This window comes from Phodopus roborovskii, unplaced genomic scaffold (assembly GCF_943737965.1).
Source record: "Phodopus roborovskii unplaced genomic scaffold, PHOROB, whole genome shotgun sequence".
NCBI lineage: Eukaryota > Metazoa > Chordata > Mammalia > Rodentia > Cricetidae > Phodopus > Phodopus roborovskii.
This window is the reverse complement of record NW_026126433.1, coordinates 51170026-51230973: the sequence shown is the minus strand read 5'-3', so window position 1 is coordinate 51230973 and position 60948 is coordinate 51170026. Positions and strand designations below refer to the sequence as shown.

General features: G+C 44.0%; 1 protein-coding gene and 1 pseudogene across 1 annotated transcript; both read left to right on the top strand.

Annotated features, from left to right (window-relative positions):
* The first annotated feature begins 13945 nt into the window (after nucleotides 1-13945).
* On the top strand, nucleotides 13946-15084 carry LOC127223259 (transforming growth factor beta regulator 1-like; annotated as a pseudogene).
* Nucleotides 15085-16654: 1570 nt separating this feature from the next.
* Degs1 (delta 4-desaturase, sphingolipid 1) lies at nucleotides 16655-24324 on the top strand. Its single transcript, XM_051186480.1, has 3 exons — nucleotides 16655-16820; nucleotides 20591-21333; nucleotides 23886-24324. Exons 1-3 carry the CDS (start codon nucleotides 16739-16741, stop codon nucleotides 24030-24032), a joined length of 972 nt encoding a protein of 323 aa, XP_051042437.1. The 5' UTR covers nucleotides 16655-16738; the 3' UTR covers nucleotides 24033-24324.
* Nucleotides 24325-60948: the final 36624 nt, after the last annotated feature.

Genomic DNA, 60948 nt, shown 5'->3' with positions numbered 1-60948 from the left:
AACCACCAGGTCAGGGGTGGTTCCACCACAATGGACTGGGCCACCAGTCCCCTCCATCACTAATTAAGAAAATGCACTACGGGCTTGGCTGCCAACAGCCTGCTCTTACTGAGGCATTTTCTCTAGTGAGGCTCCCTCCATTTCAGTGACTCTAGCTTGTGTCAAATTGACATAAAACTAGCCAGCACAGTAACTCTGAAACTGAAGGCCCCAAACTCTTTGCTCTCGATCACTATAGAGAATGAAAAAATCTGGCATCAGTGACTGGGGTTGTAGCTCAGTTGGTAGAATAAATTGCCTGAGGCCCTGGGTTTGGTCCCTAGCATCCGTGTGGGTGTGGTAGTACATGCTGTAACACTCTAAGCCACAATGGTGAAATTAAGACCAGCCTGGGATCATCACCTTCAATGCCATAGAAAGAAATCTCTATTAAAATGTCTACCATCAGGGAAAATGGATCAGTGATTAGAAGGACACAACTATTCTTCTAGAGGATGGATTCCCAGCTCACAACCATCTTGTAAATCAAGTCTCAGGGGATCTGATACCTTCTTCTGGCCTCTGAGGGTACTGCATGCACAAGGGGCACAGAATTGCATGCAGGCATAACACTCACACACATAATAAAATAAATAAATCTAAAAACAAATATTGAGAATAAAGGAACTGTAAAGATAAAATCACATTGTCTATCAATAGGGAACTGGTTAAATAAATGGTGATATGTCCTTATAAAGACAATTAGGCAGCTATAAAACAAGAAAGTTTTTTATACACTGTAAAGTTTCCAAAACAAAACTCTGGCCTATATTGAATCTTCTAAAAAGGCTGATTAACAGATTAAATGTTCAATGACCGTGAAGAGGTAAAATGCTGCAAGTCCTAATTACAATTAGGAGTTTAATTATAACTTATCGTGAGCTGTAATTAGGCCCCAGAGCCATTTATTGCCTACCTCTGTCTATGATCTAACATAAGTAGGGCTGGGTAGGGATTTTTTGTGTGTTTTTGTGTGTGGGGGGGTCTGTGTTTTGTTTGTTTGTTTTTGAATGTATGACAGATCCCCAACTTCCAGAAACGCGAAAGCTGAGAAAGTCATCAGATAGCAACAGAAGTCTCCAGCGGAGGCTCCTCATTCTCTTGTCATCTGCCTACCCAATCTACCTGCCAACATATTGAACAGGTGTCTTGATGTGACTTTCTTTGTCCTGTTTCTATAAAACTTCCCATAATTGCCACCACTTTCACATTGATTCCCAGGCCCACCCCAGCCTCAGACAGGCACTGGCCTTTCATGCCTTGTAGTTCAACTCGCCTTCCACTGTTTCCACCAGAAAGGAGGTAGGGAATCTCTATTTCTTAGAATAAGGCTCCTGCCCTGGTTAGACTTCTATTACTGTGATTAACACAATGACCAGAAGCAACATCGAGAGGAAAGGGTTTATCCACTTTCAGGTTATACTCCATCATGGAGGGAAGCCACGACAGGAACTCAAGGCAAGTGCCTGTAGGCAGGAACTGAAGCAGGGGGCATGGAGGATGCTGCTACCAGCTCGTTTTCCATGACTTTCTCAGTTTGCTTTCTTATACAACCCTGTAGGGGCCTCCCACATCAGTCGCTGTCTTAAGAGTTGTTATTGCTATGATAAAACACCATGACCAAAAGCAGCTTGGGGATACTGGTTACTGACTTGCTCAGTCTGCTTTCTTATTCTATCTAGGACCACCAGCCCAGGGGATGGCACTACTCACAGTGAGCTGGGCCCTCCCACATCAATCATCAATCTGGTGGGTGCATTTCCTCAAGTGAAGTTCTTTCTTCTAATATCAGATTGACATTTTAAAATGGCCAACATGATCACTATTCAAGATAATGCCTCACAGACTTGCCTACAGGCCAATTTGATGGAAGCATTTTCTCAGTTGAGGTCCCTGATGAACCAGCCTGCCTCCATCGTAAGCTTGAAAGCCATCTTAGAATAAAGACAACCTAGGTTAATTCCTGGTTATGATGAAACCTCTATTTCTCAAGAATTGGGCTATGCTCCACATGTAACCTTAACTAAAATGGTTCTGTACATCCTGTTCCAGGAAACAATAACCATGCCTTTGTTTAAAAAAGTACAATAATCTTTTAGCCCTACCTTTGTTTCCAAAGGTTATGTTGACCATTGTGGCTACCTTGTTGTGATTACCTGTTGTTGTGATCACCTTGTTATGCCCACCTTGCAGCTGTGTCTTTGTTTCAGGAGGTCATTGTGACTAACTTGTTATGCTTATTATGTTCTGCTCCTGTAACCCCACCTACTTTTCCTGCCAAATCCCCCAATGGAAATCTCCTCTACCCCTAAGCTATAAAACCCTTGTCCAATGCTGACCTCTCAAACTTCATGTTAGAGAGAAGCAGACCTGTACCTGAGTAAAAAAGGTTGCTTTAATTAACTGCTTACTTTAATTAATTTGATCATAATGATTTGGATCAGTGGTCTTTCTCCTTGAATCTTTGGGGTTGGTTAACAGTACCCCCTTCCAAGATGACCCAGGCTTATATTAAGTTGACCAAAAAAAAAAAAAAAAAGAGGGGGCTACCCAGCTCTTTTATTTTTTTCATCGACTTTTTGGGGGATTCTAACATGGGCACACTTTCTTGGTGAGTAGTATTGGGATGGTTTGAAAGAAAATGGTCCCCAAAAGGAGTGACACTATTAAGAGATATGGCCTTGTTGGAGTAGGTGTGGCCTTGTTGGAGGAAGTGTGTCACTGTGGAGGCGGGCTTTGAGGTCTCTTTTCTCAAACTTCAATCAGTGTGATAGTCAGTCAACTTCCTGTTGCCTTCTGGTCAAAATATAGCCAGCACTCTCCCCTCCCCCCCCCCCGCCCCCAATCAGCCTGCATACTGCCATGATCCCCTGCCAAGATGATAATGGACTGAACCCCTGAAACTATAAGAGGCACCTCAATTCAATGTTTTCATTTATAAGAGTTGCCATGGTCCTGGTGTCTCTTCACAGCAATAGAAAACCCTAACTGAGACAAGTATTCTACAGTGCGAGTATACTGTGTCAGGGTTTGTGTATTTTGCCACCAGCTGACAGACACCAACATGACTGTCCCTTTGGTTATGGATGAATCTGCTATGCATGATAGGCCTGATGGTTTCCTTGACCTCCCTCACATGTCACAGAAGCAACCAAAGTGTGTCTCAGAGGGACAGGCTCTGTGCTGTGGAAATAGTGCATGATTGCAAGCAGCCCCTGTCACAGCAAGCAAGTTTCTGACTGTGTCTACCCACCCTGAGATCTACTTGTGTTTTTGGACTTGTGGTTTTAACATCAATATAGCTATGTGAGGTATTCCATTGTCTCTGAAATTTGCATTTCTCAGATAACTAATGTGCTTGCTTATTTTATGTCAACACAAGCTAGAGTTACCTGAAAGAAGGGAACCTCCTTTGAGAAAGTGCCTCCATGAGATCTGGTGTCTCTAATGATTGATGGGGGAGGGTCTAGTCTATCATGGAAGGTGCCATCCCTGGGCAGTCCTGGGTTCTATAAGAAAGCAAGCTGAGCAGGCTACTAGGAACAAACCAGTAAGCAGTATCCATGCATGGTCTTTGCATCAGCTCCTGCCTCAGGTTCCTGGAATGTCCTAGCATGTAGTGCCCAACATTCATAATTTGGGAAGCCTCTGATTGAAAACAAACAAAAAAGAAAACCCAAAGTTCTATTCAGTCACACAATATACTTAGACGTACAAGTGCAAGCTCTCTGCTCGACATTGTTCTCAGGAACTCTGCCATGCACTACACATCAAGCCTCAACTCCTCTCCTCTGCTAGCCTGGGTGCAAGTGAGAGATAGGATCAACACAAATGCTGCTTCCTGCATTTGCTGAACATTCATGGGAGGGGTTTTCATAAGAGCAGGGCAACAGGAAAAGATATCTAACTACTCTCAGCCAAGGGAAATGAGGACATAATCTCTGCATTGTCTGCTAGAGTAGGAGGCAAAATTGGACCTCTAGAGCCTTCTTAGAAATTCCTCTGACACACTGATTTTGTGTCTGTGTGTTGGGGGGGGGGAGGGGTTCCTGTAGCAATGCATGTGGAAATACAATGGTCTTTCTCTCCACTCTGCTCTCCCAGGAATTTGCCACAAAAGTACTGTCTTTTTCTATAAAAGGTACCTAACCTTTGATTTCCAGATAGGGATGAATGGGAAAGCATGCTCGCAAATGGGTTTCATATCTTCTGTGTGAACCCATCCTAAGAAGCATTTCTTATTCATTGTGACATCACTTCAAAGATTCACCTGAATTGGCTGCACCTTTTCCTCAGTTGAAAAGCCAAAGTTGCAGGGTGCTAGCAGTGCACTCCTTTAATCCCTGACTCAGGAGGCAGAGGTAGGCAAATCTCTGTGAATTAGAGGCCAGCCTGGTCTACAGAGTGAGTTCCAGGACAGCCATGGTGGTTATATGTAGCACTAATCAGGCAAAGGCCTAGAGATTTAAATAAAAGACAAGACAGCGGGTCATTTGTTCAATGGGAATGCCAAATGCCACTTTTTGAGGGGAAGGAGTGGGCTTACATACTGACTCACAGCACAGTGGATAACAATCAAGGGTCAAGAGGAAAAGCTCTCTGGCTTAGTTCCTCTCCAGCAGATGTGTGCAAATCAAGAAGAGCACCAATAACATCTCTGGTGTAAGATATTCCAGCCAACAGCTTCAGGCTTGCTGAAGGTTCCTCGGGGGTCCACGCAGGGCACTACAATTATAGGGAGAAATTGTGTCTCAAAACAAAGAGGAGGAGAAGAAGAAGAAATAAGCCATTTTTATGCTATTTTTTCAGACCCATTTGGACATGCTAGCAAGAGATGGCAGATGTTTATGTGTGTTGGTTTTCTTAGGCAGATCCACAATTTGCCAGTTTAAATAACAGATATTATTAGAATCCCCCATGACAGCGCCCCTTACCAGCAGGAAGTAGTTTGGAAAGAACGGCGCCCAAATTCCCAAATATTGTCTATAAATGTTTGTTTTCAGTTAAATGGACTTGGTTATATAAAATAAATAAAAACAAAAACAAAAAATAAATAAATAACAGATATTATTGTAGGCTATCCACCAGAGAAGACTACTTGGACATGGGTTTAAGCCAATAGAAAGTCTTTGTTAAGCAGCTGGCAACCACACTGGGTGTTCAGGATCCCAGTGTAGCCCTGAGCTTGTTATGTCAGGGTGAGTTTTTAAGCACAAAAACTATACCCTGGATTGGCATACTTCATTTAATAAGAACGGTTAGCCAGAAGTAGAACTGCAGGAACCAAAAAGCAAGGCTAGTCCATTTAGAGACTTTCCCAGACTATGGACTTTGACGGATTAGGCCTTTGTTTTAGGTTTTTGGCAGGTGGTGCTGTCTACGTGCTGAGTTTTGCTTCTGTTGTGGAGTCAGTTGTGCAAGGTCTGGGGACCTGTTATAATATGTACTGTCTTCCAGCTGGAGCTGAGAAATTGAGGATTTAGCAAGGTTGGTAGCTTTTAGAATCTGTGAGGGGTGAATGATCATACCTTTCTCATGACTTGTGAATGGCTGTCTCCCCATCTATATAGAGTCCCACCTGTGTCTGTTTATATATATATATATATATATATATATATATATATATATTTTAAAATTTCTCTTCTTTGAATTTCATCATCTCTGCTAAACTATCTTTGATAATGTTTTCTTCCATTATCTCAGATCTGCTATTAAGCCTCCCTAGTAAGTTTTGTATCTCTGCTGTTAGCTTCTCAACACGAGGAATTCCCTCTGGGTCTTTATAACTTCTGTCCCTCTTTAATGTGACATTGTCACTGTGCTTTCCTTCTTTCATGGCTTCCTCAGATTTTTTTGAACTGGTTGTTCTGAAAATGCTTTCTGAAGTCCAGGATGAAGGCCCTCTCACTGTTTCTGAAGTCCAGTGTGAAGGCCCTCTCACTCAGCTTCTGAAGTCCAGGGTGAAGGCCCTCTCACTCAGCTTCTGAAGTCCAGTGTGAAGGCTCTCTCACTCAGCTTCTGAAGTCCAGTGTGAAGGCTCTCTCACTCAGCTTCTGAAGTCCAGTGTGAAGGCTCTCTCACTCAGTTTCTGAAGTCCAGTGTGAAGGCTCTCTCACTGTTTCTGAAGTCCAATGTGAAGGCCCTCTCACTCAGCTTCTGAAGTCCAGGGTGAAGGCTCTCTCACTCAGCTTCTGAAGTCCAGGGTGAAGGCTCTCTCACTGTTTCTGAAGTCCAGGGTGAAGGCTCTCTCACTGTTTCTGAAGTCCAGTGCGAAGGCTCTCTCACTGTTTCTGAAGTCCAGGGTGAAGGCCCTCTCACTCAGTTTCTGAAGTCCAGGGTGAAGGCTCTCTCACTGTTTCTGAAGTCCAGGGTGAAGGCTCTCTCACTCAGCTTCTGAAGTCCAGTGTGAAGGCTCTCTCACTCAGCTTCTGAAGTCCAGGGTGAAGGCCCTCTCACTGTTTCTGAAGTCCAGTGTGAAGGCCCTCTCACTCAGCTTCTGAAGTCCAGGGTGAAGGCTCTCTCTCAGCTTCTGAAGTCCAGGGTGAAGGCTCTCTCACTCAGTTTCTGAAGTCCAGGGTGAAGGCTCTCTCACTCAGTTTCTGAAGTCCAGTGTGAAGGCCCTCTCACTCAGCTTCTGAAGTCCAGGGTGAAGGCTCTCTCACTCAGCTTCTGAAGTCCAGGGTGAAGGCTCTCTCACTGTTTCTGAAGTCCAGGGTGAAGGCTCTCTCACTCAGCTTCTGAAGTCCAGTGTGAAGGCTCTCTCACTCAGTTTCTGAAGTCCAGGGTGAAGGCTCTCTCACTCAGTTTCTGAAGTCCAGTGTGAAGGCCCTCTCACTCAGCTTCTGAAGTCCAGTGTGAAGGCCCTCTCACTCAGTTTCTGAAGTCCAGTGTGAAGGCTCTCTCACTCAGCTTCTGAAGTCCAGGGTGAAGGCTCTCTCACTCAGTTTCTGAAGTCCAGGGTGAAGGCTCTCTCACTCAGTTTCTGAAGTCCAGTGTGAAGGCTCTCTCACTGTTTCTGAAGTCCAGTGTGAAGGCTCTCTCACTGTTTCTGAAGTCCAATGTGAAGGCCCTCTCACTCAGCTTCTGAAGTCCAGGGTGAAGGCTCTCTCACTCAGCTTCTGAAGTCCAGGGTGAAGGCTCTCTCACTGTTTCTGAAGTCCAGGGTGAAGGCTCTCTCACTCAGCTTCTGAAGTCCAGTGTGAAGGCCCTCTCACTCAGCTTCTGAAGTCCAGGGTGAAGGCTCTCTCACTCAGTTTCTGAAGTCCAGTGTGAAGGCTCTCTCACTGTTTCTGAAGTCCAATGTGAAGGCCCTCTCACTCAGCTTCTGAAGTCCAGGGTGAAGGCTCTCTCACTCAGTTTCTGAAGTCCAGTGCGAAGGCTCTCTCACTCAGCTTCTGAAGTCCAGGGTGAAGGCCCTCTCACTCAGCTTCTGAAGTCCAGTGTGAAGGCTCTCTCACTCAGTTTCTGAAGTCCGGTGTGAAGGCTCTCTCACTCAGCTTCTGAAGTCCGGTGTGAAGGCTCTCTCACTCAGCTTCTGAAGTCCAGGATGAAGGCTCTCTCACTCAGCTTCTGAAGTCCAGTGTGAAGGCTCTCTCACTCAGCTTCTGAAGTCCAGTGTGAAGGCTCTCTCACTCAGTTTCTGAAGTCCAGTGTGAAGGCTCTCTCACTCAGCTTCTGAAGTCCAGGGTGAAGGCTCTCTCACTGTTTCTGAAGTCCAGGGTGAAGGCTCTCTCACTGTTTCTGAAGTCCAGTGCGAAGGCTCTCTCACTGTTTCTGAAGTCCAGGGTGAAGGCTCTCTCACTCAGCTTCTGAAGTCCAGTGTGAAGGCTCTCTCACTCAGTTTCTGAAGTCCAGTGTGAAGGCCCTCTCACTCAGTTTCTGAAGTCCAGTGTGAAGGCTCTCTCACTCAGCTTCTGAAGTCCAGGGTGAAGGCTCTCTCACTCAGTTTCTGAAGTCCAGGGTGAAGGCTCTCTCACTCAGTTTCTGAAGTCCAGTGTGAAGGCTCTCTCACTGTTTCTGAAGTCCAGTGTGAAGGCCCTCTCAGCTTCTGAAGTCCAGGGTGAAGGCCCTCTCACTGTTTCTGAAGTCCAGTGTGAAGGCTCTCTCACTGTTTCTGAAGTCCAATGTGAAGGCCCTCTCACTCAGTTTCTGAAGTCCAGGGTGAAGGCTCTCTCATTCACACATTTTTTGTTTTTGTTTTCATCAGCCACATCCCTGCAGTACACTCACCTCAGCTTGTTCCTCACCACCCTCCAGCTCCACCTCTCTCCACAGCACATGAACCACTCTGCTTTTCTCTTTCTCTCCCACTTGTCCGCCACACATGCGCTCATCATTATGGTCTCCCCCCCATCCATGCAGAGCAGAAATGGGCGGGCCTCTAAGGGTCTGTTTTTTAAGAGATGCCTCTGAGCCCCTCCTGGTATATGGTCTGCTTCTCCTAATAGGTAAAACTCTGACCTTCTGCTTCCCCGTGAGGGACATCCCTACTTTTTAAACTGGTGATAGGCTGAGCTGCCTGCTCTGGTCTTCTTATCTACCTTTTCCATCATGGAACTTGTTTCTTCCAAGCCAGCAAAGTGAGAGGATAAACCTGAGTGGTCCCAGACCACCACAGCTGGAACAGAGCCCTTGACTGCTTGGTCCCACTTCCCTGGAATTTAGCTACTGCAACTCGGACCATATAAGGAAGTGAGAATACCCCTGGCTCTGTGCCCCTACCAACCCCTCCTGGGAGATTATAATTCTCGCCTAAAAACTGAATGAAAGGGGGCTGTTCTGGACCATATCTGCCTGGGATGTAGAATCTGTTTTGATGAGCAGGGGTTGAGGGGAGAAAGGCCATGGCTCTGATGTCAGGGATAGTCACTCTCCTTACTGGGATTCAGGTTTTCTGGGATAAATATGTACCTGTTTTCTGTGTGCTCTTAGAACAGTCCTGGACAGTTTTTCTCTTCCAGATCTGGGGGTCACTGGCTACTTTGTATCTGTATAATGCACATATCTAGAATCCAGATACACTTTCTACTATTGATCAGCCAGGTTGAACAGGACATGCTGCCCCCTTCCACCCCCACACACACCATTAACCAAGATCAGAATCCTGTGGTCTAGCCCCCAGTCCCTGAAAAGATGTCCTCAGAATAAATTATACAGTGCTTTGAAATGCAAGCAGTTCCACCCTGGGGGGGGGGGGGACTAAAGGAGCTGCATTCAGGGCTTTGGCGGTATCAAAGGGGTCAGGTTTGAAGAGAGCTCTTCATAAAGCACAGAACTACTTCCAGTGCGATCTACTCTCATTACCTCAGCCCTTCCCCACCACCACCAACACACACACACACACACACACACACACACACACACACACACACACACCAAAATAAACTTTTCCACTTAGAACCTGATTTAACTCAGAAATCTGTGACAACAAAAAAGTTGACCAACACAATATCCTTGGTAACCAATAAAGATATGTAATAAACATCTAAATTGTTCCAGTATAGTAAAAACTCAGGAGTCATAAATTGAGATAAAGACCTGATAAATCCAAGGACAATGGAGAGTCAGTTGGCTGACCCTCTCTCCATTTTTTTCCCTCCAACCACCAGCCCCAGAAATCCTCTATTTCCTTTTCCTGTCCTCTCTAGCAGACCTCTTCAGTCCTCAGTCCTCAGTCCTCCAAGAACACTACGGCCAATCCCAATCAGCCAATCACCAACTCCATCCTTTGGTTCAAGGTGGCTTTATTGGCACAGTAGAATGGCTATAAGAACAATTCTCCAGCAACAAAGATTTGTTTTCCACATCACCATTTGCACAGCCCATGCCTGTTGACTCTCAGATCTATTCCTCTGGGTTTTCTTGCTTGGAGGTACGGAAGGGCAGGCTCTCCAGGCTGTTTGGCTAATGGGAGGAGTCATAGGAGAGAAAACAGGAGTGTTCCTCTTCTTTCTCTGCCTCAGGCCTGCTGTAGCTGGGCTCTAACTCATGCTGGACAGGCCCTCTACTGTCACTTCGTGCTGAGGTCCTACTGTTTCCTATCTGAGGAGGCGGCCTCTCAACCAAGGGACATTGTCTTGTTATCTGAGTAACCAATCTGCTGTAATAGATGTCTTGTGTTGTAAATGAGTTTTGAGCAATATTTTTTCACCCTAGTTAGGCTTTCACTGATTTCACAGTGCTTCTCGTTTTGTTAAATTTTCGTTTTTTGCTCATTTTCCCCTGTTTTGCTACCCACGCTATCTTTATTGGTTCTTAAAAATTCTTTATGCATTTTATCCAATTGTGCTTTTGGTGTGGGGGTGGGGTGGTATGGGGGTGTGTGCGCGTGTATGTGTGCACCTGTGTGTGTGTGTGTGTGTGTGCACATGTGTATGCATGTGTGTTCCATGTCACAGGACAACTTGTAGGAGCCGCTCTCCTCCTTCCCCATGTAGGTGCTGGGTGTTGAATTCAGGTCATCAGTCTTGCCCGCAGGCACCCCTGCTAGCTGAGTCATTGCTGGCCCTTCATAATGCTACTTTTTTCTTAGCTGCAGTGTGGGAAATGTCTCCTCACAGTCCATGGTTTGTCTTTATATTCGTTTTTTAAAGTCATGGTTTCATGCAGCCTTGCTATATAGCTGAGGATGACCTTTAACTCCTGAAGGTCACGCTTCTACCTTCCCAGTGCTTAGGTCATGGATGTGTACCATCATGTGTGGCTTTTAAATTCTCTTTAAACTCCTTTTTTAAAAAAATGTGTATTTTGGTGAACAGTTCTATAATTCAATGTAGTAATTTACTTTGAAATACATTTGCCTGATGGTTTGTGGTTTTTGCAGCTTGTCATCAGAAAAGATCCGCAAACTTGCTAAATGACACATCCTTTTAAATAAAAACTTACTTAGTTTCATCTTCCACATTTAGGCCATAGTAATTTTACATACAGTGTGATGTAGTTTTTTATTTTTTTCTTTTATTCACTAGTTTTATACTTCCATATATTTACAAAGTTTCTTTCTAGACCCTCCATTCTGTCTTATTGTGTTCCTTAAATTTTTAAAGATTTTTATGCATATGTCTGTGTGTGTGTGCTTGTCTATATGTATAGTATATGCAGGGATGTAGAATCCGGAAGACAGCATCAGACCCCTTATAACCAGAGTTATGGACAGGAAGCTGTGTGTTGCCCAGTGTGAGCACTAGACTGAACCCTGAGCCTCTGCAGAAAGGGTTTTGTGGTGAAAGAGTGCCTTGGTGATCAGGGCCAAGGAATGTCATCACACAACATCTCACAAAAGAGATCTGTTGGGGGAGGGGAGAACAGGAAAGGCTGCCTCTGAGCAGGGACTGAAGAGAGGGAGACCAGGCCATGAGGCATGGGCTTTTACAGGGGATGTTGTACACAGGGAAAACACCAGACAGTGGAAACACGTTGCATTAGTGACGATGGACTGGAGGTGGGTGGGAGCATCTGGTTCCGGAATGTGGATGGTTCTTAGCTGACTGACAATCCTACCTTTTGTTTATTATAGAAGGTAAGGAAATAGGGTATTGAGGGCACCATGCTCTTTAGACTGCTTCCTGTCGTCTTGAGGTGTCAACATCTTTGGGGACCCAAGAAAGCTGGAGTACTGGCCGAGGCTGGAAAGAGTAGGGCTAGGGGAGTGTGGGCCACAATGGAGCACTGTGCAGTTTCTACTTGATTGGAAATCTGCTGGACCCAATATAGTGGTGGAGACAGAAGGTAAAGTTAAGGAGTTTAGGGGAAATTTTTTTTAATCTTGGGTGTACATTTGAAACTTCCAAGACCACAGTCCTGGTAATTGGTGGAGAAGAGTCCCAAGACCAGCAGAGAAAGAAACATCCCGCCTTCAGACAGGCTGGTGGGGAAATGTAGGAGCACTGATCTGGTCCATTTGACCAATGGGAGGTGGATCAAAGTCTTATGACTTATGAAGCTTACATGAATTTTTTAAAGTTTACAACAAGATAAAAGTGGGGCATGGGAGAATAGGAGGGAGAGGGAACTGGAACTGATATGTAAAATAAGATCATTTCTATTTTAAATTTAAAAAAAGAAAAAGGAAATAAACAAACATGAAAAAATCAAGGAAAAAAACAAAGATAAAAGTTTTGGATATGTTAGCATTATTACTGTTTGTTATCTATATCTATATTGAAGTCCATCTTGTAAACGGTAGTAGACTCATGTTTTTGAAGTCTTAGTATATGAAAAGTTTCTATACCCCACAAAGCCTCTCCGCTGATGCAGCAATCCAAATCAGACCAAATCAAACCGAATTAGAAAAACCCCACGTTTAATGGATACAGTGCTTACTCCCAGATGGCCTTCCAGTCCCCCACCACACCCCAGAGAGGAGATGGGAAATAAAAGATAATTTTTAAAATGAATTGCCTATCCAAAACTTAAACAAATAAAAGGAAAATAGTTAATGTATATGGAAGAATGTGCCAAGTTCAAGGTATAGCTGTTGTGAGACTTCTAGGAAAGCTATTTCCACTTACCCCAGACAGAAGGCAACAACAGCCCACTTAAATGATTCTCTCCAGCTGAGGGCAGGAGCAATTCTATTGGCAGCGCTTATAGGAGTATGAGTGGCTCAGCAGCTGCATCACCAAACAGCCCACCTGAGTGAGCACAGATGATGGATGACTCAGGAACCTGCATTGCCCAAGTTCCTTGCCTAACTTGCAGGTGACTATACCTCTTTGCCCCAGCTTTTGACTCTTGTAGAATCTTAGGGAGCAGGCTTGTGAGTCTTGTAAGTTTTGTGAGCTAATCAGAGGGTTTTGTTTTTATTTCTTTTATGTTTTTTTGAGACTATAATCACATCATTCCTCCCTCCCTCCCCCCCTTTTAAAGATTTATGTGAATGGGTGCTCTGCCTGAACTATGTGTACCACATGCATGCAGGGCCCCCGGAGGCCAGAGAGGATGTTAGACCCTCAGATTGGAGTTATCACAGAGTGTTGTGAACTGTCTGTGGGTGCTAGGAACTGAACCAGGGTCCTCTGTAAGAGCAACACATGCTCAGAAAGGAAATGTTTCAATTCAGAGGAAACAGCGATCTCAGCTGAGATGCCCATTAAGAACTATGTAGATTTTTGAAACAGGCTCTCCATATGTAGCACAGGCTAGCCTCAAACTCATTATCTTCCTGAATGCTATTACCACAAGGCTATCCCACCACTACTCCAGGTTCTTTTACATCCCCACCCTTTAGATACTAGGGGTTGAATCTAGAGCCATGTACATGACACTTAGAAGCTCTGCCACCGAACTCACTTCTGGCCCCATTCTTTTACATTTCTAGGCAGAACCATTGTATAGCACAGTACAATATAGATTGAAATATGTACTGTACTTCAGTTTTGTTTTTTCTTAAAAAAATAAGCACTATTATAAGAAATTATAAGGTTTTGTTGTTGTTGCTCTTTTGTTTTGTTGTTGTTTTTTTTTTTTGGTGGTGGTGGATCTTGAACCTAGCATCTTACTTGGCACTCTATCACTAAACTCTATCTCCAGTATTTTCTCTTTGGGAGGGGCAGGGAGGACACTGGGGTTTTACCAATTTTCCCAGAGTTGTTTTGCATTGGCTCTGTAGTCCAGGCAATCCTAGACATTGTGATCTCTCTGCCTTAGGTTTCTGTGCAAGTGGGATGATGCACAACTGGGTCACCATGGCCACCAAGAATTTCTTAATGCCTTCACCTGCCCAAATGATACTTGAACTAAATAACGTGACATCAGGGGCTAGAGTGATGATCCAGTGGTTAACAGTGACTAGTGTGAGCACCAGCTTTTACCTCCCCTCTAAGCCTTCCTCAGTCCAAAGCCCCCAGCTGGGGTCAGATCATAAGCCTGCTGGGCAGCCTGGCTTCTGAGTGCAGCATCCCTGTCCATCAAGGCCAGGATGAAAAAGCTTTGGAAGAAGAGCCAGAACGAGAAGTACCGATTGAAGTACTTGAAATCCCACTAAGTGGCCAAGGCCACAGTGTTTGAAAATGCTGCCATTTGTGATAAAAAAAAATACTCATATTGAGGAAAATTTTCTTAAAGCAAAAAGAAAGAAAATACTGCAGAGGAAGTCTTGCAGCTTCAGGTTGTAGCTAACTGAGGGGGAACCACAGGCCAAAGCTCCTCCCTGCTACTCATTTGCCCCTGGCTTGTGGTGTGACCAGCTCTGTGGGAACTCTACAGGGAGGTTGGCCCAGCACTGGGGCCTTGGAACCATTTGGGAAGAAATCCAAGAAGGAGAAAAAAAGAAAAGGGCAAAGAGAACAACACACTGGAAGTTCTGAAGAAAACATCCAAGAAAAAGAAAAAGGAAGGAGGTGCTCACAAGCCAGTTCCGCCATTGCCCGGGATCCCTTGTTGAATGGCTAATGTTCCCCATTGGGTTTAAAGGTCCATACCCTGGGGAGATGTCATCAACTGACCTGGCTTCCATGATGAGAGTGCCATCTACCCTGTGAGCTACTGTATACTAGAATGAAGACCCACATGAAGTGCCCAGACCAGAAGTGTCCATATCTGTCAAATCAAGAATGGTGGTGTGCCGCCTCAGTTTGAAATTGTTCCTGAAGATGACCCCAGATGCCTGTTATGAATAAGTGCTCAGAGACATCAGTGCTACAAGGGGGACTCTAATGCCTAACCCGCTTTCGTGTGGCACTGGCTTCTTTGAGTTTTCCCACCCAACCACCCACAACCTGATTTACAGTCGTCTAGAAGTCCAAAACTGTGTGAAAGATGGGCGGATGAGATTTGATGCATGCAAACCCAGGAAGGGGTGGCTCTCCCAGGGGCTGCCAGAGAAAGGCGCAGCCCCGAGCCTTGAAGCCTTTGAGACAAACCGTTGATGATGACCATGAGGGTTCTATTCTGTTAGGATCCCTGGACCTACCTGAGCACCAGAGTGCAGTCTTTGTGTCATCTTACCTGCCAGAGGCCTTGACACACAGACCCTTGGTGAATGCTGATCCACAGCACCTGAAGTGTAGGTTGTCACAGTGTAGCCCAAGGCAATCTTTAGATTGATAGATTGAACAGAAAGTGGGTAGAACCCACTTCCTTTTCAACATCATCATCACTTTTTGTTTTGTTTTGCTTTTTGAGACAGGGTTTTTTTGGAGCCTGTAGAGGGACTTGCTCTATAGACCTGGCTGGCCTCAAACTCACAGAGATTTGCTTGCCTCTGCCTCTCAAATGCTGGGATTAAAGGTGTGCACCACCAATGCCTGGCTCATTATTACTTTTTAACTTAAATTTTACTCTGTGTGGAAGATGGCAGCAGTTGAGAAGCAGAGAAAATATTAACACAGTTCTGGCCTCTGAAAGCAATTGCGTTCATGTGCACTCAAACAACACACACACACACACACACACACACACACACACACACACACACGTGCGCGTGTGTATGCATATGTGTGTATATATGTATATATATAAAACACTAAAAATAAATCTTTCAATAATATTATATTGTTTTTAACCCTTTGGAACAAATAAGAACAATGCACCACAGCTTGGTTAGTTTGTCTTTTAAGTCAGTTAACTTGTTGAGATCTTGTTGCTTGCATCCTGTAGTATAGTTTACTGGACTTTTCTGTTATTATAGTTTTCTATACATTAGCTCTTGTATCTACAGACTCATCAGACTTGGAAATCTGCCTGTCTCCCCACCTCACTTGTTACAACAGTGTATGCCTTTGTCTGGTTTATATTCATGCACTTGGCTCCTTTGGGAGACTCATCCTGTCTGTTAATCTTTGTTTTGGTTTATCGAGAGAAGTTTTCTGTGTTTAACAGTCCTGGAACTTGCTCTGTAGACCAGGCTGGCCTTGAACTCACAGATCTGCCAGCCTCTGCCTGGGAGTGCTGGGATTAAAATCCTGAGCAACACATTTTGAAATCACTCCCACCCCCAGCCCCATACACACACCTCGGGAAGTTTCAGACGATCACTTCTGTGACACATATGATTAAGCAACCATCAGTACAAGAGAACATTAGAGTCACAAACTCCACCCCATCTCTCCCTTCCCTTTTCTCGATACCATGGTGAGGCAAGCCTGAAATTTCACTGGGAGGCAAGGGCAAGACCGCCAGTTGGAGGACAGCCTAGGTTAGGTAGTGAGACCCTACTTCAAGAAACAAAAGCAAAGTAAACAAAGCAAACATATTGGGGGGAGGGGAGAGAGAAAGAGGAGCAATCAGAAAGGTTTTTTTTTTTCCCCAGAGGTTTTAGTTCCAGAAGGCAACCAATCATGGCAAAACAGATAATATGCTATTAAAATGTAAACGAAACTTGGGCCCACTGCCATTTAATCAAGCCAGTGATCTTCTGGGCTCGTGGAGAGGTAGCCACCCCGAAATACTCCACCCACGGAGGCGCTAAAGCGGTAGCCTTATCCGGCTACAGACTTTTCCTTCCCTTTTCACCTTTTCGCAGGCTTCGCAAGCAGACAAAATTCTTGGCCTCGGAATCCAGGCCCCGCCCATCACCTAGCCGCCGTTCGCAGGCCTCCCGGGCGGGGCGGGGCCATGGCAGGGGCGGGGCAGCCCCGCCCCTCTCGCGGCCCGGCTGCTGACCGACAAGAGCCGGGAAAGCAGCTGCCGACACAGCCACTAGAGCGGGGCCGGGACGCGAGCGTGAGGCAGAGCGGGTCCGCGCGCCGCCGCCGCCGCCATGGGGAGCTGCGTGTCCCGAGAGGATTTCGAGTGGGTCTATACGGACCAGCCGCACACCGACCGGCGCCGGGAGATCCTGGGTGAGGACCGGCGCCCCGTTATGTGCGCTCGGCCGTGCGCGGGCCCTGCGCGGCCTCCCGCGCGCGCCGCGTGAGCACGGTCTCCGAGGCTCCTTCCAGACGCTCGGCTGTTCGGCCGCCGACGCGGGGCGCGGGGCTGGTTCCGGGCGAGCCCAAGGCCCCACGGATGGGGACCTACGCGTCCCCGCGCGCCGCTGGCCCTTCGGTGGTCAGGCGCTGGCGGCCCCGCCGGCCTGTGAGTTGAGGCCCCGCCGGTGGGGCGACCCGGGCTGGTCTCCTCCTGTCCCGGCGGCAGAATGACCCCTCACGGCGGGAGGGGTGAGTGGGCTCCAGCCGGACCGCCCGCTAGGCCCATGGGCTCAGGGCGTGGTCCTGGGCATCCCCGGGCCCCGGGATCCTTGATCACGTGGTCCAGCCAGCCGCAGGCCCAGCGGGGGACCAGCTCCCGGTAGCCAGAGGCTTCTCGGACTGCACGGCCCCTCCGGGGCGTCCTTTCCCAGCCACCTGCGGGTCTGGCTGCTGGGTAGGAGAGGCGCGAGGCTTAGCCTTCCGGACTTTGGGCCTAGAGGATGTTAGGGGTTTCCGCGTGGGTTAGAGAAGTCTGTCACATCACTGCTTTTAAGGGGACTGATAAGTTCTTAGGTTGAGAACTCTGAATATATTATCCAGTTTAATTCTCCCTTTTCAGTACTTGTCTGGCCCATCCGGGTTAGACTGCAGCTGAAGAATATGCTTTTTTTTTTTTTCCGCTTTTTTTCTTCTTCCTGTTGCTAGAGAGCGAAAGGTTTTTTGTTTTAACTTTTGCTGTTTCTTTAAAAAATGAGGAAATCAATAAAAGGCTACTAAATACGAGGAATTGACTATTACCCACCATCTTTACACTCTTTCTTAAAAATCTTTGCCCATTGGGTGGTTGAGGCCCTGACTTGTTCAGTAGCTAAACTTAGAAATTTCGTGTTTCACAGATAAGAGTGAATAGATGCCTTTCAAAATGGATTTTCCCCCCTAGCCCTGGAATTCAAACTCAGAGATTCCTGGTACTAATTGGTTCTCTACATCAGAGCTGCTCCCCTGGCTTCTGCTGGAGAACTTGAATTGAGTGACTAGGTTGGAAAGGCAAAACTTTATAAATGGCTGTGCTATCACTTGCTTTGTGCTCTTAGGTTTGGCAACTCATTGCTTCACTGCTGTGGTAAATACCTGAACAACACGAGGGAGGAAGGACTTATTTTGGCTAATGGTTTCCTTCGGTGGTCACGGCTGCTATTGCTTTTGGATGGAGGTCTGGTAAAATCATGGTAGAGAGGGCTTGAAGGAAAGAAAGCCGCCCCACCCCACCCCCATGCTAGCCAGGAAGGGGGGGGGGAGAGAGAGCGAGAGCGCAGGCAGGAGCATGTCCTCTGTAGCTTGCCTCCGGTGACCAGCTCTCCCCCCCCCCCAATATGCCATCATTTTGTGAATCCTTGGAGAGTTTAGTCTATAGATTGGGTCAGAGCCTTCCGGATCCTCTCAGTATCAACTAGGGACCACACCTTTCATACTCCCATGAGGTGATAACCACATTTTACTTGTAGGTATTTGACAGACATTTGAGCCTTTTTTTTTTCTCCTTTTCAGCTGTTTTTAATAATGTTCCTTTGAACATTCGTGTACAGGGTATGGATGCTTTTCGTTTGGGGATCCTTTTGGCACTTCTTAGCACTTTGGTTAAATACCAAACAGTTTAAACCATTTTACATTTTTAAAAATTTTATTTTGTTAGTGTTTTACCTGTAAGTATGTCTGTGAGGAGTTACAGACAGTTGAGCAGCCCTGTGGGTGCTGGGAATTGAACCCTGGTCCTCTGAAAGAGCAGTCAGTACTCTTACCCACTGAGCCATCTCTCTAGCTCACCATCTTACACTTCTATTAGCAGTGCATGAAGATTCTGGTTTCTCCACAACCTAGTTACTGCCTGTCTTTTCATGTGTAGGCAGGCACATGGGTGTGCTCCCATTTGCGTGCATTGTGGAGGCCAGGAGATAAGCTTTCAGGAGTGGGCTTTCTCCTACCATATTGCTTTGAGGCAGGGTCTCTTGTTTCTGCTTCTGTGCTGGGCATTTCAAGCTAGCTGGTCCCAAAGCTTCCTAGCTTCTTGGACAATCTTCAGTCTCAGCATGTCTCCTTGCCATACTCCTGCTGGGATTACAGATGCCCACTACTACCCCATGCTCTCTGTGGGTTCAGAGGAGTGATGTCAGGGTTCACTAAACCCTTACTCTACCTTTCCTTTTAATCTAGGACCTCAGGCATGCTAGTCAGGTGCTCTGCCATTGAACTACAACTGTCTTTTTAAATGACAACAGTTTTGTGGTCTCTGTATTTTCCTAAAGGTGTCAAGTATCTTTCATGTGGTTTTTTGGGGAAGGGACCATTTATAAATCTTTTCTATTAGATTTTTTTTTTTTTTGCCTTTTAAAAAGTTTGAACTATACATATTCTAGATATGATTGTCCTATGGAATATATGACTTGCAAATGTGTCTGCCTGTCTGTTAGATTGTCACCTGCTCTTTTTGATGGTATTGTTATAGAAAAAGAAGTTCTGGTTTTTTGTTTTGTTTTATTTTTTTCCAAGGCAGGGTTTCTCTGTGAAATAGTCCTGGCAGTCATGGAACTTAGTCTGTAGTCCAGGCTAGTCTCGAACTCACAGAGATCTGCGTCTTCCTCCCCAGTGCTGGGACTAAAGGTGTGTGCCACCACTGCCCATCTGAAAAAGACGATTGATTTTTTTTTTTTTGGTTTTTTGAGATAGGGTTTCTCTGTATTGCTTTGGAGCCTGTCCTGGAACTCCCTCTGTAGACCAGGCTGGCCTCGAACTCACAGAGATCCACTGCCTCTGCCTCCTGAGTGTTAGAACTAAAGGTGTGCTCCACCAACGCCCTGCTGAAAAAGAATATTTTAATGCAGGTTCAATTTATCATTTTTTCTGAGTTCTACAATTTTGATAGATAGACTTATCCATTTTGAGTTAACTCTTGGTATAGGGAGGAGGTCCAGCTTGATTGTTTCTTGTGTTGATAAGCACTGTTTCAGTACTGTCCTTTCCTGCTGTCATATGAGATCCTTATATATGGGCTTGGGGAGTTTGTCAGAGTAGAATTATTAGGAGGAAGTTAATTGGTCTGATAGAACCATGAAAATGAATTTTATAATTTGAAGCTCTATGAAACAAATGCTAATGCTCTTTCTTGTGTCAGCTGTGCTAATTTAATGGTTTACATAAGATAAATATGCCAGAGCTTTAGTTAGAGAGATAGCTCAGTGCTGCTCTTAGGCAGGGACACAGATTCAGTTCCCAGTGTCACATGGTTGCTCACACCATCTGTTACTGTAGTTCTAGGGGATTTGATACCCTCTTCTGACCTCTATAGGCACTGAATCCACACAGCCCATAGGCATACATGCAGGCAAAATATTCTCACGTGTAAAATAGAAAATAAAAAGAAAATATGTGTGTATTTGTCTAAGCATAGGTGTAATTATTTTAATATAGGAGAATTCAGAATGTCCAGATTGTTTTTCTTGCATAAAATGTTGTGTCATGCTATTTTGTGACTTTTTTTTAACCAGGATATATTCCTTCCCTTTAGGGAATGAATATTTTGTGAAGTCTGTAAGGGGAAGGATTATGATTGAGAAAAGAGGGAAATCTAATTGTATTAATTACAGTTGCTGAACTATTGTGTGCTTTCCTTTGTTCCTGATTGTTTGTATTTCCTTTTCTTACAGCAAAGTATCCAGAGATAAAATCCTTGATGAAACCTGACCCCAATCTGATCTGGATCATATCTGTGATGCTTCTCGCCCAGTTGGCTTCATTTTACTTAGTGAAAGACTTGGACTGGAAATGGGTCATATTTTGGTCCTATGTCTTTGGCAGCTGCCTTAACCACTCAATGACTCTGGGCATCCATGAGATTTCTCACAATTTCCCCTTCGGTCATCACAAATCGCTGTGGAATCGCTGGTTTGGAATATTTGCTAACCTCCCTTTGGGAGTTCCATATTCAGTTTCTTTTAAGAGATACCACATGGACCATCATCGGTACCTGGGAGCTGATGGCATCGATGTGGATATTCCTACTGATTTTGAGGGCTGGTTCTTCTGCACCACTCTCAGGAAGCTGGTCTGGGTTGTCCTTCAGCCTCTCTTTTATGCTTTTAGACCCCTACTCATCAATCCGAAACCCATTACTTACCTGGAAATCATCAATACTGTGATCCAGATCATTTTTGACATTATAATTTACTATGTTTTTGGAATTAAATCTTTAGTCTACATGTTGGCAGCCTCCCTACTTGGCCTAGGTTTGCACCCAATTTCTGGGCATTTTATAGCAGAACATTACATGTTCTTAAAGGGGCACGAAACGTACTCATATTATGGGCCTCTGAATTTACTGACCTTCAATGTGGGCTACCATAATGAACACCATGACTTCCCCAACGTTCCTGGAAAAAACCTGCCCCTGGTAAGTGAAGGACTTGATGTTTTGTTTTTGATGGTGATGCAATCAAATTAGTCATGGCTTGTTTATTGTAAAAAGTAATTTAGTATGTTTTGTCAGATAAAAGGAGAACATATATCCTATGTCTGCTAGCCTAACTTCAGTGAGGATTCAGATCTTCTGTTCTGGGTCCTTAGTGGTCATGCTTAGTGGTCATGCTTAGAGCTTAGACGTGCAAATCTCTTACCTGTTAAATTAGCTCAGAATTCGAAAACTGTTCCTCTGCGGGAAGCATCTGTTCATGGAACATTCATCACCATTAAGCTGTTGTACTTGGCTAAGATGTGTGGCTTTTGTAACACACAAATGAGGTGATCTGCATAACTAATCTGTAGAGTGGACAGTGTCAGTGCCCATGTTGATAACCTTTTCCTGGCCGACCTTCAGTGTGTTATGCCTGGAGTAAACAAAAGAAGACATTGCAGCCTTCATTCTTCCCATCTTTTCCAAAACCAGCCACTCTTATTAACCTCAGTAGTTTTCCTGCTGAGCCTTCTCACCAGCCTTTCTATCTTCAGAGTGAGTAGCCTGACACTGGGGAGGCAGAGGCAGGAGTTCAAGGCCAGCCACGACTGTTCCACAGAGAAACCCTGTCTCAAAAAACAAAAACAAAACCTACTGTTCACGTAGGAAAAAAAAAAAAAAAAAGAAAACTCCATAATTCTAAAAAAATGATATATATGAAAAATAGTTTTTCTTTACTTAAAAAAAAGATGTTGTATGTAAGGGAACCCTAATGGATACTTCATGGTGTCATACTCACTCATTCAAATTTTTAAACACTGTTGAAAAATTACATACAACAGGACAGCCAATTGCAGTGTGTGATTATTTCTTTGGATCTGGTTAAGAAAAGACTGTAAACAATACTGGCTCGGTGGGTAATCCATACCATAAAAATAGTCATCAAAGTTAGATTACCAGGTATAATGGTGATAGGGTTTTGTAGGACAACTGTCTTTGGACATGTTGCAGTATTTAGAGTTGAAATATGGGTTAAGTTGGCACAACTAAGGAAGAAAGCAGAGTGTTTTTGTTATCTACACAGTACACATGTAAGTGTACCAAAGGGCCAATTGGGAAATGGGTGAAGGGCACGAGGGCTCCCTTATCCTCTCAGCTTTTCAGTTGAAGAGAAAACAACACCAAGTCTGTGGAGGCATCCCTCTGTGTCATTCTGCTGGTATACTAGCAGACATAATTTGGCAGTCCATGTTTCCCTCATTTGTGTCAAGGGAACTGAGTTTATTTTTTTAGAGAACTCTTACTTTAAGAAAAAAAAAAAAAAAAGGATCACAAATTAAGGAGAAGAATCAATCAACCATTAAGCAAAAATTTCCCTCAAATATGTGTATTTTCCTGGAACAGTCCCCAAATTAAAAACTTAGTGTAGTTCAGGCGGTACTTATTTAAAGCCCTTGGTAGACCAGTGAGACTCTAGCTTCCTACTCTTCCTTCCTATCTTCTTACTCTTTTGTTAAGTTAATACTCAATAAACAGCCATAGAGTTTGAAAGCCCTGCCTTTCCTGTTCTTCTAAGAGGTCTGTCTCCAAGGAATTGTTTATTCAGTAACTACCTAACATTTATTCACAGTCCCTATGTACGTTAATATTTTAATTTTTATTTTACGTATATGTATGTTTGCAAATATGTACATGTACCATGTGCGTACCTATTGCCTCAAAGGCCAAGACAGAGTGTTAGAACCTCTGGAACTGGAATTATAGGCTGTTATGAACTACCATTTGAGTGCCGGGAGCCCTAACAGGTCCTATGGAAGAGCAGCCAGCCCTTTAGCCACTGAACTATTTTTCTAGCACCAATACAAAACATTTTGTTTTTGCTTTTCAAGACAGGGTTTCTCTGTATAACAACAGCTCTAGTTGTCCTGGAACTCACTCTAGACCAGGCTGGTCTGGAACTCTAAAGAGATCTGCCTGCCTCTGCCTCCCAAGTGCTGAGATTAAAGGAGTGCACCACCAGACTCCCGCCAAAATATTTTTTAAGCATACTTTTCTTCAGTTCACAACTTTCTAAGAATCACAGCCATCTTGTGTCAGTGTGTGAATTGGACCTTGCTGACAAATACCCCAGGTTTAATTCTTAGTATTAAGGATTTGAGGTTTTTAGCTTTATGTCTTTATAATGTCTACAATTTATCGACTTCTTGTGCTAATGATGATCTTTAGCACGTTTTCATTCTCAGGAATGTCTTGACTCAAGTGCTTGTCCAGGCTCTGAACTGGCTTTATCATTTTACTATTTGGAAGGCTAGCATCTTTCTGATTGCTACTGGCTTTGCCCTAAATCCATTGTGGATTTTGATGGAGCTGTTTATGTCATGTGATCTGCAGACATCTTATTCATGAAGAACTGCAGGCCATCTGAAGGACCATGAGCAAGGGTGTTTCCCTTTGGCTCACTTGGTATTTGTCCCCCAGTCTGTCAGACACTCAGCTGTCATCTTGAGGCTTCAGTAACACTCACTGTTCACTTTGCTTTTGTTCACTTCCAGGTGAGGAAAATAGCAGCTGAATACTATGATAAACTCCCCCAGTACAACTCCTGGATCAAAGTACTGTATGATTTTGTGATGGATGACACAATAAGTCCCTACTCACGGATGAAGAGGCCTCCAAAGGGGAATGAGATTCTGGAGTAAAAACCACAGCTAAAGGAATTCCTCATAATAGCTGATAAAGTGGAATTTTTATTTTGTTAATTTTAAGATGAGTGATGCCTAGAAGCTGCACTGTCATAATTCCCAACCAGGATCTTGGTGGCATCAAAAGCTACTCAGCCTTCTAACAGCCGACTCTTGCGCTTACCTGCACTCATGCATTATACTACTGTTACTAAGGGTATCTCCACCTGTGTCTGTCATACTTGTAAGCATATTATAAAAAGCTTATGTTATTTTTCACTATAAAATAATAAACTGAACTGTTAATTGCCATACCTTAATAATCATTGCATTTTTGTATTTTACTAACTATATGCTATAATTACTAGAGTGCTGTGGGAACTTATAATTTCATTCAGAAGTTTCATTACAGGCTTGACTTTAGTTCATGTAGTATTGTGTAACTCTCCTCTAGATTTAAACATCTGTTTATGGAGGGAAAGGGGAGGCTTATAAGACTCAGGAAGCTGATAAAATTCTCCATCACAAAGCCCTCCTCATGCAGTAGGGCTTTCCAGAGCCCCTGTCTGAGTCCTACAGGCAGCCAGGAATTTCATCCTTGTGATTTCTGTGAATTTGTCACCTGCGCTGGGCATTTCACTGATGCAACTGCCTTTGGGTTGCTAGTTAAGTAACCCATATAAACTCACTGGTTTACTAAACTAGACTTAGGTAAAACTTTTTTTTTTGATCTGGTTTTGGTGCCCAAACTGGCATCAACAGATACTTGTTCATGTCTCCCCTGGGAAAGTCCTATAAGCATAAGACGGAAAGTTCTTTCTCTGTAAATTACTGAGCTAGTTTTTGTTTGTTTGTTTTTGAGTCAGGGTTTCTTTGTGTAGCCTTGGCTGTCCTGAAACTCTGTAGACCAGGCTGGCCTCGGAACACATAGAGATCCACCTGCCTCTGCCTCCTGGGTGCTGGGATTAAAGGTGTGTGCCAACTGGCATTTTTACTCATATCCATGTCACCTAAATTAGACACTGCTGGATCCTGAATAAAGTCTACTAAATTTAACCATGCCCATATCAACTCCCTTCCTCTCTCACATCGGAAACAGCTGACAGACTTTGTTCTCTCATTGCTGTGCAAACACTGGGTTGGTGGTGGGTAGTTGGTCTCTAGTAGCTAACATCATGTACTTCAAGACCAGCAGTCCCAGTTACCTCAAAAGTGTCACTGGAGAAAAAGCAGTGTATATGGGAAGAGTGGTTTAGAATGTCAGCTATATTGGTTAAGGGATGCCCAGACAGTGGAATAGAGAACCCCCTGTGGGATTGGCAAACCTTCACACTCCCTTTCTGACTTTACCTGGAGGAGTTATAACTCCTGTCAACTCTGTCATTCTGAAAGAGAGATTCACCAAATGGGTCCAGTACCTTCAGAGGCCTGAGAAATGGTTCAGTGACTACTCAGCAGTCAAAACTGTCATGGCTTGCACCACTCTTCCCTGCCTCAGCTCTGTCCCACAGCAGGTCAAGAGCCACTTTCCCAGTGACCACGTCCCGCACAGCTTCGATATGGTATAATGCACCATTTGCCTCCCGTGAGGCGGTGACTCCTTAATGGGAAACAAATGACTGATATCTCTGTGCCACTAACTGAACAGTGCTAGACTGCTGTCTTGGTTAATAGAATGAGAGTGGAGTTCTGGAATTTTATTGAGCTTTATCTAAAAACCAAAGAGAAATGTGTTTATATACTCTTTGGGTAAATGCAATATATTTATTTAAAACAAGGGACATTTATTGAGAATCCTTTTCAGTATTTGCCATCCATCCATTGTCTTTAATTTATTCTTGTTTGCAGCACTGGGGATGGAACCTAAGGCTCCATGCATGCTAGGCAAGTACCACTGAGATACTCCCCTTATGTATGTATAGAGATGTATACATACCTGTGTATATGTATTCATAATCTATTACTATACATGGTACCAATTCATTTTGTAGATAAAAACTACGGCTAAAAGAGATTAATTATTGGTTGATGATGCTTTAGGTTCCTGTCTTGACTTCCCCCATAGTAATGGACTGTAGCCTAGAGTTCTAATCCACATGAATCCCTTTCCTCTTCTGTGTTGCTTTTGGTTTGGACAGCAACAGAAATAAAACTAGGAAAATGTTCAACAGTGTAAGGGCTTAAATATGAGACATTGTTTAAATCCATAGCAAAGGTGCATTCATTCATTTGTTTATTCTGTAAATTGTGTAATACCTCATCAGGTATTACACAAGGCAGTAACAGCATGGTGCCAGCTGGAAAGTGTTGTTGCGGTAATGCCAGGAGACACATGTCCTGCTCAGTAGAATGCAGGAGGATCAGCATGTGGCCTGATGGGGTGGAGGATGACTATCTGTCCTCCATTCTGCCAGACCTAGTGCACATATTCTTGTCCATGTCAGCCTAATGGGTAACTTATCTCTGCTGTTCAGCGGCTCATGGGTGAGCAGCCTGAGGCCACATGATAACAGTGAGGGATTGTACCAACTGACAAAGCCTAAACTCTTGTTATTCCACCTACTGTTGACTTGGAAGATTGTTGTTGTTGTGTGGACAAGGGTGTTGATTCTTGTCAGAGAAAACTTAGGAGCTGTTGTCATTTGGAAGGAAAGGGCAGTCTTAGAGCCTGGAGTTAATGGTGGCCCAGCAAGCCCATCAACCATTCCCAGCATTCTGAGTGTCAGCACAGCTGAGACAGCTGGCAAAGGTGCCTAAGCCTATAAAGGGTGGCAGCTGCCTGAAGTGAGGCCTGGAGCTAGTCAACTCTGCCAGGGCACAGCCAAGGTGAGGGTCCTGCCTTGGGAAAGGGTAGGGTGTGGCAAAATATGGCTCTACAGGTCAGATAGCTGGTTCTCTGAAAATTCAGTCAGTGACACAGCAGAGGAGACATTGGGGACCCTCATCCAAAGTACAAAAGCTTAACTTGTGCCAAAATCAGGCTGATCTGACAGGTGGGTCAGGAGGCCAGTAATACCTCCAGGGAAGGTTTCAGGTGCTGGCAGGGGCGGACATTACTGTAGGTCAGAAGGTGATGCCTCTAGAAGGGTGCGTGGGTATGTGGGTGTGCACCTGTTGAGACAGAGACACAAAGGTGAGGACAGAGTCCCAGGGGCTCTGTGAAGCATGGCTGCATGGGGTGGGGGAAGGAGGCAGCTGGAACAGAACCTTCTGGAAAGACGGGTGGGAACCACAGAAATATAAATCACTTTTGCACTCAAGAATGGGTTAGTGGTGACTGGGCACACATCACTGTATATACAATTAATCCTCTGTAAAGGGGTAAATGGATGCTTTGTGACTGAGGCCTGCAAGAATGGACATGCCCTCTCAGTGATGCTCAGCAATTTCTAATCCAAGGAGAGTCTCCCTAATCCCTTTCCTGTATTAGGTAATTCTCAAAGGCTGCTCTTCCTGGCCTGTGAGGAGGGTTCAATAAGACCTGAGTGACACTTCCTTTGACCAGTTTGTGGCTTGAGCCTCATTCCCATAAGAGTGAGTAACTAGGACTTCTTGTGGCATGAATGAGTGTCTCCCCTACATAAACAGCAGTCTCCCTGGTGGTTATAAGCACATAGTCAGAATCTGCACTTCCTCTCCAGGCTGGAGTTCCCTGAGCTAGGAAGTCAGTCTATTCCTGATGTCTTCGTCAGAGAAAGCATGGCATGTTAGCTTTCCAGCTTTTGAACACATACCAATGCAACACCACCGTGAGAATGCAGAAGCCCCCAGAGCCTTTCAAAGGTAGTAATTAGAAAATGGTGTGCTTCCATGGCCAGTCAAAGGACTGTCAATTGTGACCTCTCAGATTAGGCCCTTTACCCTATACCCATCACTGTTTTCCACTGTGGGTTCCCAGTTTCAGTGGTAGGAGTAAGCTCTCTCTCTCTCTCTCTCTCTCTCTCTCTCTGTGTGTGTGTGTGTGTGTATGTGTGTGTGTGTGTGTAGCTACTGTCCAGTCTCATCGACCCACAGGACCATGGACCACTGAGAAGCCAATGTTTCATCTTTGGGATTTCTTCATAGAGATTTGATCGTAAACCAGTATGGTAGCTCATTCTCCTATGTCCTCACCTCACATTAAAGACTCCAAATTGAAAGTAACTGCAGGTTCTAGTTCAATGCTGTCATCCTTCAGTTGTACAAATGTAATTTTTCAACATCTGTCAACTTCTGAAAAAATAGATAAAAATGAGAATTCACCACATGTCGAGGTCAAAAAAGCAACTGCAGCCAGTCCTGGAAGGCACCAGGCTTCACATCCTTGCTGCATGTGGCTGTCATCTTTGTGTGCACCTCCTCCTCTCAGAGCCCTTCATTCTCATACTTACAGGCCTAGTTACAGGCCACCACACAAGTCTGTGGCTGCCTTAAAGGAATCTGCAACCCTGGGGTGGAAAGAGAAATAAAGGAAGTTTTTGTTTGTTTGTTTGTTTGGTTGGTTGGTTGGTTGGTTGGTTGGTTGGTTTTGTTTGGTTTGGTTTGGTTGTTGAGATAGGGTTTCTCTGTATTGTTTGGAACCTGTCCTGGAACTTGCTCTGTAGACCAGGCTGGCCTCGAACTCACAGAGATCCATCTACCTCTGCCTCCCGAGTGTTGGGGTTAAAAGTGTGCACCACCAGCACCCGGCTGATAAAGGAAGATTTTAAGGAACCCCCCCACACACACTTACACTCATACACACATACACACACACACACACACACACACACACACACACACACCTGGTCTCTTGAAAAGTAAACTGTCTCTCTCACTTAGTCTTAACTCACTAATCGAGTCCTGATTCTGTGTGGACTCTGAGCCATGCCTGAGAGCTCTGGAAGGGTTCCTGAGTTCACCCATATGGACCATGTCTGTCCATTCTGTTTGTTCCTATATTACCTTCTTTTTAAATAAAAAGAAATTCAAAACACTAGTGCAGTCTTGTCTTGGGAAAATGGCATCCTTTGAGTTGGCAAGATCATCACAACTGAATACACAGAAAGAACATTGAAACTGAGGCTCTAAGATATTAATTAGGTAACATCTCAAGTGGGTTAGCTCTGCCTCAGAGTGGTGGAAAAACCAGCTACCCTTGGTAATTTGAACCATTTTGTTCTAAATCCAAGACATCACCCTGTGACACCACCCTTCAATTAACTGCAAACATGTGTTTGCTCACTGGGGAATAAGGAGTTGGGACAGCGGTAAGTCCTGTTGGGACTGTACACTAAGCCGGGGATGTGGCCATTGCAAAGATGATGTTCACAGGGCTGGGTGGCTCCACTTTTTGGTCCTCCCTCCCAACACATCCATCCCAATTCCAGGGTGAGAAGAGAGGAATGCTGTGATCGCTACTTATAGCTGTACTTCAGGGAAATGGTGACATTTCTCCAGACCTGTCTGGGCCTGGCTGAGGTGACTTTGGCCCTGGAAAGGTTTGTTTTGTAAATTAATAACATAAGCAAGAGCATAGGAAAAACTTCAATCCAGCACATAGAATAATATTAGGAAGACAAACTCTGTAAATACTAAAGGACCACAACCACAAATGTGTGTGCTCATTTCTAGAGAACCTGTCCTGACAGAAGGATGGGGCTTCTGTCCTGAGCCCACTCACCATTGTTCCTGTCTCTGTGGGCTGTTTAATCCTCATGTATTAATTACCTTTGTGATTCATCCAAGAAAATAAGGTAATAGGAAAGAGTAAATAACTCGCATAACGACAGACAACCCAAGTGTCTAGACTCAAAGTCTTCGTAGAAAGAATTTTTACCACAAATGTCACCCTCAAATTCAGAGACATCCTCCAAGTTAGTCTAATGTGTAACAGCTTTTTTCTATCAATTCAGCCACTCACAGGGAAAACAGGGGCAAACAGTGAGAATGGTCAGTCACAACTATGCCAGACAACAGCAGTTAACACTGCTGCCCAACCATTGTTTGACATCTTGCTTTTAAAAACTGGTAAAATGCACAATTGCAGGGGGTTGGAGAGATCTCAATAGTTTAGAGCGATAGCTGCTCTTCCAAAGGACCTACATTCAGTTCCCATATCCCACTTTGGGTGAGTCGGCCATCTGTAACAGGGGACCTGCTCCTGGGTATCTTAAGTGTGAGCACACACACACACACACACACACACACACCCCTTCAAGGTTTGGTGGTATTTAGCACACTCACAGTTGTGCAACCATCCCCAGGACTTTCTCGCCTTACAGAACTGAAATTTGGCACCCATTAAACAGTCTTCCTTCTCCTTCCCTCAGCCCCTGGCAGCCACCCAAATTGTATTGCTTGTTTTATTACTTTGACCTAAGGATTTTCTTAAAGATTTATTTATCTATGCATTCTTCTTTTTTTGTATATGAGTGCTCTATTTGCATGTACACTTGCATGACGGAAGAGGATATCAGACAGAAAAGGGCATCAGATCTCATTAGAGATGGCTGTGAGCCACCATGTGGGTGCTGGGAATTGAAGTCAGGACCTCAGGAAGAACAGCCAGTGCTTTTAACCTCTAAGCCATCTGTCCACCATCATAAGGAGTTTTTAAGATGGTTGAACTCTTCTGCATCCATAACAAACAGAGCCTGTTTCACACACACAATAAGAGAAGTAGTCAGGGCAAAGCCACCTACCTCCGCCCTAGGTAGTGATCTCCATCAACATGGATGCACTTTCCCTTCTGTGGGCTGGCTGCTCTTGTTGTAGAAGGTTCTGGTTAAGATGCTCACTGGGCCTCTGGATCCTGTACTCTCTTCTGAGCTCAGGGCTGAGATGGGGGAATAGAAGCCAGGCTTCCATATTTAAAGCCAATATTAAAAGGTATGAGCCGGGAGGTACTGCCTCGTGGCTTTAATCTCAGCACTCAGGAGGCAGAAGCAGGTGGATCTCCATGAGTTTGAAGCCAGCCTGGTCTACAGAGTGAGTTCCAGGACAGGCTCCAAAGCTACAGAGAAACCTGCTCAAAAAAAAAAAAAAAAAAAAAAAAAAAAAAATATATATATATATATATATATATATATATATATATATATATATATAATTAAAGCTGGTTCCTCCTTTATTTTTGTGCCTTCATAGTAGCTCATGGTCACACGATTTGTTTATTTAATTGGTTAGTTGTTTAGGTTTTTTTGAAACAGGGTTTCACTTAACCCAGGCTAACCTTCCATCTCTGGAGTGCTGTGACTATAGGCATGTACTACCATGCCTGGCTTTGTCTGATTTGCTTTTATAATTGCATTATTTGCATAGATATTTATCCTAGGACTCAGACACTGAGGAAATCAGGTTCCAGATCTGAGCCTGCTGTGAGTGAGAGTGATGTCAACAAACCCTGAGGTCGTAAGCTGAAGGCTGAGGAAGTGGGTCTCTCACACTCAGGGAGAGGCAGCCCTGCGGCCTCTGGCCCCCTCCCTCCCCACACCTCCTCTCTTCCCACCCCCTCCTTCACCATGTGCCAGCTCCAGCAGATTCCTTATATCCTTATATCCAAGGCTGCAGCATGGCAGTGCCTCCTCAGCTCCTGCGTGGACCCTGGACCAAGCCCAGTCCAGTTAATCAAGTCCTTCCCTGCACCCAGCCCTTGGCTCTGAGGCCAACTTTCGGAGGAGTCTTTATCATCAAGTGTCTGACTTTCACTTTCATGCAGCCAGGTTGCAGATTAACTAGGGATAGAGAACTAACCCTGTGCACAGTGGGGGCTTGAGCCACTGAAAATCCTGGGACCCTGGAAGGACAGTCCCACCGGTGGTTGCTCACGCTTAGAGAGCTTCACTGAGTCACACACTTGCCTCGAGTTCTCTCCTGGGCTGGTACTTTGTAAGATTGAAGACAGAGTTTGTATAGCCCAAGCTGGCTTTGAACTAGCTATGTAGCCAAAGATGGCCTTGAACTTCTGTTCCTGACTCTACCCCTGGAGTGCTAGGGTTACGGGCATGTGCCACCATACTCAACCATACACAGCACTGGAGAACCAGGCTCCTTCATACCCACTACAGAAACAATCTAACAACCAAGCTACACCCCAGCCTGTATTATAAGATTTTTTTTTTTTTTTACAAAGAAAAAAATTATCTTTCAAATCTGCTGAGAGATAGCAAATGCACTGTAGTCAGGTAGCAATTCATTGTCACTCACCATAAAACTTGAGATGAGGTAGATGCCGTTTACCAAAGGGTGGCCCAGACTAGTTACACATTTGTGCGGCAGCATCCCTCATCCCTGACTTCCTAAGCCATCAAGCCATCTTCTCACTCTTATTTTGGTCTCCAGGTCCTTCAGACTCAAGGAGTAGTCCTGAATGGAGACACAGGCTTCTCCAGTCACCAAAGCAAATGGCACCTCATTTATAAACTGAACTTTTAACCCAGTTTACAGTACATATGTGATTAATACCCCCACAGTGAGAGTCAAACCCTACAACAGTAAGGCCTCTGTTACTGAGCTGTCCACACTGCTACTGCTAACAGTAGTAACTCTATGACGGCATCTATAATTGAAACAGAAAACACTGGGAACTTAGTTCAGTGTCAGAGCACTTGCTTAGTAAGTGCAAGGCCCTGTGCTCAGTAACCAGCACTAGAAAAAAGGAAAAGCTAAAATAATAATAATAATTACATAAAATCAACAGAATGTCTCCAGATCCTCTCTGAACATAATACAGACTCATATATAAAAATAACTCATCTCTTTTAAAGTGTCAGCAAAAATACATAATCTCTGAAATACAGTGAATTCCTGTACTACCCAAACATGATACAGTTGTTGGGAAAAATTTATTTAAAGCATGGAAAACAAGAATAGAATTGACTAGAATTCTTAAATGAAAGAATGCATTGGTGCTACTAAACTGCTTGCTAAACTGCAGGATGTCACAGGCTCTAGCGTGTTCAGGGCTACTTACCAGTTTTGTTTTACATTACATTTTAAATGAATGGGGTATTTTAGCAAAATTATTATACAAATTTAAAACTTACATGTTTCACCATGCTTAGTGACACACACCTCTAGCACAAAATTCAGGAGGCAGAAAGAGGATGTTAAGTTAGGCCAACCTGGGCTTCTTAATAAATTCCAGGCTGGCTTGGACTATAAAGTAATACTCAAGAAACAAAACACACCCAAACCATAAAATTTGGAAATAACCTCATTTGCATTTCTAAAATCACTGGAGACCAAATAAACCAGCACGAAGTCAGGGAGGAAGCTAGATATGGATCTAGAAATCATGGCTTACCTGTGTTCTCACAGAGAGAAGAAATAGCACTATTTTTCAGTTCAACCCTACACAGAGGGTAAAATTAAGAAAAACATCTTCCCATTTCCAAAGTTGACTCTTTCATGTGACTGTTCTTCTCATCAAGCCTCTGGCACAGAGTGGGCATGAGACCATCTGCTCAGCCAAGTAGCTCCGCTCTTACACAATGTTGACTACTGGCATACTACCCAGCTCCTCACACAAAAATGCCTTCTGAGAGGTGGGGGCCACTATACAGTCTCCTAACAAGAGCCTACCATACAAGAAAAACCATAGCTCTACTACAAGGTTCTTGAGAGACACCCTCTGAGGATCGTGTCTCGCCAAGCCCCGCCCCTCTTTTTTGAGCGTTGACCCTGGGGATGCTTCTGGTGTGCCATGGGGGTAAGAGCAGAGAAAGCCCTGAAACAAAAAGAAATCCAGGACGAACACTCTGCACTGAGTCACGGTCCTGAGTGGCCCGCTCCTCTCCAGGTCACTCTCTAACCAAGTCTCAGGTTGCAGATTGTAAAAAGGTGACATGCAGACATCATGGCTGACAGAGAATAGCCCATGCCCACCCAAAGGTGCATCTTGAAGGGAAAACCCACAATCATGGGAAACGCAAAGCTTTACAGTGTCAATATAACCCCACCCCGGCAGAGTGACAAAAAGGGAGGCCTAGGAGAGGACAGGGACATTGTGTGCTCTTGCCAATGCTAGTTCCTGAGCATGGCCTAGTGTGAGGAGCTGGGGGTATGGTAGATGGCAGTGTGTGCTCTAAAGAGCCACTCAGAATACTCAGGGAGAGTTGCTCAATTCTCCGTGGCTAATCTGTGGAAAATTCACAGAAAGGTAGCCAAAAGGTACGCATACCACTTACTCACAATCTCCCTCAAAGTGACCACTCAGGACTGCATGAGGTTTGGCCCTAAGAGTTTTCTAGTTAGGTGGGTGATTTTGTCTGTTATCAAATGTGAACATGACACAAGTCCTCCTGTGTCCCTTGTCCTGTCCCTCTCAGCCACCCACTTCATGTGCACAGTCCCAACCCTCAGGATGTGAAAGCAGCCTCAGGTAGAGACTTCTGGCAGCACTGGGATTCACCCTCCCTAGAGCTGCTCCGCATGCCCACGTGAAAAACAGTCCTCTTACTCTCCAGGGCTGACTCCAGGCATTGCTTGCCTTTGACTGATGGGCATCCATGGTCTTGGTGCTCATGGTCAAAAGAAAAACCAATGGGAAGCAGTTGCCCCCATTTGTCCTCAGCTTTGTATTACTCAAAGTGAAGAAAAACACGGTCACATGTCTGATTTCACTGGCTTTTAATTCCTTTTTCACGGCTAGCTTTAGAATCTACATTGTTAAGCCGTGACAAACACCTCTAAAGTGGGCCTTGGGTCATACTTACGTAAGTTGTTTTTCAAGAACTTGGCAGTAGTTCAAACTGGTAGAAACCACCTATCCTTGACTTGAGCTGTCCAGGTGTCTGGAAGGCCACCGTCTGACATTACAAGACAACAACTTACACCCTCGGAACACAGTCACACCACCATTTTCTCTATGTGTGCCATAGGGAGGAGCTGTGAAGTTTAATTGCAAACATGCAGACCACCAACACACGTGTATTCCCCCTTTTTCTTTTGTCAAGGTTAGCCTGGGCTAACCGTGGACATGCTCCTCCACCAAAAGTGGGATCATTCACTTCTAGCATATGTCCTGTCTTGTCCTGACCCACCAGGGTAGTAATCACTCTCAGTTCTAGTTCTCTCTGCGTCCACACAGCACGTGCCACTTGCTTTCCGTGTGTGTCTGTGCATATCTACACACACTCCTGCTCGTCCCTTTCCCTCCCCTCCCCCTAGGAAGAATGGCCCATTAGAGAGGAACTTTGCTTCTCTATGTGGCTCTATTGCTGCTGCCAAGTAGCTCAGCTGCCAGTCAATAAATATTTGTTGAGCAAACTAATGAAATCTCTCCTCCCACTTACAGTACTATCTGTCCAGCTTCTATTTTCGATTTGTAAGTGGACTATGAACTCAAAATTACAGTACTATAGCCTGGTGATAACTTAAAAAGAAAATTAGAATCACCTGAAATAGAGGTGCCTTCATTTTAATCTGCCACTGGAATGTTCTGAATTCCCATGCATGTGTTGGGGGAGGAGATACAGTTCTTCAAGAGAGCAAAAGCTACTCTGAAGTTTTTCCAGTTGTGTCATGTGCTGAGCAGAAGCACAGAGGGTTCTTTGCCCCTTGTACTCTTTGCTTCTTACTGGCACATGCTTCCTGCCAGGACAGCACTACTCTGGATACATTTTTCTCTTCCTTTCTTCCTTCCTTTCTTTTTGAGGGCGAGAGACAGGTCTCTGTATGTATTATGTAACTCTGACAGTCCTGAAATTTGCTATGCTAACCAAGCTGATCTTGAACTCACAGAGATCCTCCTGCCTCTGCCTTCCCATGCTGGAATTAAAGGAATGGGCCACCAACCCTGGCTGACCCCTGACATTTGGAGATCTCTCTCTCTCTATCCCTTCTGCAAGAAACAACAGCAGAGACACCTGTGATGACCACAGAGGAACATGGCATTGTAATGTGTCAACCCTCTAGACAACGTCTGCGTGGACTGGCTCACAGATTTGGCTACAGAAAAAAAGGAAAAGCCAAGAAGGAAAGGGAAGGTGGAAAATATGGGCACAAAATCCACACGTCTTGTGCGTTGTTTTGTACCTTAAACAATCCACCAACTGTATTTTGTACTGAGGTAGGTACCAATGAGCACCCAGATCGCTCTTGTTCTTGAAGGTTAATTTGTTTGTTCAGTAAGTCAAGGTGGCAGGCAGCCAAGGTTCACAAGCCTGGTGTTTACCTTCTGTTGGTTGAGACTTCAGCCAGTGACACAAAATTATCCAGATAATTAGAACGCACTCCTTTCTGCGGTCAGCAGTTATTTCAGCCAGGAGTTTTAGAATTATTTTCTGTATCCTCAACTCTAAAATGCTTTTAAAGTGAACTGTAAACACAGAGAGAATCAGAACGTGTGTGCGTGCCTGGGAGAGTGATGTCAAGGTCAAGCCCAGGGCCTTCAAGCTCGGAGAACAGAGCGCGGACCTGAAGACCCCAGAGCTCATCACATCCTCCGTCCCTCCAGAGGACACCCTGACCTGGCTGCTAACCACTACCTGGAATTTCTTTTGAATTATGGACCTTTGTGTGAATCTCCAGAAAATATCGTTGCACGTTGAAAAAGCTGAGCATGAAGCACGGACCTGACTAGGTAGGAAAGGGTGGCAGCATCGACTGCAAGGTCCCGGCAGAATGGCTGAGCCAGTGATGCCAGGTTTCAGGTCCTGGCACCGGAGCCTCTGCAAGGGCTCAGACTGTTGGACGTGCAGTGGACTGCGTGCTGCTTCTCCAGGAGAAATCTGGTCAGAGGACAAAAACTGCTTTGCGTTTTCTTAGTCACCACCGAGCCACTGAAACAATTGCTTGAAGGAACATCAGTGCCCCCAGGTGCTTTGAGAAGCAGGGTGTGTTGTGTGCCGGAGCTCATGAGTACTTTGCACCCACGAGTCAAGACAGGCAGTTGCTTGGTGGCAAGCCTGTGTTGTGACTTTTGGGGCCTTCTGTGCTGACTCACCCAGTTTTTTTTTTTTTTTTTTTTTATGGGGAGTACAGCTGTGTCCCTTGAGTTGCCCCATCCCTCTGGGATACTCTGACTTTTCCCTCAGTTCACTTCCTCATTTAGATGGAACACATCCTCCTCCAGTGGTTTCTTGAGGAGGAGGGAATGTAGATAAACACCCTGCTGCCTGGAGACATCAGCTGGCATCCTGCTGCCCCAAACTGGCTCTCCTCCTCCCTTAGGACTCAGAGGAAGCCGTCAAAGTGGATAGAGTCTCAGAAAACGATGAGATTCAAGAATCGAGTCTGATGTCGGGTGGTAGCGGCACACAACTTTAATCCCAGCACTTGGGAGGCAGAGGCAGGTGGATTTCAGTGAGTTTGAGGTCAGCCTGCTCTACAAAGTGAGTTCCAGGACAGCCAGAACTGTTACACAGAGGAAACTCTGTCTCAAAAAACCAAAATCAATACCAACCAACCAACAAACAAAAATTAATGTTAGCACCAGCTGCACAGTGGGTGCTGTAATGGCAAGCCTGTGCGTGTGTCTGGCAGAGCAGATGCAGATAAAAGGTACCTGACTAGTGCTGATCATGAGTGTCCTAGCCACGAACCAGATCCCCTAACTGGGCCCCTGAAAGTAACATCAGAACCTTCCATGTAGGATACTGGAACTTGTTATTGAACACTGAGAATCAAGGTAACAACAGCTGTATGTCCCTGCCCACAGTTGTCAGCCCTCGCCTGTTCCCTCTCTGCCCTGATACTGCACTCTGAGTGTCCCTGCAGGGTGTGAGAGGCATCGGAGTCACACACTGTGTGTCTGGTCCTATCTTCCTTTCACACAGCACGTTGCAGACTGGGGTGGGGGACCCTGCATGGCAGGGAGATGGCAAAGCAGAAGCAATGTAAGACTGGGCTTACGTTCCCCATGTGTGGGCATCACTAGTATATGCTCCTGGGAGGTCACTATCTGGGTCCTAGAGTATTGTTCTCACCTTTAAACTGGAAGAATGGGATCTCAGGAGTTTTCTGTTGTTGAGGGACATCAGTCACCTGGGAAGGCATATCCTGTCTGATACTTATTCATTTGTGTGTGTGTGTGTGTGTGTGTGTGTGTGTACCCACGTGCCACATGCCACATCACACTTGCAAAGGTTAGAGAACAAGTTGTTCTGGGGATCAAAGCTCGGGTGACAAGGCTTGGAAGTAAGCACCTTTACCCAATGGGTCATCTTATTGGCTCCAAAGCTGGGGACACTCAAGCCTAGTGAGCCACCAGGCCCCACCTGCAGACTCTGTGAGGTCTAGGTGAGCCCCCAGCAGATTCCTATGTCATCCAGCAAAGCAATGCTGACAGACAGATGACTTAAGGACTTTTGCAGCATTTTAATTGAACAGCCCTGTAAGAAGACAACTGAACCACAGGTAACACACAGCAAACTGTAACAGTTAACACAACCGGTCTTTTTTTTTTTTTTTTTTTACACTATATTTTGATCATGTTTCCCCCTCCCAAAATTCCTCTCAGACCCTCCCCACCTTGCTATCCAATCTTTTGCTCTTTGTTTCTAAGAGAAAAAAGATAGAAAAGAGAGCATAAAACTCACACAAAATGAGAATCGAATAAACAAGCAAAAGATCAGTAAGACAAAAAAAAAAAAAAAAAAAAGGAAAGAAAGAAAGGAAGGAAGGAAGAAAGGAAGACAGGCAGAAAGGAAGGAAGGAAGGAAGGAAGGAAGGAAGGAAGGAAGGAAAAGTGCCCAAACTAAGAAAAAGGAGACAAAACATCTACAGAAATAGCTGTGAGTTCGCTTTGTGATGGACAGCCACCCATGGTACTGTGCCTGCCTGAAAGTGTGGTCAATGATCCCTGCGAGACTCCATTAGAGAAAACAGATGTTTTCTTCGTCAGTGGGTGTCAAGAATTGGCTAGGGGTAGGAAGCTATGTCCACTTCCCCCTCTTGGTGCTAGGACACTTTCTGGCATGTGGCAGGTAGAAATAGATATACAGGCAAAACACCCATACACATAAAAGGAAACAGTAATCTTTAAAAAAAAATTATAAGAATCTGGGTGTGGTGGCATGAGACTTTAATCCTAGCACTTGGGAGGCAGAGGCGGGCAGATCTCTGGGATCAAGGCCAGTCTGGTCTACAAAGTGAATTCCAGGACAGCCAGGCTACACAGTAAAACCTGTCTAGAAATTCCCACCCTCTCACCAAAACACTGAAAAGAAAGCCACATGGACTAAGGGATGTAGCTTCCATATCTGCTTTAAAATAGTCCAAGGTGGGGAGTGGTGAGGGAGGAAACAGAGAAAGGAAAATGGGTGTGAGACGGTCATCAGGTCATCGTTGGAGATGGGGCGGGGAGTGGAGCGTGGGGACATAGGACGCTGGGCCTGGTGGCAAATAACAACCTCACTCTGACTTTTCCCCACCCCACGCCACCAGAGAGCAGCAAGCCTTTTGACAGTCTCCAGATCAAAGTAGACACAATTAACCTGATTTAAATACATGAATCTAAGCTGGACTACAGATCGAGGTAGAGAACTAAATGATGAAAGAATCTGAGCTGGGAATAAAGGAGGGAGTGGAAAACCTAGCAGATCTGAGGTGTCTGCTCAACAAGCATCAAATTCATTTGCATTTGATCCCTTTTTACAAATCAACTTTTTCGTTGGAGGGGCTGCTCTCCTGATAGCTCCCTGAACTGCCAATCATTCAGCATCTCCCCTCCCAAAGCCCTTAGTTGGCATGAAGCTCCTTTTGTTTTCTGCAATGTTGCTTTGGAGAACTTAGCTAGCAAACTCATGGAGCCTGGAGGGAAGATCCACTGTGCCCCACCAAGCTCCCTTCAGCGGGAGCGGGAGAGCAGGTTTCACTGTTTGTGCAACAGAAGGAAATTAAAATTGGCAGTTGTAGTAAAAAGCTACACCCTCGCTTTCTGGCATTGTTTCACAGAATGCTCATGTGGGACAGACCAACAGAAACAGCTGCTTCCAAATGCCTTAAGCATCCTAGGGCACATGGCCACCTTACCTTTAAGGGAAGGTGGGTCACAGCCAGTCAGAACATCAGAGGAAGACCCACCTCCGAAGCCAGTCAAGCTGCTACAAAAGGAACCATGGTTTGTGGCATAGCATTCACTGATTGTGTGGTCCGATTCTGTGGAGAGGTCCAATCAGCTTGTCTAGTCACCACCTCATGTTTGCCCAGGTCATTTTCTCCACAGGACAGCATGAAGGCTGTGCCTGTGCTTTGAGGGAATGGAGGGAGGGGTGGCTGACAAGCTTAAGCAACACTATTTTCAAGTAGCCTAGATTTTCAACACTAATATAGCTGTTGTTTTTACTCTATCCCACACCCCCAACGCTAGGGTTGAGCCTAGAACCTTGTGCATGCTAGACAAGCACTCTACCACTGAGATACATCCCCAGCCTTTTCTTGTTTTTAATCTTTGACATGCTTTTTCAAGATCAGTTAAAGAATTATAAGTTGTTCATAAAAAAGAAACATTGGGTCCTCCTCCACAGACGGCAGTGTTTGAAAGCAACACTGGCAGTTCCAGATGAGCGGTGGAGAAGTTTCCATGTTAGGTTTTTCTGTGCAGAAGCTACACCCATCTGTCCTGTGCATGTCTCACCAACCAGACATCACTCACTGTACTAGTACCAAGGCCCTTTCTTAGGGAGAATCTGGGAGATGAACACCATGGTTCAGTTGGCAATGTCTGCCCTACACACCAGAATGGGCAGAAGGCCCATTCACCATCACTGAAGCAATGTTTAGTACAAAAAAATACATCAGAAAAAATGGAGACTTCTACCATGCTAGCACAGTGGATGTAATTCCAGATTTTTCTGAACACAGGAGTGGATCTTTTTTACTGGCAAAAATGTAGACAGGCACAGGTTATAATTTACACAGTAGGAGGAGGTCACCTTATACCATCTCAATCTTGGTTCTTTTTGGTAAAATAAGGACATTGCCTTTGGTCCTACTGTGGTTTGGGAACATTACATAATAGAATGGAAGGGTGTGTGGCAGTATCCAGGGCATACTTTAAATGTCCATCTTCCTTCCTATTTGCAGGCATGCTGGTGGCATGCCCTGTGGATTAACTGTCCCATTTTTTTCTCAGTAGCTATTCAATTTGCACCACATTAAAGCAGACAGAAAATAGCCTGAGCACCCCATATGCAATGTTCATAAACTAAACTGCCAGAGAGTTTGTAATTAGATGCAACATACTACTGTAAGGAAGACCATGCTCCCCACTTTCCATCTAGTTCTAGACTATGTTTGCATTCTGCTGATGGTAACTCTAAACTCCTATATTGAAGCCCTGACCCCTAGGACCTCAGAGCCTGGTTGTCCCTGGAGACAGGGTTTCTACAGATGTGATTAGGTTAAAATGAGGTAGTGAATGTGGACCTCGGACCCAACAGAGTGCACAGACAGAAGGATACGTGAATGGCAGTACAAAAACCTTACAATGTGGGGACAGAACTCTGACAAGACAACATCTGGATCCAGAACAGTGAGAAAACACAATCTCTACTGTTTGAGGTGCCCATCTGTGGCCCTTGGTTACAGCAGCCCTGGGGGTTGGACCTAATGACTCTGCCTTGCTCCTTCCTGCATCTGGAGTCTGCACATGCTCCTTTAGAGGATACGCTACGATTTCCATCAGTGTCCAGGGAAGTTAGCAAACCAGGTCAAGAGATGTCTGCACCTGTAAACTACCCTGAATCCGGATAGAAACAGGAAACAAAAGTAAAGGGTTCTAAAGTGTCCTAACATTCCAAGAAACTGTTAGAATAACTCCCAATGTGACGGCTCCACTGTTTCCGTTACAATACATGAGAGTTCTAGCATCTCACATCCTCACTTCCCGCTGTGGTCAATCTTTCAGAGTTCTGTCAATCCAGCAGGGTATGTAGTGAAAGATCACTGTTGCCATGGTGACCTTTTCAGTGTTAGATGACAATGACATTCCCACCCATTTATCCCAAAGAAAAATTTAAAGTGTGTTTATGCTATCAGTCCTCAAAAGTTCTTAAAAATCCAATTATGTTAAATATTTCTTAGGGTAGGAAAAAATTTAAATAGGTAATAAAATTTCATCTGGAAGTGGTAAAACACTTCCCTAGCATGTTTTGTGCCTGAGTTTAGTGTCTAACACCAAACCGAAAACAACAAAACCCTACACACACATTAAAAAATGAAAGAGTACATTGTACATTGTTCTCTCTCTCTCTCTTTCTCTCTCCTACATTGTCCTCTGCATACACAACCAAATACTGAAACTCATTATTTTCCCTTCTTTCTATGTAAACAGTGCTATGTTCCACACACGATTCTTAATTTTGTTTGTTTGGTTGGTTGGTTTTTCAAAAAAAGTTTCTCTGTAGCTTTGGAGCCTGTCCTGGAACTCACTGTGTAGACCAGGCTGGCCTCAAATTCACAGAGATCCACCTGCCTCTGCCTCCCGAGTGCTGGGATCAAAGGTGTGCGCCACCACTGCCTAGCAATTCTTACTCTTTTGTGTAACAATGTATGAAAGCTATTATTCAGTCTCTCTACAAAAGTTACATCACAACTCACTGTATGGTTACAGAGTTGGTCTTTAGCTGTTATTTTTCCATAAAATGAAAATGTTCTAATGAGTTAGTAAGTTTATGTTTATGGGTACATTTCCAAGGATAAATTAACAGCAAAGAATTTCATAATCAATTTCTCTTGGGACTGTCATTTTGGCATGTATGCCGAAGAACTGTTGCCCAAGGCTTCCTTGTGGCATGGCCAAATCAGGGCTTTTGTCAACCAATAGGTTAAAAAGCCACCTTAGTTGCTGACCTTACCAGTAACTTGTTTTCTCTTATCTGCTCACAAGCTCATTTCCGTTTCTGCTAAGCTTGCTTTGTTATTCTTTTGTTTTGTTTTAATTTTTGAGACAGGATCTTTGTAGCCCTAGATGGCCTACATCTCACTATGTAGACCAATCTGGCCTTTAACTCACACAGACCCCCCTGTCTCTGCCTCTGGAGTGCTGGGACTAAAGGTGTGTGACACCACTCCTGGTTCTCGTCTCCATTTCCCTGGTTAAGTTGTTATTTTTCTTATCAGTGTCTAGCTCTTTGTAATGTGAATAACTCTTTCCCCCAGCTTGCATTTATCCTTTGATTAATATTATTGTTATTATTTTGTTTTTTGTTTTTGTCTGTTTTTCAAGACAAGGTTTCTCTTGTAGCTCTGGCTGTCAGAAACAAAACCTTAACCTTGGCCCTCTCAGTCTCTAGACCCATGACAAATGTGTTCTTGTTTTTTGGAAGCCAGCTAGTTATAGAATGCTGTGCTCTATAGCCAAAAAGACAGATAGAGACACAGAGAAAAGTAAATATGCCACTCAGAACAAAAAGGGTATACTTTTCATATATGTGTCTCAAAAACAAAACAAAGTAAAAATAAACAAACAAAAGGACTCTGTTACACAGATGTGCACATTATCTTAATTACTACAGGAAAACTAGAGCTGATTGAACACAGGTGGGAGTATAGCACAGGTTGTTGCAAATATGGTGTATATATAGCATCCATGGATTTTATCTATGAGGCCCTGGAACCAGTTCCCCAAGCTATGAAGAGTCACTATAGTTTTAAATGGATCATAGATTTAAATCTAAAAGTTCAAATTATCCTACTTCTACCGAAAACAACAACACACATACCCAAAATGCTGGATTAAAATTTTTGCAAGTTTCTTTTTTTAATGTATTATGTATTATTTGTGTGGAGATGAGAATGTGCCACAATGTGCATGTGGAAATGTCACCAGATAACTTTGTGGGTTCTTTCCTTATACTTTTGTGTGTTTTCTAGGGGCAGAACTCAGGTCATCAGGCCTGTGTGGCAAGCACTTTTACCTGATAAGCCATCTCACCATCCCTGGAACAGGCAACATTTCTTTGTGACAAAACCCACAAGAAATAAACAGTAAATGATCTTTATCTAAAAAAGAAACTCTCTGAAAGGAGCCTCTAATGTGTACAAAACGATGAACTCCAGATTAGGAGAAATAGCCTCACTATGAATAGCCGACAGAAGACATCCGCCCATGGCAACTAAGAGCTTGTACTTCAACCCGGTAAGGAAAGAACAGCTCAGAGTTCTTAAGTGCAAAGCATAAAGACAGAAAATACATCCAGATGACCAATAAATAAATGAGAACACATCCCATGATTGTGCTGACTAATTTTATGCCAACTTGACACACACTAGGGTTATTTGAGAAGAGGGAGTCTCAGCCGAGAAAATACGTCCACAAGGTTGGGATGTAGGCAAGCCGGTATTTTCATAATTAGTGTCTCCTGGGAGAACGCTCAGTCCATTGAGAGCAGGGCCACCCCTGGGCTACTGGTCCTGGAAGCTACAAGAAAGCTCATCAAATAATATTCTGATAAAGCTGATAAAATTCCTGAGACTGAGGGGCGATGATGGTACATGCCTTCAATCTCAGCACTTGGGAGGCAGAGGCAGGCAGATCTCTGAGTTTGAGGCTAGCCTGGTCTACAAAGTGAGTACCAGGGCTACACATAGAGACCCTGTCTCAAAAAAAAAAAAAAAAAAAAAAAAAAAAAGAGGACAATTCAAATCAGATATATCCTGCCTCTTGGATTTTAATACAGTAGCACCAAGGAGACACATCAGTCATAAAAGTCTGACCCTTTGCAATACTTCTTTGTCCTGTTTTACTCAACTCTTGGTGATGTGGGACAATGATCTTGTTCATTGTAAAGATTTTTACTCATATTGGCTTAATAAAACAATGATTGCCAGTAGTCAGTCAGGAAGGATAGGTGGAGCTACTGAACTTGGAGAATTCTGGGAAGAGGAAAGGCAGAGATGCAGTTGCCAGAAGATGCAGAGGAAGCAAGATGAGAAGGCCTCACTGAGAAAAGGTACCAAGCCACGTGGCTAAACATAGATGAGAATTATGGGTTAATTTAAGTTATAAGAGCTTGTTAGTAATAAGCCTGAGCAATAGGCCACACAGTTTATAATTAATGTAAGCCTCTGTGTGTTTACTTGGGATTGAATGGCTGCAGGCCCGGGAGGGACACTACATTAAGGTAATGTTTATTTTTTTATTTTTTGAAAAATTCAAATACAAAATAGAACTCCATAGTAATGAAAAATATAATGTAAATTAGACATTATAGAGTTATAATATCATGGTCTATTTTCCATACATATAAAACCTCACAATGCTGGAGCAGGTGGGAGTTAGAATCCTTTACAAGGTTACATCATTGGCTACATGGTTTCAAATAAATAGCAGGATGCTGAGTAAGATGTGGACTAGAACATTAACATGACAATATATGTGATAACAGAGCTACTTAAGATAGCAAGCTTCCCACAAAGATGCTGTGGTATGATACTGATCCATACGTGAGATAAAACTGGCTCTAGGACACATCCTGCAGAAACGGAAGCAGTCTGACTGCAGTTTTCAGTATGGTATCAACGCCAAGTCCCTAAATCCAGAGCTGGAGATTATGACATCAGTGCAGAGACCCTAAAACCAGAGCTGGAAATGAAAGCTGCAGGTCTGTCAAGATTTCTTATATGTTCAGATAAAACAATAGCTAGACAAAACTATTAACAGTATCTTTAATATGTGTCCAGGAACAAATTGAGTTTTACTCAGCAAACAGCCCAAGAAAATGATCAGATTTAACCCTCTGGTAATAAACCTGATTTTGTTTGCTTATTTGTTGAGACAGGGTCTCTCCATATAGCCCTGGCTGCCCTAGAACTCACTCTGTAAACCAGGACGGCCTCAAACTCATAGAGATCCACCTGCCTCTGCCTCCAAGTGCTGGTATTAAAGGCGTGTGCCACCATGCCTGGCGTACACCTGATTTTTTTGTTTGTTTTTTGCTGGTGGTGTTTTTCCAAGACAAGGTTTCTCTATGGCTTTGGAACTATCTCTTGTAGACCAGGCTGGTCTCAAACTCACAGAGATCCGCCTGCCTCTGCCTCTGCCTCTGGAGTGCTGGGATTGAAGGCAATGGCACCACCGCCCAGCTTACACCTGATTTTTAAAAATAAGATATTTTAATTTTATCTACTTATGTGTCATGTATTTCAAAAAGAAATTCTATGTAGTATATAATACAAGAAGTTCAGCTAATTGAATCTTTGAAAACAATTTGTTTGTATTTTATGTGAATATATTTTGTGTGTGTGTGTGTGTGTGTGTTTATACACATCATGTGTGTGCCAGGTACATGTGGAGGCCAGAAGAGGATATTAGATCCCCTGGAACTGGAGTAATAAACAATTGTGAACCACCACTTGGGTGCTGGAAATGTAGCCAAGGTCTCCTGAAAGAGCAGTACATACTCTTAACCACTGAGCCATGTCTTAGGCCCTCGATGACCAAATCTCAAAATTAACTAAAAATAAAATTAAAAAACCCAAAAGCTTCACAATGAAGCTAAGTACATATTGCTGGAACTGCAAACAAAATTCAGCTCTAATATTCATGGGAGCCAAAGGGGGATGGGAATGGAAAAGGAATACAAATACAGATGGGAACTTTTTAGAAATTTACTGAGTTACATTTAAAGTCCCCACAAGGACTGTCCAGGAGGGAGCAGGTATTGTGAAGCACAGAGGACACCACAGCTTGCACAGACACCATAGCTTGCAACTGAATCCAACTGCTGCTCCAGGAGCCATGCAGAACAGGCCATGTGTGGCATGACTGGAATTCAGTCACTTCAAACAAATGTGTGTTGACAACACACACCCAACAGTAAAATCAGAGAGGCTATCAAATGTGGGGAATGGCACAGACTGGTGAAATAGCCCCAAATCACCACCAGAAAAGGCTCACTGTCCATACCAAAAGCATTTTTTAAATGCCCAGGGTGACAGACTAGAACAAACACATGCTCACACAGACACAGACACACAGACACACACACACAGAGAGAGAGAGAGAGAGAGAGAGAGAGAGAGAGAGAGAGAGAGAGAGAGAGAGAAATAAATATTTAAAACAGTCAGGCAGTGGTGGTGCACACCTTTACTCAGCACTGGGGAGGCAGAGGCAGGCAGATCTCTGTGGATTCAAGGCCAGCCTGATCTACAGAATGAGTTCCAGGACAGCCAGGGCTACACAGAGAATTCTCAGCTCAGAAAACAAACAAACAAACAAACAGTTCTTTTATTACAACGAAAATTCCTTAAATCAATGTCTCGATCTTCAGTTTCCTTTGAACACTGACTTTCTACCATGTTTGAATCACATATGAAAAATGACTCCATTAATTCTCTTTTTTGATTAGGCCTGGAGACTACTTCATGGGAATCTAATAGATTTCTCTCTTCACTTAAAATATTTTTAACCTTTAGAGGAAAGAGATGAGTACAGTGAGAAGTAAGCACCCTTTCTTTCCTGTACATGCTAAGTCTAATATGAAACAACCATTCAGTGGAAAAAGCCAGCACACACATCATTGTAATATTTTCACTTAGTAGGGACTATGCAGAGTACTGACATTACACTGTGTGTGTGTGTGTGTGTGTGTGTGTGTGTAGTGTAGTGTAATATATTGTATACTATATATAGAATAAATAGTATAATATATAATATATATATATAATATGCTAGCATTTATACTTTACACAATAGCAAAAGTACAAATGCACAAAAAGCTACATATGACTCCAAGTTGGAAAGGGGAAAATACAAAGCCTCCAAGGCCTTTGATGTCCTTGACCTAATTGTTGAGGCTGAGTGGAGATATCAAAATAAGCCTTTGTTCAAATAATTATTCTATAACCAGGCTGAGTTAGCACAGACCTCTAAGCTCAGTGAAAGTTGCTGGTACTGACTGGGTCCTGCCATATGCTCACTTAAATTAGTGGTTAAAACCCCTTTCAAGCAGAAAGTGAATACAGTACAGTCTTATACATGCATGAAGATGACATAATGAGACCTGTTATTTTGTAAGGTAACTAAAAACTTAATTACAAAGCAATTACTACCCACAATAAAGACTGTTTGAACCCCAAAGGGAAGGCAAGGGTTTATAAATTATGTACAACACAATCATTATCAATATTTCCCTCCAGCTATTTTTCATAGGACAATTCTTCCATGTGGAAGTAAACACTCTCAGGGAACCATGAAATGCAAGTCATTTTTCACTCCTACTGTATAAACAACAATCACAGTATGTAAGCTCCCTCCTTTGCTTACCAGGACAAGGTCATCTGATACTGCCACAAGGAATTAAACCAGCAGGGGCCATAGCAAAAGTTAAGCTATGGCAGTTTTACTGAAATCAGTCAGACTTTTCATACCTTTATCAGAAATAGAATATAATGGCAATTTCCCGGATCAATAGAGTTGTAGTTACCATGATACAATATAGGGCAGGAAAGTTAGATGTCTAAGACCAATTGTCCTGTCAAGTTTCCATGCTTCCTTGACTTCTAAGGGAACATACAGAGAAACACAAAGTGGACTGAAGGCTTCAATGCCTGAGGGAGGGCCTTGGTCTCTCAGGAACTGGAAGGTACATTGTGACCCAGGAGCCATGGACTCGTACCTTTGAAAGGCCTGGCAGCTAGGCAGGCCAACTCCATGGTTCCCTGCAATAGTATCTATATTTTATTGACTGTGTAATCTACTTGGGGAATCCTACTAAACATACCACACACTCAGTGAATATTAACCGTTTCTGGAGATGATAGTCTGCTCCAAAGGATGAAATATAAGCTCTGGTTGAGGGCCTCAAGTTGAGTCAATATAAATGGAAGGGCTGGTGCCGTAGCCTTGGAGCTAGGCCAACTGCCTCTCATTCAGGAGCCCCCAGGTTTAATACCCAATAAACAAATAAACAATGAGGTCATTAGTCATATGCTTCAAAAATTTATATCATAGAAAATGAGTATTCAAATTAAAACACTGATTTACTAATAATGCACAAAGCTTATGTTTTAACCACTGACCGATAGCATTTGAAATCACATTTTCTCCCTAATACTAAGTTTAACATTTAACATTTAACATGTAGAGCAGTCTATATTAGCAATGTCTTTTCAGATGTGATGACAATGACATGAAACCCAAAATGTGCATTATCAGCACACCTAGTCCCTTTATAAACAAATACCTCCTCCATGCAAGTCTTGGCCTGCAGGAACTTCTGCCCCAGAATTGCCTGCCACTAACTGGAAAGCACGAAAGGCTATAAGCTACTCTTTTAGAACATTTTCTGCCAATGGAGATCTAAAAGATCAAAGATTCCCAGTTAGGGGTGAGATGCATTCCTTCAGAGGGAGCAAGGTTATTCACATGACCTCTCCCCAGGAACTCTGGGTCCCTAAGTATCCCTGAGGCAAGGCATTAACCCCACCTCCACCCCCACTGAGAAGCGCTGCCTCCCCTGGCCTGTATGTCACCTGTCCCCAGTGAATGCTTGTGGGAGAGAACACCACCATTCACCTCAGAGGGACCTAACTTTGTATCCTGGTCACATGTCCTTAAAACCTACCCAACATAGTCTAAAGTGGAGATCCTGTAAGAAGATACAGTTTTGTGGCAGTCCCCAGTCGGAATGAGAAGTCCCTGAGTGTGTGTGTTACTGCTCAAGGACTTGATTCTGATTTAGGTCCACATCACAAGGCAGTGGGCCCTAGAAGTCTTTGAGGGTGAAAACGCTCATCAACTGCTTCCTTGGGCTGTGGAGAGCTCCTTATGATTTGGCCTGGCTGACAACCCTATGGACCACCTGCCTCCTCTCACCAGAGCTGGGGTTACAGACTCACACTGCTAGGCCTGGCTTTGATGTGGAGGTTAGCATTTCAAATCCAGGCCTTTGTGTTTTTGAAGCAAATGTTTTACTCCTCTGGACCACCTCCCTACCCACACATTACAGATTCTCTCTTCTTCCTTCCCTCTGCTCTCCCTATGTAACCCCGCTGTGCGTCCAGAAACTGGCTATGTAGATAAACCAGCTGTCTCTGATCTATCTCACTCCTGCCTCTGGGAGGAAAGGCCACCCCACCTCCAGCCTATCACAGATTCTTAATGAATCAGAGTAGAACAGACTCCCATACCAGTCCTGTAAAGCACCACAGATTTCAGTGTGGGAATATGAATATGAAAAGCAGGTACCAGGAATGGGAAAGGTAAAGGCAAGTCATTGATGCTCATGAATTTGAACAAAACGGTGTACAGTCTAAGCAAAAATAAATAAATAAATAAATCGCTCCCCATCACTGAGAACAAACCACCAGTGCTGGAAAAACACATCTCAACTCTCAGCTGGGACACAGACATCATAAGCAGCATGCAGCTTGGATGCAAAGTTGTCTAGGAAGGAGGGTGAAGACTGAGCCCCAGCCAGCAGAGAAGCAGAGGAACCTGCTACACTCTGAAAGCCCCAAGTGCCCGGGGCCCAATATGTTATCTCTTTATCCTTCATCTAACCCAACCTTGAATTGGAGCCAATTCCCCTCTGCTCATCATATCAGATGCTACAAATGACAAAGATCAGAACAGTTTCAGAATTTCAACACTGAATGCAAGTATCACTGCACACAGAGGACACTCTCAGGAGCTAGTGTTTGCTTATTGTCCTGATGCATGACTTACATGTATACCACATTTTATAGAATGCATGGCATTATGGATTACTTTAAGAAGAATCATGCACACACATTGTTACAGGGAGCCCACCAGGGATGACCACTCAGACAGTTTATAGCTAGGCAAAAGTCTTTATTCTGGCAAGCTGGGACTGGGACCCATTTGTAGCAGCAAGTGTTTAAGGTAAAGGTTTTTTTTTAAAGCAAAACCTCATCTTGGTATATGGCTTGGCAGTTTCAGGGAGAGTTCTTGCTCAGACAAGCAGTTTAATAAACAACAATCAAGATAAACTAGCTTGGGCATCTTGACCTTAGGTTCCTAGCATAGAGCTGGGTAATTTTCCATGAGATTCTCCATCAAGGAGATCAAAATAGTTAGACCTAAAATAGCCTCGGCAAGAATACAAGATGGAGGAACCTCTGCACTGCCTCGCCCTGACAGAACATGAATAGACACACCATTAAATTTGTCTTAGTGTGAAATGTCAGTCTGTAGGGAGCTGCCAACGTGGGGCTCTGTAGATGGTTAGGCACTGTGAGTTAAAGATGTCACCTTGTAGGCCCAGAAGTGGTGGCGCAGGCCTTTAATCTCAGCATTTGGATGGCAGACGCAGATGGATCTCTGATTTCCAGGCCAACCTGGTATACAAAGTTTATTCTAAGACAGCCAGGGCTACACAGAGAAACCCTGTCTCCAACAAACCACACACAAAAAAAGCACATAACCCAAAGTAAGGGAGACAGATGCAAAATGAAGGCAGAGATGCCAGGGACTCATCCTGCTCTAAGTTCACTTGTGAACCTGAGGGGTACATTGAGACAGTTTAGCAAAAGTATTTGTTTGTTTGTTTGTTTATTATTTCTGGCTCTTTTTTTTTTTCAGAGGGTGGGCAGAGTCTCACTGTGTAGCCCAGGCTGACCTTGAACTCACAGCAATCCACCTGCCTTAGCCGCTGAAGTACGGAGAGAGATCACAGTCATGAACCACCACACTGCAGGGGAAGGGTGGCCACCCAGGTGGGAGTGGGCTGAGTAGAGGGCACAATACAGCAGAGGAGTGGCTTCTGTGGTCCTGCTGAGGTTCTGTTTAGAGGACTGTGATAAAACACATAAACCTTGCCATCCTAACATTCTCCATGTTCAGTTCAGGTGCTCCTTAAAAAGCATTTCAGAGTATGCAATTTCTCTTATTAGACAAGCACCCAAAACTAGTTTAAATATAATTGGTTCCTCTACCCTGGTGCTCAGAGACCGCTGGAGTAGGAATGATTTGTGGTCATTGTGGGGAGGGGAACTTATCCCATTGTTTGGAGTGAGTGTCGCACAGCTGATGCAGGTGGAGGTCCTAGGTTGCTAGGTGCATTGGTGAAAGAGGGTGTGTGTGTAAATAGTACACGCAAGGGAGGGTGCAAGGACGCTAAAGGCATTGTTATCAGAGAGGTGTGTGTGCCTCGAAAACCAAAACGGAGTCCCGGTGCTTACCTTCCTCTCTCCTACAGCACCTTTTGTTCAAGGAAAGCTTTTGTGAAAGAAAGTTCAGTAGGTGAAGAGGCACAATGAATAAATGCAATGTAACATGATCTTTTTCAGAAAAGGGCAATTTGATGCTGGAAATTTAAACTCCAACGCTTCCTAAGTCTTAGGACAGTTACCCTCCAGGGAGGGGGAAGTAATTAAAAATAAAGTAACAGAAAGTGACACACATCCCTTGCTTGGAGACATAAGACCCTCCAAGATTCAGCAACATCACTTGAAAATAGAAAAAACAGCTGATAAAGCCAGGTGCAATGGTGCATTCCTTTAATACCAGCACTTGTGGGGGCAGAGACAGGAGGATCTCTAAGTTTGAGGCCACTCTGGTCTATAGAGTGAGTTCCAGGATGGCCAAAATGACACAGAGAAACCCTGTGTCAAAACAAAAAGGAAAAAAAAAAAACAGCTGATGAATGTATCATTACAACCTTAGTACTCAACTAAATATGAAAGCAAAAAGTGGTTCATTTTAAAAGTTAACCACACACAACCTAGAATCACATGGCAAGAGAACCTGAATGAGGGGTTACCTAGACTAAATTAGCCTGTGTTTCTGGCTTTCCAACCTGGTCTCATAGCCCCTTCAGCCCCAAATAAGCACATAGAGACATATATTAATTATAAAATTGTTGGCCGATGACTAGGGCTTCTTAATGGCTGTCTCTGTCTTAATTATTAACCCATTTCTATTCACCTGTGTATTTCCACATGATCTTATCTTCCTGGAGAAGGGTCTGGATCTGCTGCTCTTTCCTTGACTACATGGTGTCTCTTCCTGGTCTCTCTCTTCCTCTCTTTCCCAGAATTCTCCTCATCTCCTAGTCCTTCCTATCTTCCTGCCTCTATTGGCTAAACTGCTTTATTCATCAACCAATAAAAGAAACATATACAAGAAAGACATTCCCCCATCAGGCCTGTGTATGTGTCTGTAGGGGATTGCTCTGATGGTTAATTTATATAGGAAGACCTAACTCACTGTGAGCAGCTTTGTTCCCTGAGTAGGGAGGGAGTCTTGAACTATATAGGACTGGAGAAATTTAAACAAATATGTTGGAAGGCCTTGTTGGCTGGTCAGAGGTTGCAGTCTACCATAGCCTGGTATCAAGCAAAAGCTTCTTGCTGTCTAACCACCCATATCTGGAGGATGTCTCTAGGCCAGGGATATATGATTTATCTCAAGGGTGACCCTTGACACAATTTCCTGCAAGACTGTTCTCCTGATGACCCACATAATAATTAGTCAAGTGCTCTAGCCATTCAATAAGACACTGAATGCTCCCACTAATCCAGCTATATGATAGGAACATGCTGCTTAATGCAAATTAGGGTTTGTCTCCAGGTTCCCCAATCCTATATATTTGGAATAAAATTGAGCTGATCCACTGAAGTCTGTCTCCTGAAAGACTATCTCCTTTACCCACAGATGTCCAAACCCCATTCCCCACTTCTGCTCCCTCCATCCTCCTGGACCGATCCTGAGGAAGAAGAGAAGAACAAATATAGCAAGCAGGCAGCTTGGGCGCATTTGTTTCTCTCTACTCTTGACTGTGAGTGTCATGTGACTAGCTGCTTCAGTATCTGACTTGACATCTCTGAAATCATGGACTGTATGTAACCTGGGCTTGTAAACTAAAACAAACCCTCCCTGTACTGGCTAATCTTATGTCAACTTCACACCAGCTAGAGTCATTTTGGAAAAGGGAACCTCAATTGAGAAAATGCTCCCACTAGACTGGCCTATGAACAAGAATGTGGTACAGTTTTTTTTATGATTGATGTGAGAGGGCCCAGCTTTATTGGGACAGTGACACCCCTAGGCTGATGGCCCTGGGTACCATATAGGAAGGCACTGTCCCATGGCTTCCGCATGTTTGAGTTCCTGCCTTGCCTTCCCTCAATACACTGTGACCCAGGACATACAAGCCAAATAACCAAATAACCCTTTCCTCCCCCAAACTGCTTTTGGTCAGGTTGTTGTGTTTTGGGTTTGTGGTTGTTTTGTTTTTGTTTGTTTTTTATCACAGCAACAAAAATTAAGCTAGGACAGATCTCATTAGGTAGTCTGGATGGTCTTGTTAAACCCTGACAGCTGTAACATGACAGGCTCGATGTGCTGGCTAATTTTATGTCAATCTAACACAGCTAGACTCATCGAAGAGGAGGGAGCCTCAGTTGAGGAAAGAAGGCTTTCATTAGCTCTGGCTGCAGGCAAGCCTGTACCAGGCTTTTCCTTTTGAGCCACCAACCAGCTCCCAAATCATGACACAGACTTAATATTAGTTATGAATGTTCAGCCTAGCTTAGGCTAGTTTCTAGCTAGCTCTTTTAACATATATTAGCCTGTTTTTTCTTTATCTACCTTTTGCCTTAAAGCTTTTTACCTTTCTTTCTGTATGTCCTACTCTTTGTCTGCTGGCTGGCAGCTGCCTGGCTGGCCCTATGCATCTTCCTTTCTTTCTCCCTCATTCTCCACATTCTCTCCTCCTTCTAATTCTTTTTTTTTTTCCCCCTTAACCTTGAATTCTCCTCCTATTTATTCTCTGTGCCTGCCAGCCTCAACTATTCCTCTTCTGCCTATCTATTGGCCATTCAGCTCTTTATTAGACCAATCAGATGCCTTAGGCAGGTCAGGTGAAACAAATGCAGCACATCTTTACATAATTAAACATACATCCCTACATCGTTAAGCAAATGAGGCATAAACAAATGTAACACACCTTTGCACGGATAATGTAACATTCTGCAGCAAAAACAAATGCAACACATCTTTACCCAGTTAAAATATTTCCCAACACAAGCCTGTAGGACATTTTCTTAATTAGTGATAGATGGAGGAGGGCCCAGTCTATTGTGGGTGGTGCCACCCCTGGCCTGGTGGTCCTGGGTTCTGTAAGAAAGCAGGCTAAGCAAACTGTGAAGAGCAGGCCAGTGAGCAGCACTCTGCCGTACTCTCTGCATCAGCTCCTGCCTCCTGGTTCCTGCCATGTTTGAGTTCCTGCCTGGCTTCCCTCAATGGACTGTGATATGTAAATCCAATAAACACTTTCCACCCCAAACTGCTTTGGTCATGGTCCTTAATCATAGCAATAGAAGCCCTATTTAGGACACTCAACCTCCTGACCTCATAGGCCATTAAAGGAGCAAGGTATAGTAAAAGGCAATGTGTCCACATTGGGAAGGAAAACAAAGAAATCTAATGATAAGCTCTCACCCTCTCACCTCCTCACCCCTCCCCATCTTTTGTGTTTTGATATGAATATTAGGTTTAAATAGAGGGCAAAATTATATTTAACTAAGCAATTATGGTCAAGGTGTGGCCTCAGCCATTGCTGACCAATCAGTGTCTTGACTCCAGCCTCCTTGCAGAATGATCCGATGAGCTATCAGAACTATTTTGAGAACTTTTTCTGGCAAACCAATTCCTCCCCTAGCTGGTACCAACATCATCTTTCTCCCAGAATAAGCTTCCTTGGAGAAAACCCTGCCAGTAATCTGGTAGCTGAATGGAGGGACACACATGCCTCCTTAGAATGGCTTTGTTCCTTCCAGGATGACTAGACCTTTTAATCTACCCAGTGTGTGTCACCATACCCAATTATAATTATATTATATTAAATATATAGTATATTAAAAGTTCATAGGGCTGGGGATGTGGCCCAATGGGAGAATCTTGTCTAACATGCACGAGCTCATAAAATATGGTATTTTAGCAGAGTTGTTTATTGAAATAGTGCTCAAAAATGCAACATTTGGGCCTTCCTGCACTAATCCACTTTTCCTCCACAACTTATTTTAATTAATAAAGGCTCTAATGGACGTTTGGGATAGTGTGACTACAGATAGAACATTGAGTCAAAGAGGCTGTGGAAAAAGGAGGAAGACAGTCTCCTGTAAGAGACTTGCACTTGTAATGGGTTGAAGGATGTCAGAAGGCAATTAGTATTTTTATTATCCACTCATCCACACTGACTCCCTCTCCTTGCTACTGTGAGTCATGAAGCAATAAGCAAGTACATGTGCACAGGTGGGCTAGCTGGCTGGATCATGTGGCAGTTTGCAGATTTCCACGGCTGTTCTGGTTCACACTTCCCCACAGTGAAGCACAGTCACTCCTTTCCAATGTCCTCACCCGCATCTGATGCTGACCAGGGGCGAAATGGAATCTCAGCCATCTTATTTTGCATTTCCCTAATGGATAAGAAGATTGAGCACTTATGCCTTTAGTCCCAGCACTCAGAAAGCAGAGGTAGGAGGATCTCTGTGATCCTGGATTACAGAGCTAGTTCCAGGGCAACCTCCAAAGCTACACAGAGAAACCCTGTCTTGAAAAACCAAAAAAGAAAGAGAGAGAGAGAGGGGGGGGGGGAGAGAGGAAGGAAGGAAGGAAGGAAGGAAAGAAAAGAGAGATGGATGACTGAGCACTTAAAAAAAAAACAAAACACTGATTGTCCTTTTGTGTTTTTCTTTGAACTATTTGTTAATTTCATTAGCCCGTTTGTTGATTGGCAGTTTTTATTTATTTATTTATTTATTTATTTATTTATTTATTTATTTTGATGTGTGATTTGTGCAATTGATTCTTGGGATGACTTCCTATGCTGCTAAATGTGTAGAAAGTTCTGTTACACTTTTTTTTTTATTTGTATGCATGGTGTTATGAGTAGTTTTTCTCTCAGCTGGCCTGGGCCCACTGCTGCACCAGCCCCAAATAACACACAGAGACTCTGTATTAGATATAATTCTGTAGGCCAGTTACTAGTTTCTTATCAGCTCGCTCTGTCTTAATTATTAACTTATTTCTATTAATCTAAGTACTTCCACGTGGTCTCATCTTACCAGAGAGAGTGGCTACCCTGTAGTCCTCCATCTTGAATCTCCTCCCTACTACTCCCTCTCTCCTCCTTGTCTCCTAGTCCCTCCTATCTTGCTCTCCTGTTGGCCAACAGTGCTTTATTCATTAACCAATATGAGAAACATATTTACAGAATGACATCTCCCATCAGGGTGGGATTTTTTCTGCATGTATGTAAATGTACTTGGTGCATGCCTGATGCCCATGGAGACCAAAAGAAGGGACTTGATCCCTAGAATTATGGACACTGGGGAGCTGCCATGTGGGTGCTGAGAAGGAAAGCCAGGTCCTTAGCAAAAACAGCCTGTGCTCTTAACCTCTGAGTATCTCTCCAACTGTTCACTGATGTCCTTTTTTTTTTTTTTTTTTTTTTTTTTTCCTTTTTTTCCAACTGTGAACCAGGGCTTCTCTTTATGTATCCCTGGTGCCCCTGGAACTTGGTTTTTAAGGCTGTCCTTGAACTCACAGAGATATGCCTGCTTCTGTATCTGGTGTGCTGAGATTTAAGACTTGCACCACCATGCCTAGCTTCTCCACCACTGTATTTGAAATGTACTTCGTGTTTCCTCTAGGAGTTTTAACATTTTAGATTTTAAATTAAGGTCTTTGATTTATTTAACAGCTGTTTTTTGTGCAAGTTCAGAGTTATGGATCCAGTTTCATTCTTCTATAGGTACATATCCATTTTATTGAATAATCTATCTTTTCTCCTCAAGTTTGTCAAATATTAGGAGGCCATATCTATATGGGATCATTTCTTGTTTCTGTTCTGTACGGTTGGTTTGATATGCTTTTTGTTTGTTTGGTGTGTGTGTGTGTGTGTGTGTGTGTGTGTGTGTGTGTGTGTGTGTGTGCCAGTACCGTGCATGTCATCTGTTGCCACTATGGCTCTTTCTAGTTTCAAAGCCTATCCCACACTCACTCGCATACATAAAGATGAACACTGAAAGTGAGGATTGGGGAGTTTGTCACACAGCCTGACACCTAGGTCTCAAAAGTGCTCTCTGACCTGCTCTCTGCCTCCCACTGTCATCACCCCTGACATGACTATCATGAATGAAAATCAGACCATTCCCTGATGTCTAAGCATAAGCCTTCCCAAGACACAGATATGGCAAACTACACACCTCAGCTGGTACAAGCACCTGCTGCCTTTTTTGCCAGTTACAGCTTTAGCTTGGGTCTGGTTTTAATTTAAATTTAATTTAAAACCTGAAATGCTGAAACTGCTAGGTCATTGTCACAGGATTAATAGGATGTGGGACCCAAGAATCACATGCTTGGCTTCAAGGCAGTTCCTCTTCCTAAACCTACCCCCAGTGCAACACAAACCAGAGTCATTTCAGCTCTTCAGACCCCCGCCCCCAGTCTCTTGAGATAATGTCTCCTCAGCACAGAGGGCTTAGACACAACTTGTCTAACAAGTGTGCTCCTGGTGCTACCAGACCCTGAGGGTGTGTGCTGGAGCTCTAGAGACCACGCCCCTCGAGGAATTTCCATGGAAAGAGTAAGAATGACACCCATGGGCCCCGAGGCCAGGGAGAAACTGTCTGTAAATTAGGACACAGGAGTGGCAGGTTGGAGACAGACAGAGACTTTCATTGGCCATCGAGGTGACTAAGGTCACTTTTCCATGTCTATGTGCTTTGTGTTGTTTCCCTGAATGTGGGTGAGCACTGGACCCAGAGCCAGGTCTCTTCCCAGAGCACTCCAGAAAGCTGAGGATGGAAACTGTAAGATAAATCAACTGGAGGAGAGTTATGTGTCTCAAGTCCTATTGCCGTGGTGGTGTGTGTATGTGTGTGGGTGTGTGCTTGGTGTACTGAAGGCTTGAGGGGTTCCTGGGCGTTACATGAGACAGTGGGTGGGAAATTCCCATGCTGGTGGGCAATTTCCAGAGTTCCTTCTTTCTCTCTTTGAAAGTCACCTAGCTGGTCATGATGGTGCACTCTAACAGGATTTGCCGAAGGAGGTAGAGGCAAGAGTTCAAGGCCAGCCTGGGCTACACATTTAAGGGGCTGGAGAGAGGACTCCGTGGTTAAGAGCACTGGCTTTTTTCTTCCAGAGGTCTTGAGTTCAGTTCCCAGTGATCACATGGTGGCTCAGAATCATCTATAGTGGGGATGTGATGTCCCCTTCTGGCATTCAAGCATACATGCATAGAGTATCGGTACAGAGAGAGAGATAGAGAGAGGGAGAGAGAGAGCCTTGTGGGCCTGGACCTCCTGAGGCAAGCACCTGCTTTACAAGCTTTATATTAATATTATAATTATTATTAAACAACTTTTCATTTAATACAGTCTGGCCTCACTATGATCCACCTGTCTCTTCCTTTAGAGGACTGGGGTTATAGGTGTGTGTCTCCATACTTAGTCTCTCAGACATGTATGATCATGTGTGTTATTTTCCCACAAGGCATTCACCTGAACTCGGGAGATGCAGAGACAACACAGAGGCCTTTTATAAGTTCTTAAATACTGTGTGAAAGGTACGGACCCTTATGTGTTATAGGAAAGAAAGGCTCAAGGAAGAAAGGGTAAAGAGTGTCTCTGGCTGATAGCAGACACATGGCCCATACTCCCGATCCAGGGTAAGCACAGCTAATTCTTGGACACCTTTCCTCCTTGATTTTTTTTTTTTTAAATTTCTTTCTATAGTTGAAATTTCTAGGCTGAGACTCATTCACTTTCATTCATTTCCCTTCCTCGGGAGTTAACTAATGTGCCTATCGCTTATTTTCTAATATTCACTTACTTATCTAGAATCAAACTCCTAATAAAACACAAACAGGGTGGAGATGTAGTTCACAGGTTAAGTAAGAACTTACCCATCATGCACAAGGCCCCAGGTCCCACCCCCAGCAACACCAAACAAAAACAAAAGATAAAAGCCACCTCCTTACAGGTAAGGACTGTGTCTTATGTGCCTTAGTCTCCTCACAATATGCATAAAATCAGGAAATTGTTTAGTTTGTAATAAATACCAGAGGCCCTGCCCCTCCAATAAAATGCTCTTCCATTCACTAAAATGTCACTTGTTTTAAGTAACTCTTCTACTCTTTTATCTTCCTTGTGACTTTTGTCTTTGATGTAGACATTCTGAGCTTTCCCTCAAACTAAGGCCTAAAAGGATTTAGCCAACAGCACTTAAGTTGCACAGGAAGGAAGTGTAATGTTGCTCTAGGGTATAAGTAGCAATCAACTGGAAGAATGGGTTTGTCATTCTTCTGACAAGTCTGTTTGGCTAGAATATCACATGTCTCCCATCTGGCACAGTGGGAACTGGACAGTAGTGCTCCAAACTCCTGTTAGTTCATGGCATGACAACGGGCAAGTGTAAAAGCATTGTGTCACACGACAACAAGAAGCAGCACACACTGGCATTGTGCTTGTGTGCTCACTTGTACAGTACACATATAAACACATGCACATTGCCCAGTGCAAGTGGGAGATCACTGTCATCTTCCCCAGGGACAGAGATGAGGAGAGATGATGCCACAATGTCGTCCAACTCGCTTGACGAGGAAACTGGTATGAACAAGTAAAGCCTTGTTCTCACCCATGCCATGTGGGGCATTTGGGTGATAATGTATTGAGAACAGGATGTGCCCAACTCTAAATTACTCAATATTATATAAAAAAAATTTAGGCTGTGTCTTGCCCTAGGAGATTCTACTTTACAGGGTGTCATTGACTTCATTTTGAGGGGGGAGGAAGACTGCAGCCCCCGAGTAGACCCACAAAACACACCATCTGTCTTGTGCCACCCAGGAAGCACAGAGTGACAAATTACTTCCTCTTGAGACCAAAACCAGAACCACCCGCAAATTTACAGAAATCAATTAAGACTCTCAGGGCACATAGGCATGCCCAAACCCTGCCAGGGTTAATAGGTCCAAGAACCTAATAGACATGTCAGCCAAGGATGGCTTTCTCACCTGAACCCCATAAAGAGGTGGACACTCAGCACTATGACAGCATG

What these genes read in the sequence shown, in the direction of transcription:
- Degs1 (XM_051186480.1), top strand. Translation starts at nt 16,739, where the DNA reads ATGGGGAGCTGCGTGTCCCGAGAGGATTTCGAGTGGGTCTATACGGAC. An exon ending in CCGGCGCCGGGAGATCCTGG is followed by an intron (nt 16,821 to 20,590) that starts GTGAGGACCGGC and finishes CTTTTCTTACAG; the next exon opens with CAAAGTATCCAGAGATAAAA. An exon ending in CTGGAAAAAACCTGCCCCTG is followed by an intron (nt 21,334 to 23,885) that starts GTAAGTGAAGGA and finishes GTTCACTTCCAG; the next exon opens with GTGAGGAAAATAGCAGCTGA.